This window comes from Arvicanthis niloticus, chromosome 20 (genome assembly GCF_011762505.2).
Source record: "Arvicanthis niloticus isolate mArvNil1 chromosome 20, mArvNil1.pat.X, whole genome shotgun sequence".
NCBI classification, from domain to species: Eukaryota; Metazoa; Chordata; class Mammalia; order Rodentia; family Muridae; genus Arvicanthis; species Arvicanthis niloticus.
Window position 1 is genome coordinate 36,273,225 of NC_047677.1, and position 70,822 is coordinate 36,344,046.

The 70,822-nt window shown below is 46.0% G+C and overlaps 2 protein-coding genes and 1 non-coding gene across 4 annotated transcripts; 2 read left to right on the forward strand and 1 right to left on the reverse strand.

Annotated features, from left to right (window-relative positions):
- Positions 1-4,535: 4,535 nt before the first annotated feature.
- Cisd1 (CDGSH iron sulfur domain 1) lies at positions 4,536-18,023 on the reverse strand. Its single transcript, XM_034523713.1, has 3 exons — positions 17,860-18,023; positions 9,474-9,679; positions 4,536-5,192 (listed from the first exon to the last, which is right to left on the reverse strand). The coding sequence occupies exons 1-3, from the start codon at positions 17,888-17,890 to the stop codon at positions 5,103-5,105; spliced, it is 327 nt and encodes a 108-aa protein (XP_034379604.1). The 5' UTR covers positions 17,891-18,023; the 3' UTR covers positions 4,536-5,102.
- Positions 18,024-20,873: 2,850 nt separating this feature from the next.
- Positions 20,874-56,402, forward strand: Ipmk (inositol polyphosphate multikinase). Of its 2 annotated transcripts, none has more exons than XM_034524218.2 (6): positions 20,874-21,221; positions 36,479-36,564; positions 38,854-38,950; positions 45,097-45,269; positions 48,918-48,999; positions 52,223-56,402. In XM_034524218.2, exons 1-6 carry the CDS (start codon positions 21,083-21,085, stop codon positions 52,834-52,836), a joined length of 1,191 nt encoding a protein of 396 aa, XP_034380109.1. In that variant the 5' UTR covers positions 20,874-21,082; the 3' UTR covers positions 52,837-56,402. The 2 variants fall into 2 exon arrangements, with proteins under 2 accessions (XP_034380109.1, XP_034380108.1); XM_034524217.2 differs by having other exon boundaries at positions 20,934-21,221; positions 45,094-45,269.
- A 10,610-nt stretch (positions 56,403-67,012) lies between these two features.
- LOC117725015 (small nucleolar RNA SNORA48) lies at positions 67,013-67,155 on the forward strand. Its single transcript, XR_004608882.1, has one exon. It is a non-coding gene; the product is annotated as a small nucleolar RNA SNORA48 (small nucleolar RNA).
- The last annotated feature ends 3,667 nt before the right edge of the window (positions 67,156-70,822 follow it).

A 70,822-nucleotide genomic window follows, 5' to 3' on the forward strand; every position in this document is an offset into this window, starting at 1 on the left:
AGTTTGGAAAACTTGAAGTTACAACATACTCTTAATCTCTAAGCCACGTCTTCAGCCCCCAAATGGGGGTGGGGACAAATGAAGCAGGTGACCTGTGTTGGGGCAATGGGTTGTATCAGGAACATTGCGGCATCACAGGGCACATGTCTCCCCGCTGCACCCTGAGCATGCTGGCTCAGAACAGCCTGGACAGAGGTGTATGGCTTTTACCTTTGCAGTCACACTAGGTCAGCCACACTAGGAGAGCACTCTGCCACCTAGCTGCCCTCTCAACCAGGTCAGCTGCATAGGAATGCTGGTTCATGGGTTGTTTTTTCTGCCAGCTGAGCCACAGCTTTGGTGTTGAATACATTACAGCCAAACCTGTCAGGGCAGGTTATCCGGCATGTTTTCTTTTTCAAGGTTGGGGACAAAACAAACAAATAAACAAAACCCCCCAAAATCACCACCAGCAGCAACCAAAAAAAAAAAAATGCAACAACAAAAAACAGCCAAAAATGAACAAAAAAACCCCCCACCAAGTTTAGCACAACAGACCAAACAACACACACACACACACACACCAAACAAAATGGATTCTCAGGTTTGGAGAGAAGGCAGGGATGTTGGCTTCTGGCAATTATCTTTGTAACCGTGAAAGCTACATTCCAATTCAGGTGTTAACTTGAAACAGTATTTATTCAGTGGAAGCTGCTGCTCTAGGTACTAACATTAAGGACCAAAATTTTAAAACTTTTCCCTCAGGGATTAAGGACACTACAGGTGATTTTCTAAAACTAGATGTCCAAACCACAGGAAAGTCACAAATGTCAACTGCTGAAAGTGACCCCACTTTGGGGGGCAGGGGGAAGGGAGGGAGGAAACATAAGCTCAGTGATATCAGTACCCAACCAGAGGAGTGGTTAAGTTAGGGTTTGGTGTTGTCAGTAGCAGAGTCTGTACACTAGGTGGTGCTCAGAGCAAAGAGTGAAGCCAAGAGGGCCGTTAAATCATCTGACTTGCAGGGTTCTGAGGGATAAAAATAAAATTCTCAGAAAAGTCCACGATGGGGCTGGTGTGTTGGAAACATGACGGCGGAGAAATTTAAAGTCACAATAATGAGCTGAACATGTAGCCAGGTTGTGCCAATAAAGACGGAAGAACAAGGATTCTGGGTGGGGACAGTGTGTGTGTGTGTGTGTGTGTGTGTGTGTGTGTGTGTGTGTCTGAGGCAAGAGGATTGGGAGTTCAAGGCCAGGGCTACATAGGGAGATCCTGGCTCAACAAACCCAAAAGAAAACAAGCAAAATAATAAGAAAGAAAACAAACCTAATTAAACCCAAGAAAAAAAAAGGATTGCTCACAGAGACGATAGCATGAGATTGTATTTTACAGTAGATGAGTCACTGCCTAACCCAATAGAAACACTTTGGGCTTGTGACGGTTGTGATTAAGTTGATAACAACTTATCCCCAAGTCATAAACAGGCAAGTGACGATAAAAATTGTTGTCAATGAAAAAACCAGGAGCCAGTGAGATGGCACAGGAAGTAACATACCTGGCTGACGCCAAGTGCTGACCTTGGGTTAGATCCCCAGACCCATGTGACGGTTCTGATCTCCACATGACACACACCCATCATTCCCACATAGGACTAATTAGTGATAATCTGGGAAATCTACACAACTCTGTAGATGCACCCGAAGCCTTGGTGAAGGAGTTCTGGTTGTCCTTCTGTTGGGATGGGTCAGGAGCATGTCTGTCACCAGAGACACAGAGGTACCGACAGGGAGGAGTATCTAGCTTCCTGACACAAGGCTGGCCTGGTGTTCTCCCAGCATGTCTGCTGTGGAATGGCTTTTGTTGTTATGCAGGGATATGGTGGTTAACAATGACTAGCAACCCCGACAGGATGGAGAACTGCCTAAGGGACACCTCTGGACCTGTCCCTGAGGCGGGGGTTCTAGACCCGGCTGAGATGGCAAGATCTTTTCAACGGGTGGCCCCATTCCATGTCCTGGGGTCCCTGACGAGCTGAAAAAAAAATTGAGCTGAGCTTCTGCATCCGTTTGCTGCTTCCCGACTGTGGACGCAATGTGACCAGCTGCCTCATAATTTCTCTCATGGTGGACTGGACCCCCAAACCTTCCTTAAGTTACTTTTTGTTGGGTATGTTTGTCATAGCAAGGAGAAAGGCAACTAACACACAGGAGGTCACACTGCAAGCAGCAACCTCTGGTCAGCAGTCCTACTGACAGATGGGAAAATCTTACTCATCTTTGCCGTCTACAGCAATCCTGGTGATTTCACTGATCTATTCCCCTGCGCAACCCATCTATGGTTCTGAGACAAACCGAGGTACTCATGACTGAACCCTGACCCTTGCACATGGGATGCCCCTGAGCTGACTCCAAGCCCAGGCTTCTTAAGCCCTTTTGCTTGGGAAAGGCGAATGGATGCTTTAACGGAAATTCACCCTTTGGAATCTTTCTTCAAAAAAACGGTATGGTTGTCACCTAAGGTCATGCAGAACTGTCCTTGGTTTGGACCCATGGTGGTAACTCGAGCAGAGGTCTAAAGCATTCAAAGCTATTACTAATTTCCCATGAACCCGAAGTGCTGAGCTCACTATCAGATCTGAAAGTTTGGTCAAGCATCCAAGTGTGTCGACATCTTAGTAACAAACACATTCTAGAACTTTAGACGGGACCTTGGCTTGGTGCATCTTAGACTTTATGACTTCACAGGGACAATCTACGGCTGCCACCTTCTTATTTTGTCAAGAAAAAAAAAATACTTAAAGGAGTTGATACTACTACCAGCATTTCATTGAAGGATACTTCAGTCCCATAGATGCTGCTGTAGTCCTTAGAATAAAAAGTAAATTCATACTGGTAACTTTTTCTTACTATTTTTTCCTTCCCGGATAGTTAAAAATTTGTCCTTGGTCATAATCTGGGCACAAATGTCTCACTTAGCACAGTCATATCTATTTAAAAAGCTATGAAGTGAAAAACAGTTCTGCCTGTCAGGGAGAGATGCCCTGTGGTATCTTAGGCCTGCATCTCTAGCATGAGAGAGGCTGAGGCAGAGTCTGTGTTCAGTCAGCCTGACCTACACAGTTAAGACTGTCTCTAATAAATAAATCTTGACAACTACCCAATACAAACAAGAAGAGCCTACGCCACTTATGCAACTAACTGGGGACCTTAGTTGGTGTTTCTCTTGAAGCCAAGTGTCACTGTAATAGGTAAAAAAAAAAAAAACCTCCCACCTATTTGGTAGCAGCTATCACTTATGAAATCACCCTTATCGTACAGTGCCACAATTAAAAGCCTATCTTGTACATCATATCACAAATTGTGACATTCAGTTTTGGGATGTAGACATGGCCACCTGTTGGACAGATGTCACCGTATCTTTAAACACGGCTCCTCATGCTGGAAACTCTAGGTGAACTCGAGATCTCGGTGCAGAAAGTAAAGTCCAAGTTGTCAGCAGTTTCCCCTTCCTGGACAGCCACCAAATTTGTGTTGGTCTAAAATGTGGAGACAAACCCAGGTAGGGTCAGTTCATCCAACTTGTTCATTTAAAGTCTGAGAAACAGGCCAGGGACAAGGCTTAGAGGATTAAGTGCCTGCTGCGTTTGCACGAGGACTGGGCCCTCTAAGGCCCCATAAAAGCTAGGTGCATCTGGAGTTACAGCATCTGGAACCTGGACACAGCCAAATCAATGAGACCTCTGGCATCTACATGTGAGCTATACAAACACACAACATTCACACACTTAAAAGGCCGAGAAGCAAGTGGCCTTGCTTGAGGTCAGTAAATGGCACAGAGAGGACAGCATGCTGCTCACCAGTGGCTCGGGTGAGGAAGATACTTGGTTGCTCAGGCGGAAGAGCAGCCATTGCATATTAATTAATGCATGCCGTCAAGCCTTTGTAAGACAAAGACTGTATAGTAGAAAAGAAGATGGGGTCCGTTTTATCCTCAAAGACAGTTTCTTTACTAGCTTAAGCCATGTGCCTGATTGATTATCCACAGTGGGAAATAAAGGCTCCCTATGCTTTTGATGGCAAGTTGTCACTCTCAGAGGCCGTGTGACTCTGAGATCAGTATGCTCGACTGTGGGTCGAGCATCGATGGCATCGGTCTGATGTCCTTCTGCTCTTGGGCTGGTGGTGTTCTATAACACCGTGCATGTACATAATCATATTCACAAGTGTGTGGTCCATGTGTGTGCTCAAGTGGAGGCCTGAGGTTGGTAACCGTGTCTTCCTGTATAGCTCTCCATTTACTGAGGCGGGGTCTCCTGTTCAACACAGACTTCATTAATTATGGCTGGTGTAGTCGGCTTGTTCTGGAGATCCTTACCTCTGCCTCCCAAGGGCTCTGACTACAGGCAAGCCTACCTGGCTTTGACGTGGGGACTCAATCCAGAGCCATCTCCCCAACATTCTTTGTGATTACTTAACCCACATCCCCGTGGCCTACATTTCTGCCAGAGGTGTCTACAGTGGATGAATTACATATCCACAGAGATGAACACAAAGGAAGTTGTTGCCCCTTTATTGGTGACCCGGGCAAGTTTAAGGAGAACAATATTCGGTTAATTCTGACTGAAAACATTAAAGCACACAAGCTGAATCCATGCCATGACCTCAACCAGGAGGAGAGTCAGGGCAGGGTTCTCCTCCGGCGTAAGAACTCAACGCAACTTCATCACACCCCATTACTTTCCAAGTTAACGAATAAGAAAAGATTTTCCCTTAAACTGACAAGTACAATGTACATGTACATGATTTTGGAATAATTTAATACTTTAACCTCAAGATACAACTATATTCTAAGACCATTATTTTAAAGGAACGGATCCTTACAAGACCAAAATAACCCATATAGCATGAGGTTGGTTTAGCCTTTCTTTTTCTTCTTTCAACAAATGTGCACCAAAATGTTTCAATAGCAAGGCCGATGCCATGAAAACGAAAGCTGCGATTTGCAAGTGCCAACCACATCTAGAACCCGGGGAGGCCAATCAGACGGTGGGTTGGGTGCCATTCTAATTAAATGATCAGGTGACATCACAACACGCTGGGGTGCAGCCTTGCAACTGTCCATTAAGTTTCCTTTTTCTTGATGATCAGAGGTCCCACGTTGTCTCCAGTCTCTTCGTTGTGCTTTATGTGAGCCCCATCACAGAACGGGAACTAGGAAGAGAGAGAGACTGTGAGATGTCTAATCTCCACATCAGTCTGTGCTTGGCAGAGAGGCAGTGACACCTAATTCCCACACATCAGAGCTTGCATTTCTCTTGGCTAGGGCACGTACTTCACTGAGCAGGAGGGAGAAACAGACAGGAGAAAAATATCCACTGCTATTTGAACTTCCTCCTCCTGGTGATGCAGGCTAAGGCTTTGGTCTGACTACTTACTGGCTACAGTTCTAGTGACCTATGCCTACTGCCTAACAACAACAACAACAACAACAACAACAACAACAACAACAACAATGATAACAGAGGTATGCTGAGGGTTGAATCCCAGGTTTTGTGCACACCAGGCAGGTACTCTACCCACAATTATGCCCATGGCTCTATTTGCAAGAGTTCAAGTTGACTGTATTAAAATCATTTGTAGTCAGGTGTGGTGCATGCCTGCAATGCCAACACCTGAGAGGCAGACACAGGAGGATCAAGGTCAAAGGCCACAGCTTTTGGGATGCCCTCATCACAGTTGTTCAGGACCCACATGAAGGTCAAGCTGGACATCTGCTACATATGAGGATGTAAAGTGAGTAAGTAAAAAAAAAAAAAAAAAAAAGTTAAAGGCCAGCCTAGGCCGCATAAAATCCCATTTCAAAAAATAAGAAAAAGAAAAATCAATTTGCTTACCCTCCCCCCCCAGTGTCTTTCCCTTTAATGTGGTTCATGGAGACACTTTTTTTCTGGAAATATGATCTCCAATGTCCATTCACTTTTACAAATTCCACATCATAGGCACAAGTGACATTTTTGTCTTTGGTGGGAGAGAGGGACAAGCTAATTTATAATTTATGCCATTGTTTTTCAAATCAACTTCTGCAGGACACAGGTTTGCTTTTGCTGTGCTAATAAAGCGAATAGGGAGCCCCCTGAGTCATGGCAGAGTTTTTCTTTAATAAATTATTTTTATTTTATGTGTATGCTACTTTGTTTCCATGTATGTCAGTGCACCATGTGTGTGCAGTGTCCATGAAGGCCAGAAGAGGGCGTCAGATTCCTAGAACTGGAGCTACACACAGTTATGAGCTGTACTGGAAACAGCATGGCATTCCTGGTCTTAACTGTGAAGCTGAGGAGTCCTGGGGCAGGCTGTGGACTACTCGCACAGTTTAATGATCGTTTAGAGCACTATCTTGTGCCTATTCTTGAGTCTTCCTGAGCTGCTGACATCTCAGCACTACCAAAGTCTGTACTTACTTTATGGGACACGTCAATGCAAGTTCGTTTCCTCCCTCCCATCTCTGTGAACCATCTCCCTGTCTCCTCTCAGGGAGAGAAGCTCAGACTTGTGATGTTGGTTTTTTCAGCAACACAGGCTTTCCCTAACTTAGAGTTTTAACTATTCTGTTGAAACGGCAGCCAAGGGTCAGCTGCTAATTACTTACTCCAAGGGTGCCTCCATCACCACCCAGTCACCAGGCACCTGGTCTGTTCAGCACCAAAGCCCAGTCCGTCCCTCTCCTTCCCACTCAGATGCTCTTTCTTCACTTCTCCCCCAGGCCTGTCCCATCTCCTGACTCTGCGCTGTCCAAGTGCAGAACATTCTTTGAGATTTCATCTCTGATTCTTATCGGGTCCGCCTGGACTCACCAGTTCTGCTGGCTTCTGCTGCCACTGTGTCCCCACATGAGGGCCACTGCTGCTGCACATCTCCACTCAACCTCACCTCAAACCCACTTGCACCTCAACTCCTCGGCAACACTGTGCACACATCAGCTTTCCAACCAGAGTTGCTTGTTTCTGTTGAAGGCTTGGCTCCCTTTAAACCATACACTCAGATCCTGTAGTTTCCGCCCTAGTCTCCCTGATTAGTCACTGCCAGGGCTGGGGAGGTGTCAGCCTTAAGTAAGTGTGTGCTGTTCTCCCAGAGAACCTGAGTTTGGTTCTCAGTGTCCACGTCAGGCGGCTTGCAACTATCTAACTCTAGCTCCAGGGGCACCGAGACACACACACACACACACACACACACACACACACACACACACACACTCTCTCTCTCTCTCTCTCTCTCTCTCACACACACACATACACACACTCTCACTCTCACTCTCTCTCTCGCGCTCTCTCTCTCTCTCTCTCTCTCTCTCTCTCTCACACACACACACACACACACACACACACTTAGAACTAATAAAAATAAGTCGTTTAAGAAGTTACTGTTTCCACTGGTCCTGTTCATTTCTCCCCATTTCCACAGCCAGCATCCTAGTGTGTCATAATGTCAAACCATAAGGCCAAGTTCTCATACGCAGTCTCCTCATGGACTCATCCCTGGAGGGCCTGAGTTCTCACCCACCCCCTTCCTCAGGACTGCTTACTTGCACAGTTTGAGAAAGCATTCCTAGGACTTGCAAATGCTTTTCCCGTGTCTCCCATTTCCCAGACGCAGTCTAACTCTCAGAAACTTTAGGCCATGGCAGGCATAAGCACTCCCAGTATCAAAGCACCAGAGCTGCACACTGGGCTCCTGGGACACTGATGTTTGCATGTGAGCATGTGAGCATGTGAGCACTTAGGGAATTTACACTTAACATCACTGGCCGCAGAGCTCCTGTGACTGGGGAAGACTGCATTTTTACTTCCTACGCTTTAGTGAGCAGCAAGAGTGGAGCCTACTGTAGGCACACCTTTTACAGCAAGACTAGTCTACAGAACACTGGGAGACTATGTCCTAGTAGCTCCAGGAACCTACGGTTCACATTCCATACCTACCTCAGGCCATCGTGGCACACAGTGACATGTGATAAGCTGTTTTTCTGGACCACACAGCACTAAGCCACTAGACATGCTTCCTGAAATATACTTCCTATGACGGGGATGAAGGAAGGGAGGAGCAGAGCAGAAGAGGGTGCTAGGAGCCGCATGATATTAAAGCTGAAAGGGGACCAGGAAGAGGTGACGGAGGACAGTGGGAACGGTAAATAACAGAATACGTGGACTCATGACACGGCCCAGAAGCCCATTGCTCAGCATGCTAAGTAAAAACTAAATCGTGGACCCTCCCTCCTCACAGGGCTGCAGAGAGGGCTCAGCAGGCAAGGGTGTGTGCACTGCTCCTGTAGAAGACCTAAGCTGGAATTCCAGCCCCCAGCACTCATGTTGGGCACTTTATAAAACTCAAGCTCCAGGGAATATGATGCCTCTGGCCGCTGCAGGTACTTGTGCGCAGGTGAATATAACAACACACACACACTATTAAAAATTTTTAAATTAAAAAAATAATTAAATACTCCCCTAAACACACTTTCTACTAGATCTGAGATATCCCTTCCATGTTTATGACCCAGGATTCAGGACAGCATTTTGCTGTGGTAAGTCTCCATTATACTGCAATTTCAGAAAATGGCATTTAATGAGAATCTATCTTTCTCTTTTTAGACCGAGAGACCAGACTCCTGGTTTCTGGTAAGCTCCCCGCCACCGCCTGTACTCCCAGCTCACATGCCTGGCCCCTTAAGCTTTGGAAATCTGTTTTCCATGAATGTGAACAGCAGCACACTCAGGGTTAGCACTGGGTCTCTCCGGACAGCTGACATTCTGAGGTCACCCAGCGCATCGCCCTGTCAACATAGCTCAGAGAGAGGGCCCCAGGGTCCATGTCTAGAGCCTGCAGGAGTCACAGACCCTTCAATACTGCCGGGAATTTAGTTACAGGAGCTGCAGTTACAAGAATGCCTAGGATACCTAGCAGTAGGAAGTCTGAGCCAGGTGAGGTGCTGCACACCTATAATCCACACTCAGGAGCCGAGCGGGAAGGTTGGCACCAGTGCAAGGCCAGCCTGCTAAAGAATGACCCTCTGCAGGCTCCCAGCTGCACAGAGAGGTCCTGTCTCTCACACACTTGGCTCTGTCTGTTTCTCATTGTGCCCAGGCTGCAGACTTTCCTCCTAAGAGCCCCTTGGGGAAGAAATCCCAAGAGTCAGTGAAAGAACAAGACGGTTCCTCGGTTTAATTCAGTGAGGGCATGATTTGAGTTCACATCATAGCAACTGTACATGATAGAACATACAATCCACAAGAGTATGGAAAGCTGTGTGTGCTGGTGTGAGCTGGCAATCCCAGCAGAGGCAGCAGGATGATGAGTCTGAGGCCAGCCTGAGCTACCTGGTAAGACCTTGTCTCAAACAAACAGAAAGCGGGATGTGAGACCCAGGGAGGAACAGACTCCGTAAGGCGGAAGAGGGTTTTCTACCAGCCTCTCGCAGCCTCACGCTGGCCGGGCTCTTACCTTTTTAGACCTCCAGCATCGGCAGTACACGGCCTTATCCCCCAGATCCTCCATGTCGAAGGCATGCACCACCTTCGGGTTGTCTTTCTGGACCTGAAGATTCACCATAGCTTTGGTGCGATTCTCTTTCGCGTAGAACTTTTTGTAAGCCAGGTAACCCAGAGCGGCTGTGCCAGCAGCAAAGGTAACGGCAGCGATCCACTCAACTGCAACGGGCAAGGGAGGGAGACAGACTGCTCGTGAAACCTGACAAGCACATGATGCTTACAACCACCCGTCTTAGTTATGTGTAAGTTGTGTGCGCTCACACCACACATTCTGTGGTCAGAGGGCAACTTCTGGGAGTCGGCTCTTTCTCACATCACATGGGTCCTGGAAATCTAACTCAGGTTTTCAATCTTGGTGGTAGCACCTTTACCTTCTAAGCCATCTTACCAGTCTGATAAAGATTTTCAGTGTTAATAAACGAACCCAACACAGTGGTATAGCTATTCTTTCCCCGAGGCTTGCTTTCCACAGCTCTTACCAATACAGATGTGTTTTTACTACCAAGTAAAACACATGACAGCTAAGTTCATATAAAAGAGGGAAAACCCAAAGATTATCTTCCCTTCCCCAAGACAGAAAAGGGACAGCGAGGCTTGATAATTTCTGATGAATCTCACATGTTCATCTACCTTTTCAGCAGCACGTGCACCTGCAAGAACCAACTGCTTAAAAAAGAGAAAAACAAAGTCTGAAAAATAAGACTGAGGTTATAGAGAAAACAAAAAGATCAAGAGGTGATGCCATGAGCAAAATGAGTTTAGTTAAAGAGCAAAGCCATTTAGTGGCTTTGAAATGCTTTAATGTACCAAAAACCAATGCAACGCTACATCAACACAAAGAGAACCAGATCTAGACAAGACAAAGAGCGATCTGTAACCTCCCCATCACCGAGCATCCCCAGGATCTGCCTGGCAGGGCTGGCCCTAGGTCTGAAGTCATTCAAAGGCCACCGGGGATTTGCAAATTGTCTTCTCTCTAAAACATAGTGTCATTTGAAACATTCAATAAATTCCATATGTCTAATTTCTTTCTAGAGTTCCTAAAACTTCATTTTAAGCAAAACATTAATATTCGATTGTCTGATGAGAATAAGAAACTGTTGGACTAACAGGCCATGTATCTACTGCTTCTGCATCTAAAGACTCATTAGAAACCCAGGTGCTTAGTGACCACCCTGGCTCCAGGCAGAAGCCAAGGTCTGTGTTATCTGGCTAGCCTCAGCCTTGGAGGAGACTTGTCTGGTCCCTGCATGGAGGGGCTGCAGGAAGATGTCAAACAGGGTCTGGATAAACCCACTGGACTGCTTCCTAGCACCTCCTTGATCACCTCTTCAGTGTCTGAAATAAGTTCCCAGACTACCAAATAAAGCCCTGGGGAAATCGTTACACTCAATCCCAAGGCTACTGGGAACCCTAGGATGCCAGGATGCTTCCATAGGGTCTTTAGTCAAACTCCTCACAAGTGGGATGGATGTAATGGTGCCTACACAAACCAAAACTGAGCTCAGTCCTAATGGCTCCATGCCCACGCTAACCCCTTCTATCTCGGTCCTGCCCACGCTAACCCCTTCCATGTTGGTCCTGCCATTATTTTACGGTTCCCAACCAGTGTTGCTAACAGGCACACTCTAATGGACTCTATTTGCAGCCACAGTGGCGTTTTTCTCCACAAAGAAATTTAGACTATTTCCAATCCCTGGTCATTTCCATTTCTTTGAGCTATGACATCTAAAATAAACATTAACTACTGTTTTCTTGTTCTCAGGTGCCTTACGACCAGGGGTCACTGGACAGCTTCAAACCTTTCACCTCAACAGGGAACATTTCTCTTTTGATAGAACTGGGATCCAACCCAAGGCTTCGAGTATGTTAGACAAAATGGTTTGCCTCTGTACAGTATCCCCAGCCACCCGGATGGTTTGTACCTGTGCGTTCTGTGTAAATTAATCTTGACGTCAGTGTTCACGCTGAGCTGTAATTTACTGTGATCTGACTGACTCCTAGCTTTCCTTTTCCACGAGTAATGCAGGGAGCAGCTCGGTCCAATGGGAAGTCACTGGCGATTAAGGATGGAAGCTTTGAGGCCAACCCTGGACATCGGACCTCAAAGGATGGAAACCTCAGTCTCACAGTGTCTGCTGACACTGCAATGCAAGCTCAAAAGGCAGCTACAGCCCCGCTCCTAAGTTAACATCACACAGTTCCTTGAATGCTGTGGTCTTAGGGTTTTTTTTTTTTTTTTTTTTTTTTCTTCAGGAGCTTACTTTGCAGGTAAATTATTAATTACCCCACCCCTGATGCCCATTTGCTGGAATGGAGCCCAGCCTCCGCCTCCTGATATTTTAACGATCCCTACAAACTTTAAATGCCCCGAGAGAACAAGTGCCTGGAATTAATTTGCTTTAAGGTATTAAATCTATTCTTTTTTCTCATATTACCATATTTAACATATAGGATGGCATTATAAAACAAATCCAAATCAACTTTCACCTTCTCCAGATTTTTTTGACCAGGGAAGAAATGACAGAGGAAGTGACACAGGAAAGCAGCCATTCCACAGGGGACACAGCAGATACACACCCTGGACACATAAGGGACACCACGGGGGTCAACACACAGGTTCTGTGACAAAACATCTGGCAAGGGCACTGGCCACCCTGACAAGTGTCCGAGCACTGCCAGTGGGCTAGAAAAACAGAACTGGATCAGTTCCAAGTGAGTGCTTTAGCCTCACAGAGCTACAGAAGATCTTGGTGTGTGTGTGTGTGTGTGTGTGTGTGTGTTCTATTCTTCCCTCTTCCCAAATTCTAATTTTCTAATCTCATCAGGGACAAACTGCTAGTTTCCAGAAGGAAGAAAAATGTTTCTATTTTATCACTCTATTGCTACTGCCTCAATCAGTTTTTTTCAGGCACAAAATGTCAAACACCCCTGGCTACTCCAGGGCATACACCAAAAAGGGGAAAAGAGAGATAAGAAAACAATTCAAAAGCCAGCTCGTAGGCCAGAACCAGAGAGTTAAACACCCAGTGCTTGGTGGGTCTAGTCTCTTCGAGCTAGGAGCATTCAGTGTGGCAGAGGTCTGTCTCTTGGGATTAGTAACACCCAATATGAGCCTGGAGTCCCGCAGCTACAATCAGAAGCTTCCTGTCGGGTGGGTGCAGCCTCTTCAGGTCCAGAACACTCAAGAGCGGGGTTAGTTAAACTCCCACCTGTCAGAGGCGACACAGGGCTCTTTTGAGGCTTGGTTATTAGCTTCTCTACTGGTACCTTTCAGACTGCTGGTCAGAACGGGCACTCCCCACCTGTGAGCACTTTCCTGCCTCCTCCAAGGCTATCCTCTTTCCTTTGCTATACACAGTTCTCAAGAGCAGGTTTTTTTTTTTTTTTTTTTTTTTTTTTTTTCATGTAGATCCAGCAAACCTGTTTCCTTCTACATAAACACCATTAAAGGAAGATTAGAGCCTGGCTACGGGGCAACCATGCTCCCTGCTTCCTCATGCCGCTGGGCCTGCTTTATAGCCTCTGCTTTCTCTTGGATGTGCTCCTAAGCCTACAGCTCCCTTGATAGCCGACCCCTCAGGTCTACTTTATTGTGAGGGTTACCTTGCTTTGACTTAGAAATCTCACCCTTCACTAGTTTCTGCCCAAGGGACCTTCACCTACCCATTACTACCAACTGCCACAGAACCGGAATGTGCATGGGTCAGGAGAGGGGGAGGGGCACTATGTTTTCTTCCTCAAGGTTTGGCACAAGTGGCAGTCAGTGCTGAGGGAGCAATATGTCGTGATGGGTGACCAACTTGTCTTCATTGTCACCTGTCCTTTTAATGGCCCTGATGCTCCTATACCAAACAGCTTTTTCTAGACCTATGTAAGATTTACTTTCTCAGACTCAGAAATCCAAAAGCATCCGCATGGGGCACCTCAGGGATGCACTGGGTTACTCTTTCCCAGTTCGGGTTACTCTTTCCCAGTTCGGAAACCATCCACCACAGACAACTGCTTATTCCAGCTACAGCTCCAAATCCCAACTCCCCCTCCCCTATTACCTGCTTACTCGTTTCTTGGTGGGACCTGTACATTTTTTCTTCTCAGAAAACAAAATTTCACTAAATAACTTTCCAAAACATTTGAATATACTGTGATACAAAGAACTGGAAAAATATAAAGGAATCTGAAAAAAAAAAAAAAAGATACACACACGAGTATTAACAGGCACTGGTGATGTGTCTACCACGACCAGGGTTTGGGACAGACAAGAGAAAGTACACACAAACACATAAATCTCCTTATAACTTGTGGACAAGGTCAGGTAAGAGAATGCTACAGGAGAAGACAGGGCAAGGTAGCCATTGAGACACAGGCTTAGGGCTGGAGAGATGGCTCAGCAGATACCAGGCGCCTGCTGCCAAGTTCGAGTACCTGAGTTTGATCCCTGACCCACCCAGTGGGAGGAGATAACGCTCATAAGTTGTCCTCTGATCTCCACCTAGGTGCTGTGACCCACATCTCCTAAACTCACACAGTATAAGTAATTTATTAAACCAGAATTTCAATTTAAGAGGCTGGTGGACTAGCTCAGTGAATTAGGGCCCTTGCTGGGAAAGCTGGAAGAGTAGACTGTACAGAGCTGTCCCGGACCTCTGCTCGGGAGCATGTACGCCTCCCTCCAGATCACCGGCATATGCATGCATGAACATACACACACCCAAAAATCTGGAGGGAGGTAGGCAGCGAATACAAATACAGCATTTGATGGGCAACACTAGCCCTGGGGTCTGGATTCCCAGAACCTGCGAAGGCTGGGTAGGCATAGTGGCTGCCTATAACCCCAGCACTTAGGAAGGAGAGACAGGGATGCCCAGAACAAGATGGTTAGCTAGACTAGCCAGAATCAATGAACTCAGGATGAAGTAAGACCCTGCCTTAATAAAGTGCAGAGTTATAAAGGAAGGTGTGTGCACCACACACGTGTGAATGTGGACGTAAACATGCACACACAAAAGAAGTGTGTGTGTGTGTGTGTGTGTGTGTGTGAAAACAGATGGATCCTCTGGGCTTGGGTAGGCTAGGCAGTCTAACCTCATGAGTGAGCCCTGGGCTGGCGGCTCAGAAAAAGGTGAATGGTATCTGAGAATGACATGAGGTTGACCTCTGTTGGTGTGAACATATGCCATGCACGCACACACGCACACATACACAGGGTTGGGGTGGGGGCTTGCCTTGGCTGGCTTCTTGGTTTTACAGGTAAAGGTGAATTATGGTTAACTTTTGGCTGCACAGAGCATAGAGTGGAGCTTGTTTTAAAATGAGTTGCCAGGTGTGACAGCACACATTTTTTTCACCCAGCACTGGGAGGCAGGCGGGCAGATCTCTGTGAGTCTGAGGCCAGCCTACTCTACCCAGAAAGTTCCAGCCCAGCCAGGGATTGTCTCAAAGAAATAAATGAACAAAACCAATTAAAAAACCAAAACCAAAAAAAAAACCAAAGTAACAAGCATTGGCAAGAGCTCCAGGAAGTACAAGACGATACTGTCCAGGGGAGAAGGTTTTAGTCAGACTTGTGGAAATGGAAGGGTAAGAGATGACAGCTGATTCTGGGAGATGCAGAGGTGTTAGGAATGAGTTCGGAAAGGCCATCTATTGGGCAAGAATCACGAGACTGCATACGTGGGCAGTGAAGGCCACTTCCCAGAAACGGCCATGAGCTCACTGGTATGTGCCCATACCAGCCCGTGCTGACTGACCATGGGGAGGGTCTCTTCTGCATTGCCTCTCTCTAACTCCAGTCTTGGTCTGACACTCACTTAATAACCACTTTCCCTCTGTACCCAGGCTCTCCCTCCCCAATATACAGAATTCTGCAAACACAGACGTTCTTTCTCCCTTTAATATATACTGTTTTTCTTGAGACAGTCATGTTACATAACCCAAGCTGGCCTCCAACTCTTTATCCCCCAGCCTCGGCCTTCAGAAAGCTAGGCTAGCAGGTGTTTGCAGCCACACCAGGCTGTGAGTCAATACTTTATTTGACTACTAAATACCAGTAGGAATGCAACTCTGGGGGTCCTGGGTGTGGCACACTGCTTGCTTTGTTGGCACAAAGCACTGAGTTCAAACCCCAGCCCCAGATAAAAATGGGTGTGATATTGCATGCCCATAATCCCAGCACTCAAGAGGCAGGGGCAGGAGGATGTCAGGAGTTCAAGGTGATCATCTGCTATAAAACAAGTGAGAAGTAGCCCAGGCGGCTTTATGAGGCTCTATGTAAGAAAAATAAATAAAACAAACCACAACAGTTTTACAAGACACAAGAGGCAAACATTAAAAGGTATATTGTGGGGGCTGGAGAGATGGCTTAGTACTTAAGAGCATGGGGTGCTTTCCCAGAGAACCAGGGTTCTTCTATCCCCAGCATCCATGGCTAACACCAGTTCCAGGATTACTGACTGACACCCCTGTCTGGCCTTTGTGGGCACTTCATGCATATGACACACCAACATACAAGCAGGCAGAACACCCATACACGCAAAGGTAAGTAAATCTTTAAAAACAAAAGGTGGGGGGGGGGTTATTTGCAAGGTATTCTATAGTCCAACTCTGAGGTGGAAGAGGCTGGTAGAAGAGAGCCTTGAGACTCTCCCTATGGTCTTCATAAAGATCTCTGTTTTTCATATTAAAAAAAAATTACCCAACACAACAAAGGTGAGAACTTCAAGGTGAGGCCAATTGGGGGCTTCACCAAGAAGTTTCATATTCCTTAGATAATAATAGACTAACGGACAGTCACTTTTGAGCTTCCCTGTGCCCATAAATGAAGGCAAACTAAACCCCTATCTGTTGATTGCAGGAAAGACTAGCCCGCAAATTGTGACTAGTTCTTGGGTTTCACCTCCTTCAACTTCAACAGCTCATTATCGAAATCAGGATCTAGTGTCTGCTTACAAAACATGGTCCCAGCTTTCAAACAAAAACAACATTTTGCAATCTTTTGTCCTACCCCACTGTTACCCACGTGCAACAGTGTTCCTACAACTGCACCACAAGTTACGTGAGTATTTTATTTTATGCAATAGTCTTACTGCTAGGGACATTGTTTTGCCAGGTGTGGGTTCAGCACTGCAGAGGTTGCTACAAGAGGATTTCAAGGCTAGCTTGGGCTAGAAAGATCATGTCTCGAAAAGACAAAACAAACAAAATGCATGTATTTAAAGGAGTCCCCAGATGGGAATCCTTTAAAGTTTGCAGAGAATGATCTCTTTTTGTCTTTAGTATTTTAAAACTATTTGCATGGGTTTTAACATAATGGCTGTGGTCAAGCTTCATGACCTGGGTCTGATCCCTGGGACTCACAAGATACAAGAGAAATCAGCTCCTTCAAGTTACCCAGGGAGAGAGAATCAGTTCCTACAAGTTATCCATTCAATTCCACAAGAGCTATGGCACCAGGTACAGACACACTCACACGAATAAATGCTAGAAAAATTAAAAAGTTCCTTTCCCTCCTATGTGCCCAATCAGTACCGTCGACATTAATTAGAACTTTCCAGTATATAGAACCAACCTAACTGCTATAAAAATTAAGGTCCCACTTTCCCAGTCAGTCACCCTGTGGGCAACCAGGGTAGAGGGGCACAGTTCACCCCAAACACCCTTGTCCTTCCTGACACCCTGACATCGGGGACTGGTCACGTTAGGGATGGTTACAGAACCGAGCAGTACAGATGACCCTTATTCGCTGAATGAATCAGTGGGGCTCGCTGTAATTTAATTTTTTTTTTACTCAACTAAAGATTAGAAGTAACCAAACCCTGGGGTGTGGCGTTTTATGTCGGGGCAGTCAACCACATATATCGCACTGGTTGTGGACAATTTTAACAGTTGATCTATCACCAGGGACTTTACACTAGCCAAGTTTCCCAAATTAATTCTAGTCAGATTTCTACAAACTTCTGTTTTTAACGCTAGGGGAAAGGGCATTTTCAGTGGTTTCTCAGACCACTGTCGCCAGCGGCCGGATGCACAGTTCGAAAGAAACTTGGAAGTCGAAGACCTCGGATTGGGTTTCTTTACCTAGAATTACTAAGCCAGCAAAACATCTACGACATGACCAGTCCCCGATGTCAGGGTCTCAGGAAGGGCAGGCGTGTTTTGGGGTGGGCTTTTCCCCGCTAGCCTGGTTGCTCACAGCGTGGCTGGCCGGGGAAGTGGTCCAGGGCCGGGATGCCGGGCCGCACTAGCATCCCGCGAGCGGCCGGCAGGCCTGCGCCTGCCCTTGTGATGGTCAAGGTGAAAGTCTGGATAAGGGTGGTGGGGACCGGCCGTGGGCGGCTCACCTCGCACAGCGGAGTCGGAGCTGAGGCCCATGGCGCGGGCAGCGGGAAGGCCGTGGCAGGACCGCGCGAGGGAGCGCTGGGGACCTCGGAGACCTGGGGAAGACGCGACCTCGGGGCCCACTCACTGCCACTGCGCAGGCGCCGCGGCAAGCTGGGAGCGCGTGTGCCGGCGCGCCGGTAGAGTCGCGCATGCGCAGCGGGCCCAACCCGGCAGACCGGTGAGGATTTGACAACCTCGGGACAGCCCTGGGCGCTAAGGGGGTGACTGCGTCTGCGCCGCCCGGGCGAGCCTATCCAGGCCGGGTTTTATAGGTGGTCCAGTTGAGAGCCTTTCAGGTGACTCAGGACAAGTACCTGCAGGACTCTCGCCCGATGGCCTGTGGATCCTTTAACTTTTGCTAATAAGTAATGCAAGCCATTACTTATTATTGAGTGTGGCCAGCTCAGCTGTGGGTCCTGCAAATCTGGCCAGCCCCACTGTGGGTCCCACAAAGACAGACTTTGCTATAGGATGTCCGTGCAGGCACACTGTATCTGGAGCTGTAGCTAGAGCCTCACGCTAGCCACATCGGGCCTCCATTCCTTCTGCCTCTGACTCTGCCACTCATGCACCCAGAGAGTCCCAGAAAGACGAAAACAAAAACAACTTGCTCCGGCTGGCAAGGCAGCTTAGCGGTTCTCTGCTTGCACAACGGTACAGTGTTTGCCCAACATGCACAACGCTCTGCCTTCAATTCCCGGCATTGCCATGAATAAATAAACATAAGTAGATTGTCCACTTAGAAGAACGATTTAGAAGGCTGCAGAGGCTTAGATGCCTAGGACCAGTCTCTGCATGGAGAGGGGTTCTGAGAGAAGGGGTGTCTGGGAGCAGCGAAAACAAACGACTTGAAGTCAAATCATGGGTCCAAACTGGCGGCCTTGGTTCTGCTAAGATGGCTTTCCAGATTGCCCACCCTCCTCCCTCCCTTCATCCCTCTGTCTTCCTGTCCCTGTCTCACCCCCACCCCCACCACCACTGTGTGTTCTGTTCTGATCTACACAGATTTTCTTGCTATTTTAAAAACTCAGAGATATCTTTCTCTGCTAGTAAAAATTCTAAGAGCTATCAGAAAAGCTGCTATAAAAAAAAAAAATTCTTGGATCTTCCAACCAAGTCAGAAATCCTTTCAAAAGAATATTCGTTATGGTTGTGAGCCACCATATGGTTGATGGAGATTGTACTCAGAACCTCTAGGAAGAGCTCTTAACCACTGAGCCATCTCCCCAGCCTAAGAAAATGTTCTTGAAGAGCTGTTTTCACTCTCCAGAGATCTCCAGACAGCTCAGTTCTTGCTAGAGAAACGTCTAAAGATCTGCTATGGCTTTCTGCTAGCTCATCTCAAGAAGACCAAAAGTCCACATTTAAAAAAAATTTACATCTAAAGTCAGTTATTTATTCCAGGTTCCCTTTTGATTATCCTGTGAATCAGCCTCCCCTGACCCCAGCCCCTTTGATTCTTAGGAAACCGCAAGCACACGTTTTCTTTGAACATTGCAAAAGAATTCAGAGATCTGCCTGACTCTGTTACACAGAGATGCTAAGCTAGCTGGGTAGCATCCTGTCCTGAAATTACCATTTCTACCTGGGCCTAGATTTGCTGTGTCCCAGGCTGACCTTGAACTCAGGAATCTGCCTGCCTTTGTATCTTTCTGAGAAGTTGGTTCATTAGTGCAGCTGCCTTTGTTCCTTTAGATTCGTGAAGCCCCTCATAATTCATATTGCATCCTTATATTTTTACATAGTTGAAAATTATATATATTAAAAGATTTATTTATTTAATGCATCTGAGTACACCACCATTGCTTCAGACACACCAGAAGAGGGCACCAGACCCCATTACAGATGGTTGTGAGCCACCATGTGGTTGCTGGGAATTGAACTCAGGACTTCTGGTAGAGCAGTTGGTGCTCTTAACCGCTGAGCCATCTCTCCCGAGGAATTATATATATTTTGAACTCTTGTATTTAGAGTTCTTTTCCACAGCCTTAAGGGCTGTCCTGAAGGTTGCAGGTTTACCATTCTGCTGAGACATTAGCCACACCTTTGCCTCCTGGACTCATGCTGTCTCTCATTATCATGGAGTCATTAACGTTAACAGAGAGGACATTCCCTGAAGGGATGCGAAAATATGTACATTATTACACAGAATTATTACGCCCACAGAAGATACTGGACACTTGCCACGCTGGGCTCAGCAACTCCTGGAGGCTCACACCGGGGGCCCTCTACCAAGTGCAGGAACCATGTTAATCTGTTCCCGCCAGAGCTTGGCACTTAGAGATTAAAAGCCATATATCTTTTGCATAGGATCCAAGTTTGATTCCCAGCGTCCTCGTCAGTGTGCCCACAGCGCCCATTACTCCAGTTTCAAGAAATCTCACTCTTCTGGCTTCCCCGAGCACAATAAACTATCTTAGAAAAAAAAGTGAATTAAGATGACTGTCAATGTCTAACGCATAAACTTGTCATGAGTACTTTGGGATAGTGGTCGGGCTGGGTGCCAACTTGGAAGGTGTGGGAAGAGACTTCTTCACGCAGGATGCTTCTGTCTCTTTGATCTGGGAGGGCCGGACGTTGTGGGAGGTCTGTCCATAACCAGTCACTTCTCTGGGTTGCCCTGCCGCGGGTCTCTTAGGCCTAATGAGCTTTCCCATCGGGACCCCAGACGCCAGTTCGCCCCTTGGAAGCTCTGAAGTGCGTGCTGGTGATGATGCAAGCAGTGGGTACTGGGACAAGAATCCCATCCCCCGGCCTCTGAGCATGCTCATTGCGGGGCGGCGGCGGGCTCGGACTCTAGACCTACTCAGTGGGGCGCTGGTCTACTCTTTGGACGTGCTTAGTAGAAAGGGTGAACTGGTCTGGTCGGGTGGCTTCTGCGCATGATCAGTGTGGAGCTGGCCCGGATCCAGTAGGGTAGCCTCTGGGCATGCTCAGCACAGCGGGGCCGGATCCAGAGGAGTAGCTGTTGCGCATGCTCAGAGTGGTGCTCGCCCGGCGGAGCGCACAGGGGGCGGGCAGAGGCGGGGCCGCGGCGCCCTTATCCCGGGCGCGGGCGGCCGGGGTTCAGAGTGCGGGCCGCGGAGCGGGCAGCGCGGTCTCGGCATGGGTCCGCGCGCTGGACCTGCGCGGGCGATGCCGCCCGGTCCTCCCTGACGCCTGACGCTAAGTGTCGCCGCCCTGATGGCCGCCGAGCCCCCAGCGCTGCGCCTGCGGCCGCCGGGAAGCACCGGAGACAGCCCGCCGGTGCCGCGCCTGCTCGGAGGCTGCGTGCCGCTGTCGCATCAGGTGGCTGGCCACATGTATGGCAAGGACAAAGTGGGTGAGTGCGGCCTCGGGTCCCCTTCCCCAGTCCTCAATGTGCTCTGTCCCGGCAGTCCCCGGCCTCCGCCGTGCCCTGCTACAGCAGTCCCCGGCCTCCGCTGTCCCCAGCCTCGATGGTGCTGTGGGCTTAGCCGTCGCCACCCCTACAGTCACTGGTCTCCACTCTCCCCACCCCGGCAGTCTCAGGCCTCCAGATCACGGTCTCAGCTGTCCCCAGCTCTTCTGTCCCCACCCTGGCGGTCGCTGGCCTCCCATCCCTGTCCCAGCTGTCCACGGCTCTTGTGTTCCCTACCCGGCAGTCCCCGGCCCCAGGTGTCCCGCAGACTAGAGTCACCGGCTCCCGCTGTCCCGAATCTCTCCTGTCCCGGGGGGTAGGAAGCCGGGCGCCCCCAGGAGCAGCCACAGGCTCCTAGTGGCGCGGAGAGGCGTGCCCCTTCGCCCCAGGGAAGGCGAGTGTTGATTGGCGAAGGCGTAGTTAGTAAAAATAAGGAACTTGGTTTTCTTTTCTGGACCGGGAAGTAAATTCTCCCCTGGAGCTCGAGATCTGTTTATTACCAGGAGTAGTAATTGCTAGAGGGACCCAAACGTTTAAGATGCTAACCCATCGCTGGAGGGAAAGGAAAAAAAAAAACAAAAACCTGCTCTATGTTTTTAAACTTGCCGTGGCTCATCCAGGATCACTCCCTGTCCCTCGAGGAGGATTCTCCGGTGTCTTTGATTGCGCTAGGAGGCGTGGTTCGGCGGTGCAGAACCTTGCCTCCTGGGTAGTCTACACAGTCGGCTGTTAGATAGAACAGTACACATATAAAATACGCATTCTTTCCTTATTCATTTTTATAGACTGTTCCCTGGCATTTGTCGTGTGTTTTTGTGAGTTCAAGATTTGTAGAACAGCACAGGGTCTACTCCAGGGCAGAGGCTGTAATTCAGTCCGTTACTCACAGCGTATGGGCACGGTGGACATAAGAAGTGTAGAATGAATTTGGGACTCTTGTAGATATCTGACCCGGACGGTTTGTGTTTTGCTGATAAAGCGATTCAGGTCTAGGTTGGTAAGGCAATACATTTCTTTCTTTTCTTTCTTCAGTGCTGTAGGAGGATTGATTCTAAGACCTTAGACAGACTAGGTAAGAGCATTACCACTGACCTACTTTCTCCGGGGCTTCCGCTCTTCCTTTTAAAACGGGGCTCCGTAAGTGCCACTTGGAACTCACTGTAGCCTAGGCTGGCCTTGAACTTTGGATCTCCATGAGTGGCTGAGGGTATAGGCATGAGCCTGCTAAGGTAATACATTTTAAGACAAGCCTGGTTAAGTGTCACACTGATACAGTGGCCCAGAACCAAACCAACACCCACCGTATATTGTGCTTGTGGGAAGCACACAGACTGGAGCCCAGCTGCGATCAGGAAATGTTGAAAGACTACGTCAGAGTTAGGAAACTACACACTTGAGGTTCATGGCTAGGATATTTCCTCCTGTGCATCATATCTGGAGTCTGCTCGCCCATAACAATGGGATTCCTGTAATCTAAAGGCCTAAGAAAGTGATTGTTTCCCTGGAGGTCCTGGAGACTATGTAAAGAACAGACCCAAATAAAAAGGTCATCTGTGATTGGCACCTGGGACTAGCTTGCGATGCTAGCAACCTGTTTGGAGTCACTGGTGATTAATCACAGAGTGCCCTGATTGCGACTTTAAACGGTGTCACAAACAAACAGCACGGAGAGAGCTAATTTCTCACCCGAACTGCCTAATTGAAAGAATAATTGAGATTTCAGAGAAAGTAGTCCCCGATTTTACTATTAAGATTTCTTTTTTCCCGGGCTGGAGAGATGGCTCAGCAGTTAAGAGCACTCACTGACTTACTGACTGCTCTTCCAAAGGTCCTGAGTTCAATTCCCAGTAACCACATGGTGGCTCACAACCATCTGTAATGGGATCTGATGCCCTCTTCTGGTATGTTTGAAGACAGCTATAGTGTACTCATATACATAAAATAAATCTTTAAAAAAAAAAAGATTTTTTCCCCCAGTTTCACTAGATTTTTTTGACCAAGAGATGGATTCTTCATGTTGTGCCAGCAGCCTGATGTTTGTTCCTCTGGATTCTCAGATTATTTACAGTGTGGCTGGTACCAGTCATCCTCCCTGCTCATAAACAGATAGCAAGGTAGTCAGCAGTTCAAAGTTCAGCGGGTTTTTATTACTGCCCCTCCACCATCACATCTGGGTCACATTGCTTAGAGCAGGCTTCCCAGCCTTTCTAGTGCTGTAGACCCTTCCTATGGTTCCATGTGTTATGATGACCCCCTAACCATAAAACTGCTTTCGTTGGTACTTCATAACTGTCTGTAATTTTGCTACTGTTATGACTCGTAATGTAAATATCCACATTTTCCTACCGTCTTAGGTGACTCCTGTGAAAGGGTCTTTCTACCCCCAAAGGGGTCACGACCCACAAGTCGAGAACCACTGTTTCGATCCTGTTCAGCACTGCCAAGGGTCCACCACCGCCTTAGTCCTCACTAAAGCTGTGGGACACATCGTGGAGGTTGTGTTTATTATCGTTTTTAACTGTGGCTACTCACTGGATCACAGGAGTTTTCATTTTAGGATTGACCCTGTCCCAAGGACAGGAAAAGAAAAGTGTGGCACCCCTCACTGTGATGGTCCAGGGTTAATAACCTAACCGCCAGCTGCATTCTGAGTGTTCTTGGGCCATTTTTGTTGGACATTTAACTGTATACGCTGATAGCATTCTGAATCTTCACTCAGACACTCCAGTGGCACATGCTGTTTTTTTTGTTTTGTTTTGTTTTTTGGGTTTGTTTTTTTGTTTGTTTGTTTGTTTGTTTGTTTTTAATCTGGACTGTATCTTGTAGCATGTTAAACCATGTTCATTTATGTAGAGATGCTCCTTAGGCTGCCGTGGGACAGTCACCCTCAACAAACACACTGCTGCCTGTTGGCTCTCTGGGAGCTTCTCCTTGGTCCTGTTCAGTCTTCGACAGAGTGCTTATATCAGAATTTGCTTACCTGTTCCTCTCTGGTGAGATGTGCTTGTGTTTGCTGAGGCAGAAGATGTAGCGTTAGGATGTTCCTGGACACCATAGCCCCTCTCGCACATCATACAACCAAAACTCAATAGCAAGGTAAATCCCTGGCATTCTCAAACATTTGTGTGCAGTCTCTTTTTCTGTTCCAGTACTTTCTCACATGCCACTAGCTTCACTTAAAAGCCCTTAACATTTCAAACAAGTGGCTCAAAGCTGGAATTTGTGCCTCTGCCAAATTTGGTATGCAGAGATGTGGTGGTCTGTGGGGAGGATTTGGAGCTGACACCTTCGGTAGAAAGCCTCATGCCTATTTTGTCACACTGGTCTGCTTGTTCTGTAGCAGAGAGCAGGAAGGAGATACAGGAACAGCAGAGGGAAGGACAGAGCCATGTTACCCAGTCTCTGTTCTCATCTGCTCGCACATGCCTTTTTTTCCCTGAACTTTCTGTAAGTGGGTTACATATGTCCTGCCATTTATATAGTGACACTTCTGTGTGGATTTCCTAAGAAAATCCGTACTCTCTTCTGTAGCCAGAATGTATTTATGCCTTGTGGGGATTTAAGCACTGCAGTTCTGTAGTGATAATCTCAGGCCCCATTTAGTCTTATTTGAATAATGTGTGTGTGTGTGCGTGTGTGTGTGCGTGTGCGTGTGTGTGCGTGTGTGTGTGTGTTTTTCCACCCTTGTTCCTCAGGACAGCCCTCCATCCTTACCAGCAGCCTTCAGTTACTTATGTCTTCTCTGCTTTAGCTTGTAACAAAGCCTCAGCCTTTCTCTCCTGTGGTATTGACACTGAAGAGTACACGTTACACACTTTATGAAAGGCGGTCCACTCTGAGTTCATGAAGGTTCCATAGGATGAGATTCAGGGTATACATTTCTGACTGGAACAGTGTACTCATCTGGAGACCCAAGTAGCTGTCTGACCTTTGTTAGTGGTTCATTTTGATCGTCTGGTTCATGTAGGGTCTGACTTTTCATGGTTCAGTTAATATTTCCCCCTGCAGAATGAGTAAGCTATCTGTAGGAGACACCCGAAGGTCCCGTGAGTGTCTGGACCATCGCCAGACATCACCACTAGGTTTTGACTTACATTGATGATTCTTGTCTGAAGCAGGGGGTTGTCAAGTTATGATTTTCTCCTTAATTCTGCCACTGCCATTAACAATCAGGTTTCTAAGAAGTCGCATGTGCATCCTTATTTATGAACCATTTGGGACTCGTGTCTGACCCGACCACAGACATGGTGTTTTCCTCTGTCAGTGGGACTTCCTTTCTGTTCCAAGTTACTGTAGAATAATGGCATCACCCCTCCCCAGCTGGAGAATTGGCCCTTTGTGCAAGGAACCCTGGCTCCCTTTAGCAGCAAATGCTCTTTCTGTTTAACCTTTACTTCAGTTCCTTGACTGGTCTCAGGGCCACAGAACCACTTCTCTGACCCAGGAAGTAACCCCAAGAATCTAAGACCAGAGTGTTAGGGGTGTTGGTATTGGATGTCCTTGCTGGCGGGCCCTTTGCAGATGCCGCTGATGGTGTATAGATATTTTAGAAGTCACAACTGCATAGCTACAGTTTGATCCCAACCTGAGACCTTCCTTCTGGACTTTAGCCTTTCTCCTTTTCCCCAGTGAGAACGCCGGCTCCCTGTGTTCTCGATCTGTTTATTCTGTCATGTCACTTTTAGAATTTCTATACCAAAATTTCAACAGAAGACAAGACTACGATAAAGAGCTCAGGGTCGAGTCTTCTTTTATTTTAGGATTCACTTACTGTATTTGCATGCCTGTGTGCCTGTGTGAGTGTAGATCTGCCACATTTGGGTGGTGCGTGTGGAAGCCAGAGGACATCAATCCCTTGAAATTGGAATTACAGGTGATTGTGAACCACTTGATGTAGGTGCTGGGAACTGAACCTGGGTACTCTGCAAAGCAGTAAATGCTTTAACCTTTAAATTGTCTCTCCATACCCATGGTCAGGTTCCTATACAGATTATGAGATTAGAAACTGTTAGAAGTTTTTTTTTTTTTTTTTTTTGATTACTTTTTTTTTGTTATTTCTTTCCCCTCCCTTTTTTAGCAACAGTTATTTAAATCTAGTTGGTTTTATTGGTTTCTGCTAAAACTTACTTTCCCCTTTCCCATTTTGTTCCCAAGGTCAAGACCGAAGAAAGGGGTCGGGTGCGGTGATGCCCGCCTTTAAATCCCAAAGACGGAAGCAGGCAGATCTCTGTGAGCTGGAGGCCAGCCTGGTCCAGACGTAACCATTCTACCTCATTTCTGAGCAGTCTCTCTGTAGGGGACACATGTCAGTATTTTCTTATGCACCCTTTCTGGGCTTCTTTAATAACATACCTTTTTTCTCCTCTGCCTGGCACAAAGGGTGGTAACGCTGTAGATACCTTTTATGTCATTACTTTAAAAAAACATCGGCAGCTTGTCTATCAGCGTACACAGCTTTTCTTCCTAGTCTTCTGCCCAGGGTGTGTGTGGACCACAGTTTATTCAGCAAGTGCCTTAGGTCTGCTCTGTCTCACTGCTCGGTGCTGGGCAGTTGGCATCAGGATAATTGAATAACCATCCTTTCTCTTTGAGGCTTGTCTTGACATTTTCTGACCCTTTGTGACCAGGTGTGGATTTCCAGTCACTTCTCACGCTCTGGAAGAGACCCAAGGAAGTCTTGCTCAGCAGAGATTTGCATTTCACGGTTGCCCTTCCTCCCCTTCCCTAGTTTCTGCCAGTGAGTGCCAAGTGGTCATAAAGGAGCAGTCATACACAGAATCCACTGGGCTTCCCCAACTATTTAATGCTATTCTAAATTGTTCTGACGTTTACACAAACTTTTGTGTGTGTGTGTGGGGGGGGGGGGGGGGAAGACTTTCACATATATAAAACATAGCCAGAATGGCAGTGAACCATCTATGTCCAGTCACTAAGCTGGCCCTGTGTGTGTAAATGGTAGTTTGTGGAACTGTTACAGAATAAGCTCTATCATGACCTTCTGTTCTAATAATTGTGCATCTCCTAAAAATCCGACCCTTTTTACCTGCCTACTTAGGATAAAACAATGAAATTCAGAATACAGTGTTTGGCGGTTACCATCTTTGCAATGAGACCTGATGTTGAATACGGTTTAAATGTGGGGCTGACACAGCAGCCGTGTTGTGAGCCCTTTGTGTTAGCTTCTTCTTCAAGCACAGAGTAGCCCATTCAGTTATCATGTCCTTTCTTGTCTTGACCCTGTCATGGAGCAGGGTTGTTTGTTTGTTTTTTATCTTAAAAGTTTTTTATTTTTCTTTTTTAGTAGTGCTTGGAATTGAACCTAGAGTCTTGTGAACTAAGCATATACTCTACTGCTGAGTTACATGTCCAAATCTCTTTACATTTTCAGCCACGAATTTATTGTATTTACTTATTATTATGTGTATATGTGTGAGAGAGAGAGGTGGTGTGCTTATGTTCTTGTGGGTGGCAGTCAGAGGTTTCTGTTGAGTGCCTTTGTAACACATTCATCTTATTCCCTCCCCTATGGGCGTAAACATAGTTATATTTAAAGGAACATTATGCCTATTTAGCAAAGCCACATAAATAGCTTCACTACTAGTTTTATGGCCTCCTCAGCTTGAGCTAACAGTACCAGAAGTTAATTCCCATGTTAGACGGCCTCCAATCCACTAAGAAAAGTGGTTGGTTACTCCCAGACTAGGCACATCTTGTCTGACCAGTCAGTGTTGTTACACGTGGAGCCCACCACTGAGTTTGAGCGCTGGTGACAATTCTCCGTAGCAGCCTGCGTAGCGCCTTCTGCACCATTGAGGGCCAGCCAGCAGAGAGGAATTTTCTAACCCACGGGATCTTACAATCTGGTTCAATCTATCCGCCTTATTTTTGGAGGCCAGGTCTCTCATTGAGCAAGGAACATGGACTCTAGACTAGTTGGGTAGCAAACCCTAAGGATCTTTCTTGTTTTATGCTCCCTAGGACTGGGATTCTAGGTATCCTAGCCAGTGTTTTCTGTGGGCCCTGGGGGAGCGCAAAGCCTCATGATTACTCAGCAAGCATTTTACCTACGGACTCATCTTCTTGGCTTCCTCTTATTTGCCTGTATGTGTGGTGTATGTATGTGCATCTATGCTTGCATGTTCATGTTTGCATATACGTGCATGTGTGTGGGAGCACGTGTGTATGGGAGCACGTGTGTGTGTGTACATAGATCTGTGTGGTACAGGCATGTGGAGACCCAGAGTTGATATCAGTTGTCTTTATTGCTTCCCACTGTATTTATCAGTGAATGGTCTCATGGTAGACCCAGAGCCCATTGACTCTGCTTGGACTAGCAGTTCACATAGGCATCTGTTGGCTCTGCCTCCCAGGAGGCAGCCACCGTGTTTTCTTGGCTGTATGTGGGTTCAGGGCATCTAAAGGTGGGACCTCACATGCATGATAAGTGCTTCATCCACCAAGCCGTCTCCTCTTCATTTTTTAAAATTTATTTATTGGAGTCTTATGTAGGCTAGCCTGGCCTCGATAGCTGTACAGCCTGGCCTAGATCTTACTGGGTAGTTGAGGATGAATTGATTCTCCTGCCTTCACTTCCCAAGTCCGGTATTATAGGTGCACACTTCTACACCAGATAGCCACGACCTGTTTGCAACATCTGCGACATGAGATTGTCACATACGTTTACACAGTTTGATTGTTTCATTACAGTTGGGTTCAGAGTTAGATTGTACAGTGTTGAGAGAGAGAGAGAGAGAGAGAGAGAGAGAGAGCATGTATTCTCAGATTACAAGGCACAGGTTATCAGTGGCATTGTTGTTGACAAGACCTTCGATTATATAGCTAACTGCCGGCTGTCGGTATTTCCACTATGGAGTTACCATTTTTTGCCATTATAATTAAGTAACTTGGGAGGAATATTTGAGTGTTATTTACCCTTTTCCTCTCTTAAAATGTTGCAAGCATCCACCGAGAATTGTCAGGCTCACGTCTCACTGAAGGCTGCACTCGGAAGTGCTCCTGCCAGTCTCCAGCAGTTGGCATTGTGCACACACTTCTCGAGCATTCTTTTCCAGGATGGACTAGGATGCCTCCATCAGCTTCCGTCAGCGGATATTACCCATATTGTGGCTGCTACTTTTAATCATCCCCCAAATGCCATTCTCCTAAATTTGGACAATGGCAGCTCCGGGAGGCTTTTGCTTCTGTGTCTTTTTGACATTTTCTCTCTTTTTTTTCTTTTGAAGTGTCTTTTCTCCATTTCTGGCATAAACTGATGATGCAAGGTTGTTTTGTGTCTTCCTTGTTCTGGGCTTGGACTGGAATGAACTGTTTGTGTCCTTTATCGAGGAGTGGCATTTCGAATCTGCATTCCAGGTGTGTGGTTCTGCTTGTCCTCTGAGCAGACACTCTTCGGGGTTATGTGTGTTTACCAGTGTGCATGTGTGAGCATGTGTGAGCATGCATGCACGCCCTGGAGACTTCAGGCAGGGCGCCACATAGGCACAAGCTTGAGCAGCCTCTCCTCAGGCCTGAGCCCAGGCCTGTTATTTTGAGCTCAGCATCTGAGGGCTTCGTCTCCCATCTCAATGAGAAGTTGTTATGTTGAAATCCTAAATAAACTTTCATTCCTGGGAAAGTTAATATATATGTATTGCTGTATTAATCTTACCTCTTTTACTTTGTTGTTTGAAACAGGGTCTTACCCTGTAGCTTAGGCTGGCTGGCTTGGAATTCCTGTGTAGTCCAGGCTTACCTAGAGCTCCTGTAGGCACAAGATACCGATCCTGGTTTTTTTTTGTTTTTGTTTTGTTTTTTTTTTTTATCTTTTTCTGTGCACGACTTGCATGTCCTCTGGTGCTCATGGAGATGAGAAAGCTTCAGATCCCTAAAACTGGAGTTGCGGACTGGACTATTTCGAGTCATGTTGTAGGTGCTGGGAATTGAACCTGAGTCCTTTGGAAGAGTAACGAGTGCTCTTAACCACCAATCCAACTCTCCAGTCCCTTTACCATGTATTTGTGTTTATATATTTGTAATTATGTCTATTATTTTTTTAATGATGGAATGTTTTATAACCCAGGCTAGCCTTGAACTCTATGTAGTCAGGTGACCTTGAACTCGATACTCTTGTCTCCCTCCTGACCTAACTGGGATTAAACGTATGTGCCCTCATGCCTAACTTTTGCAATGCTGGAGATTGAACTCAGGGCCTCTAGCAACTGGACAGTCACCATACCTGTAGAGCTATTACCAGCCCTTGCGGTGGTGTTTACTGGAGATTTATGGTCTGTACCTCTTGAACCTATCTTTGTTGGGGTTTTTAGAAGTCACATTTACACTATCTTATATAGAGCAATGGTTCTCACTCTTCCTCATGCTTTGACCCTTTAATACAGTTCCTTATGTTGTGGTGACACCCCCCAAACCCCGTAAAATTATTTCATCGCTACTTTAAAACTGTAATTTTGCTACTGTTATGAATTTGTAATGTAAATGTCTGATATGCAGGGTATCATGGGGGTCACCACCCACAGGTTGAGAACCATGCATATAGACCCTTGCCTTGGGAGGGTGATGTGGAAGATCAAGGCTCCCCTGGGCTGCATAGTAAGTTGTAAGTCATTCTGGGTAAATAGCCTCTCACCATAACCCTCTGAGACTGCCTTCAAAACAAACAAAAAGGAGTTGAGAAAGATACTATCTTGTTTCCTGAAAAATTTGATGAGATTACTGTTGCTATTTTTGTTTGTTTGATATAGTTGTGTTGGGAACAGTCACTAGGAGGCCATTTTGGCTCCGTTTGCATTGCCCTCTCCTCCCCGCCCCCACAGGCTCTCTCTTCAATGCTGAAGATTAAATCCAGGGACACATGCATGCTGGGGGAACTCTTTGTCAGCAGCTCCCCCCGTACCCCCCCCCATTTGTTTCTTCCTGTGTCAGCTTTAGTACTATGTGTTTAAGAGAATTTGTTTCATAACTGTTGTGGCATTTGCTGAGGGTAATCTCATGTCTCTTTTCTTCCTTTGAATGTTCGTTTATTCCTAATAATGATTTTTTTTATCTTTTTTTCCTTGATCTGTTTAACAAGATATTCACCAGTTTTGTAGGTCAGTCACTTTTGATTTCATTGTTTGTTTGTTTTTTTTTTTTCTTTTTGCTCTGTTGACCATTGACAGGATTATTTACTGAGACATGTTCTCACTGAATCCCTCAGGCTGGCCTCTAACTCTTGACCCTGATCCCTCGCCTTGACCGTGCAGGAGTTGATTGCCATGCCCAGCATCCAGTTTTTATTGAACTGGCTGTTTGTTCATATGCATGTGTTTAAAGTTAATACATCTCTCTCGGACATAAGTGTGGTTCCTTTTCCTGAATGATAAAAATATTTAATGTCTTCTTCTTACATTTATTGATTTGGTGGTGGGAGGGGATAGATAGTTGGGGTGCCCGTGGAGGACAGCAGATAACCTATGGAAGGATCTTTTTTCCACCGTATGGTTTACAGGGATTGAACTCAGGTCTCTAGGTTTAGCAGTAGTCACCCTCATCCACTGAGTCCTTCACTAGCGGCTGCTGTTAGACATATTGAAAGCTACACATTTCACGGTGAGCTGCACTGTGCAAACTTTGTTTTCACTTAGCGCATGGAGCGCTTTCTCATTTCTCCCGTGGTTTCAATCCAAGTGTAATTACAGTGGTGTCGGTTACTCTCCTATTATTCGGCATTTCTCCTCATGTCTTGCTGTTACTGCTGTGGTTTGAGGGCATCCTCTGCAGGATTCCAATCCTCGATGATTTGGGGCTTGGTAAACAGAGCGCTTACGCTTGAAGGGCTTGTGTGTTCTGCTGGACAGTTTTCCCCCCTGTCCCCTCCTCCAGACGATCCTGAACTGTGCAGGGTTTTCTGCCCCAGCTGGGACTGTAGTGACAAGGTGCAAGCTGAACACAGGATCTCTGCACTGTTTGTAAACTGGAAGATTATCTGCTGTTGGGGTTTTGTGTATCATGACGATGCCTTCTCCACCAAATACCAGAAAATCTTTGTGAGTTTGTTTATGGTTCTAGCCCATTTTTGCGCCTTGTATCTTGAAGCTATGTTATTGTAAGCTCTGATACACATCTGTAATTTTGTATCCTAATCACCTAACCTTGTCATTATGAAACGTATTTCTTAAATAGAAAAAGATTTCCTTCCTTGGGGCTGAGAGAGATTGCTCAGTGGTTAGGATTGCTTTCCCAGTACCCATGTCAGTCAGCTCACAACCGCTGTAACTCCAGCTCCAGAGGATCTGACGCCCTCTTCTGGTCTCTTCATGTACAACACACACACACAGACAGACACACAAGAAGAAGATTGAAATCAAAATTACTTCTTAGACAAGGTGCAAATGCCTTTAATCCTAGCACTTAGGAAGCAGAGGCAGGCAGATCTTTGTGAGTTCATGCCCAGCCTAGTCTATACAGCAAGTTCCAGGACAGCCAGGGCTACACAGAGAAACCTCAAAAAAAAAAAAAAAAAAAAAAAAAAAAAAAAAAAATCTGCGTTGCGTCCTGGAGCTTGCCATGTAGTCATCATCCTTAAGATGGAGCTTGCAAGTCTTGTCCCCCTCCCATCCCTCCCTTCCTACTGAAAGACTGAATCCAGGACCCTCCACAGTGTAGGCGAGCATGCACCCATGTAGTATGTCTCCAACCCCTTTTTCTTTTCTTTTCTTTTTTTTTTTTTTTTGTTGCTTATAACCAATCTGTGTCTATATTTGAAGTCTCGGGGGGGGGGGTATTTTCTCATGCATTAGAATTCCAGTTGTCTTTGGCTGTGAATTAAAAAAGTATTCTTAAATTTATGTTAGAATATCTTAGTTTTGTCATATTTCTACAATCCCATTTTAAGTACTTCTATTATTTTTAAATGTCATATTTATAATAATTACCTTAAATAAAATATACAGCTCTTTTAGTATATGCTTGTTTTTGTGACACGGTTCTATTTCTAATAATAAGAGGAGTACGTGTTAGCCTGTATATGATGGTCCCATCAGAGAAAAATATAAAAGCCATTGATGAGCTGAGAGTGGTGGTACAAGCCTTTAATCCCAGGATTTAGGAGGCAGAGGTAGGTAGTTCTCTTGAGTTCTAGGCTAGCCAAGAGACTCTGTCTCATAAAACAAACAAAAACAAAAACTGTAATATTATGTTTATCATAATAATTTCTAGAAGGAAAAGCACAAACATTAAATTTTAAATTATGTAGAATATGCTTTACATAAATTTGTTGTTGGTTTTGGTTTTTTGTTTGTTTGTTTGTTTTGTTTTGTTTTGTTTTTGAGACTGGAAAAGTCTTACTCCGTTGCTTTCTGGTCTGGAGCTTGCCCTGCCAAGCTGGCCTTGAACTTGAAAGTCTGACTGCCTTTGTCTCAGTACTAGGGTCAAAGGCATGTGCCACCTCACCTGGCTCCCTTTCACAGAACTTTTAACAGGTTGTAGTTGTGATCCCTCTGAATGCTTACTTTCGGAATGTTGAGATCTTACAACAGTGATTAGTGTGGTCAAAGACTCGGCATCAAACGTAATCATCTGAACATACAATAGCATCAGTCTGCATACTGTAAAATGTACTGTCTGTAATTGTACTGTTTTTATGTGTATCTGCATGTGCACCTGCATGAGCTTGCACTGTGTGTGCAGATGCCTGTGGAAGGCAGAAGAGGGTGTCAGGTCACATGGAGCTGGAGTTGCAGGCCCCTGTGAGCAACCTGAGCATCCTGAGAGCTGAACAGAGCAGCAGGCTCTCTGCTGCTGAGCTCTCCTGCCCAACCAAGCCTGAGACCCTGGGATGTCTTCACCTTTGAGAACATTACCCACTTGCCTGTCCTTGTTTCCAGCCTTTGCCAGCCGCCATTCTGCTTTCTAAGAGCTCGGACACTTTAGATGCTTCATGTAAACCGAATCAAGAAGTACTGGCTTGTTTCCAACGCCATCTGAGGCATTTTGGTACGGCAGCTTCGGCCTCCTAATGGCTTTGAAACAGGCCTTGGGTGTTAGTTCCGGGGACTGACTTGCCAGAGGGTTGTTCTCAGCTACTTTACTTTGCCTGGAATGCTCCTGACTCAGAGCCGGACACTCGCATGCCCCTTCTGTGGGTATACTGGATTGTTGCTGCTCTGGAACTCAGAGTTGGGGTTAAAGGCCTTTCCCAGCAAGACTGGCCCCTTTCCCTTTTTTTATTATTGTTATTGTTGTTGTTGTTATTATTATTATTTTGGTTTTTAGAAACTCCTTTGTAGCCTAGGCTGTCCTGGAACCTGCTCTGATGACCAGGCTAGCCTAGAACTTGAGATCCAACTGCTTTTGCCTCCAGAGTGCTGGATTAAAGGCGTGTGCTACCATATCCAACATTCCTTTTATTCTGAGACAAGGTCTTGATATTATTCTGGCTGGCCTTCCTCAGCCTTCCTTGGTCCAATAGCCCTTACTGTCGGCATCTCTTAAGGTTCATTTTGCTCTTTTCTTCTGTGATAATTTGTTGACTTATCTCCCAAGTTATTTCCATCCCACATGCTTCGGTTTTGTTTCTTTTCTTTTCTTTTTTTTTTCTTTTCTTTTCTTTTCTTTTCTTTTTTTTTTCTTCCAGTTTCTGGAATTTCCTTGGGTTCTCTTGGCCTCTGCACTTTTCTCCGATTGCTGTAGCATACATGGGATTTTTGTTGAACATGCTTGCTTTCTAATTATGATCATGTGACCATCTTGCATCAGCCTCTGTTGATTATGCACTCTTCCTGTTCTTTGGTTTGCCTCGTAACTTGCTTCTGGGCACAGGACATCCTGCGTAGGCACGCTGGAAAGCAGAGTGGATGGCTTTGCTCTCCTCTCTGAAGGGCCCGTCTCCTCAGGAGGCCCGTGGCATGTCTTAGCTGCAGCGTGGAGCTTGCTTGTTGGGATTCGGCTTTGGTCTTAGATGCTGTAGTTCAGCTGGATCTTGGCTTCATTCACTTGGGTCTGGGATTATTACTACCTTCAGTTTTCTCAGAAAGCTTGGTTATTTTGTAGAACCCAGGGTCTGTTCGTGTGGGGTTGTAGTCTGGTCCAGGCAGCAGCTTCTGTACGCAACTGGCTACAGGTGCCTGATCCCTGCCTGTGAATAGTCTGGGAAGCTGACTGCGAAGATCTGGAGCCTGCCGTGGGCGTGGGGTGGGTGGGTGGGTGTGCTTCTCTCCTGGCTGTTGATGCCTCAGTTTCTCCCTCTGGGATTCAGCCCAGACATCCATGTGCTGTTGTTCTTCCCGGCTGCAGGAGGAGAGGGCTGATCTCACCCTAAGGTCCATCCTCAGAAACAGGTTCCTCATCAGTCCTTTGTAGTCAGGTTAGACTCATCCTACGTCCCCCAGAGCTTCTGACTAGCCAAGCTTTCCTGTCTAACTTACTGTGTCCCTTCCTTCCGTCCTGCCAACGTCTAGATCTCAGACACGCTTGCCTGAGACGCCTGCTTTGTCTCTTTAAATTATTCATTTCCACTGTTGTTACAAAGTTTACGTCACTTGCCAAAAAGAAGTATAGATACAAGTGGTGTTCTTTATAAAATTCTAATTTTCTAAACTACATTTGTTCCAGTTGTCATGCTTCTGTGAAATCCCAATACATAAAGATTAAAAATGTCAGTTTGCACTGAGTGGACGCTCCTCCTTACATGGATCGGGCCGGTGTTGGTGTTCATATAGTGACTGGGAAAAAGACTTTTGTATTGCATGGACGGGTTATAGAGAGGCATCCCTGATGTTCCACGCTGGGACCCAGCACAGCTGTGCACAGTGTATCCAAGCTGGGAGGATGAGAAAATCATAGAACATTGCCAACTATGAAACTCATATATAACTACTGGAAACACTTTTCCTTGTCTATAAAAATGAGCTGGGTTGTATTACTATTCCCCTCCCCCCAATAACCTATCATAGAAAGTTTATTACCAAGAAGTTTCTAGAAAATCCCAGGCCCCTAAGAGAATCTCCCCCAGGGAGAAGAACTTAAGATGAGAAAGCTGGGTGACTTGAGGGTGTGCTGGTCTCTCTTAGTAACAAGTATCGAGAACGTTGGTTGAATGTTACAACTTCTGAAAGTGGTTGCCCTGCTGTTTAGGGAGCAGACATGTCCTGGGAAACAGGGTACCTTAACCAAAGCATTGACCACACCCGATTTCTGTTGTGCAGGCATACTCCAACACCCAGATGGTACAGTTCTGAAACAGCTACAGCCGCCGCCACGGGGCCCCAGAGAGCTGGAATTTTACACCATGGTGAGTGATGAAAGACGCTGCGTTGGTCTACGTGCTCCTCGCTCAGTCTTCTGCCGTGACTCAGAGTGACAAGTGTGTTTGACAGCGTGTCCTGGGTCCCCTCATGACAAACACGCTACATGCAGACAAGGCTCATCCTCCAGTGTTCCTACTGTAACCTAGTATTTTCTGTTCCGCTTCACATCTTAAAGATTCTTATTCTGAGTCACTAAATTGATTTCAATCAACTGGTCGTGACCCACAATTTGAAAAACACTCAACAGAGAGAGTTTGTCACTCTCAGAAACACTAACTTAGTGTTTTTATTCCAGCTTCTGAGAGTCTTGTTTGCTTTGTTAGGCAGGTTCTCTCTGTACCTTGCAGGCTGACAGAGACAGAGGACTCTGGTGCCCCTGCCTCAGTCTCCCTGGTGCTGTGTGCCACAGTGTCCTCCCTCTTGGAGTCTTCAGCGTTTCCCTGCACTGTGGGAGAAGGGCTCATTCCCGATATCTAATTCATCCTATGACTCAGAATACTTTTAGTGTGTTCACAGTGTTCCGTGACCACTTTGCAGTTATTTCTTAATTGCAAAACATTTTAGCCATGAGACTCCACCTTCCCCGCCTACCAGCTACGGATCCGCTTTCTTTCCATGAGCGTGCTGGCTTTCGTGTGTCTTCTCCAGGATGACGCTTGTTCAGCTCCCTCGCAGCCCCCTTTTTGCAGTTGAAGTGTATATGAAGTATGGTTCCATCCTTACGGAAGTACACTGTGGATATGAGTCCCTGAGCAAAGCCCGCTCGTAGGTGGTGCCTACCCCTCTGCAGCTGGCTTCTCACTGTCTTGGTAATGTCCTTTTAGACACAAAGTCATGGATTTTGGTGAGGCTCAGCTTACATCTGCTCTTTCCCGATGCTGTTTTGGGAAAGGGTCTTATTCTTTAGCCTGGAGACTGGGGTGAAGCCCAGGGTGGCCTGGCGCCCGCAGTAGCCATCCTCTGCCTCCTGAGTGCTGGGAGTACACGTGGTGTGCACCACCATGCCCAGCCCTTTGATTGGTCTTGTTTGGACCTGTATTGATTTTCCTTGCCCTGATTAAGAGAGCATGAAGGTACCTCTTCCCCACTGGGAGATCCTGTTTCCTTTATCAGTACCCATGTTTCTGTCCTGTGCTGTCTCTGACCCTCTGATAGAACCCTTCCGTGTGGCCCCACATGGAACAGAAGAAGTGCTCGGATAAGTGGTGCGCTTACTGGCTAGGGCAGCCATGACAAAGTGACATATGGAAATCAAGTTGTTCACACTTAGCCACCTAGTCTGGCTGCAGTTTCTTCTGAGGGCCTCCCCTCTCCTGCTCAGGGGCTGTCTCCTCAGATCTTCTTCTCTGGGTTTATATCCTAGTGCACTTCCTGAGAACACCGTCGGCATGGTGAAACCTTATTTTCACCATGCTGATCTCCTTGGAAGGAGATCTCCAGAGGCGCTCACACTCTAGGCCCTGAGCTATGTGCTGGCTCACAACTCACCCTGTAACAATGATTGATTTCGAGAACTGAAGATTTGTTTTCTTTTTTTTCCTGAGAGAAATGGTAAAATCTTGGGCTTGAAGACTGCAATTAGACCTCTGAGCAGTTTGGCGTGTGCGTGACTATCCACCATGTCCTTTGTGGTGCGTCAGCGCCCTGCACTGCTGAAACAGTTTGCTCACTTAGTAGTCAGCATTTCTCGGGAGGCTTCTGGTAGAAAAACAATAATTTATTTTCTTTTCCCTTCCTCTTAGATGTGAGGTTCAGCTTCTGGTGAATGAAACCCAAGATGGCTCAGCCAGTAAGGGAGCTTGCCTCTAGGACTGATAGCCTAAGTTTGGTTGGAAGGAAAGAGTTGATGTTCTTAAGTTGTTCTTACACAAGCAGACACCACACACACACACACACACACACACACACACACAATGAAGGAATGTAAAAATCACAAATAAAAGTAGTCCAAAAAGTTAGCCAAGATACACACCCCAACCCTTGCCCTCCAGCCAGAATTACTTGCCGGTGTCCAGAGAATTATTTTGAATTCGGTGTCAATTACGCACACAGTACTCACATAGTGGCAAAAATAGTTGAATGATGTTGATTGGAGGACGAGTCAGCAGGAGAGTGCTCCCTGTGGAGCACGGTGTGCTGCTGTAAGTAGCTGCTTGTCACTTTGTTACTTTGGATCCACTGTCCATTGCACCTCACAGCAGATGAGTCTGTTACATACACTCAGTCTTCTTGAGGCCTTACGGAAATCTGACCAGCCCTGCCCCTCTGTTCAGGTTTCCGCTGCTGACTGTGCCGACACTGTTCTCCTGGAGCTGCGAAAACACCTGCCCAAGTACTACGGCGTCTGGTCCCCTCCCACCGCACCAAACGGTAATGCATTTTCTCTGCGTCTTGTGGCTCACTTCTCAAGCTTGGCTTTATGAAGCCGTGTGAAGGCTGGAAAACAGGGAATGCTTCTGCTTTCCTACCCTCACTAAAACTCACTCTGCCGCCATTTCCTTAAATGATGTGTTACACATTAACTGATAAATCTGTTACAGTTGTGTGAGCAGAGCTTAGTACCATATTCATTTACAAATGGTTGTTTCTTATGTAAAGAATAAGCCATCAAGAACACAAGCAGAAGAACCTCCCCTGTGTAGCTTCTGTCTCCTGCCTTACTCCCAACCCACAAGCTCCGTTTTCAGTATTTTGGGGACCGGTGGGAAATACCATAGTGGAGAAATGATAGCAGGTCTTGGAGTCCAGTGATGGGGAGTCTGGTAATCAAGGCTGCAGGCTCCGCTGATGTGGGTCTTGAACCACACTGTAGCACTGTCTGACCTTTGGTCCCTAACTTAGTGTGTCAGATGCCACTACTACAGCCATCTTGGTTCTTCTCTGTGGGAATTCCTGAATAGTGGTCAGTCCAGGGCTGCTCGGGGTAGTTAGGAGCCACCTGTACTTCACTAGTTCAGAAAAAGCAAGTGAGCTGAGGCTCTGTGGACTTCAGGGGAGTGCCGCTTACCCGGAGATCTCGGGACTAGACAGACGTGTTTCCTGTCTGAGACTATTCGAATATACAGGGGTGTCATGGTGATAAGACCCAGATCCAGACTAGAGACTCAGTTTCATGGAAACTGAAGGCAGCTTTTTGGTATTTGTGGTGTGCTTGGTTTATACTGTAATCTAGCCTATGAGGACAGAGTGACGTTTTCCACTGTGGTATCACGTTGGTGCTCATAAATTTTCAGATTGTGACCCATATTGGGTTGCAGATATTTGGATTAGCAATGTTGGATTCATCCACTTACCTTTTTTCTGTCTGTCTGTCTGTCTTGATCCCTGGCTTAAAGGTCTTAGCTCCAAATACATGCAGATATTTATTACTGAAAATGGCATTCTGAGTAATTACCCCACAGACCATTGAACCTATACTTGAGTCCTTTTTATTTTCTAGAAACTAAGGTCTCAGTGTGTATCCCCCCGGTTGGTCTGCCTCTGCTGCCTGGATGCTGGCATTAAAGGCATATGCTGTCATGTCCATGGGTCCTTCTTGTCTGAAGTCTGTCCAACACAGGCTTTGTAGACACACTTTGTATTGTAGCATCTTCCCTTCCTCCTTCGCCGAGAGTGGCGCCTGTCAGGACTGCCGTGAAGACCAGAGAAAGCAGCTTGGCTCTCTCTCCAGGTCCCAGTGAGCTGTGCTGACTGCGGCTGCTGAATGCAGAGCAGCCAGTCCTGAGCCAGGGTGTGAGTAGAGATCTGGGTGATGAAATACTCAGCTGAACAAGCTTCTTAGAAGGGACCGGAGAGGTGGCTCGGGTTAAGAGCACGGACTATTCTTACAGAGCTCTTGGGTTCAGGTCCCAGCACCCACAGGACGGCCCCTAACCACCTGTAACTCCAGGGGATCCAGTACCCTCTCCTGGCTTTGCAGGCATCTGTACAGACATGGTGCACATACATATATGCAGACGAAACAGTTATGCACATAAAATAAAAGGAAACTTTTACAAAGAAAATGTTTTTTGAGAAGATTCTTTGGAGAACTTGGGATGGTAGGTATGCCTTAGATATTCACAAGCATACACAATATGTATGTAACCAGCACTTTTCTTTTTCTTTGAGACAGAGCCTCTCTATAACTCAGGCTGCCCTCCAACTTATCATGCTGACTCGGTGGCCTGGAACTCACAGAGACCCATCTGGCTTTGCCTCCAGAGCGCTGGGATCAAAGGCGTGTGCCACCACGCCTGGACATTTTCTTTTTTGCCATTATCTCTTTGCTATGGGTGTAGCAGATAAAAACAACAACAACAAAACCCAAAAAGCAAAACCAAAAAAGCCAAAAACAAAAAAAGAAAGCAAACAAACAAAAAAAGACCCAAAAAACCCAACAAACCAGCATCAGAAAAGCAGTTGGAACATCTCTTGCAGTATGCTTTCTGTCTATGATAGAAACTAGTCCATAAGACTTTCTATAGCAGAAGCAAAATAGGGAGACACTCAACAGTATGAATAGAGTGTCTGTGTGGGAAGAGGGGAGACTTGGAAAAAACAGCGCCACGGTCAAGCACCTACGACGCCCGCTTGGGCCCTACGATCAGATTGCATTTCGCTGTCTTAGCTCTTTTCAGCCTGAGATAAAAATCAATGTGTAATAAATAGATGTTCTTGTTAATGTTTAACTGTGGGCCAAGGCATCGGATTAGCTACAGGATGGAAAGTCTCCATTATCAGGTGCCTGGCCGAGTTGTGATCGTGCCCTTTAATTTCGTGGTTGTTACGATGAATTTGTCTCCCTGGGAAGGGGCAGGGCTTGCTCCAGGCCCACATTTGTCTTTATTCTGGACGTTGGAGTTCAGCTTGCACGCATGGTAGCTTAGCATGGGTTTTAGTACCTGTCCGTCATACTCATGTTTAATAGTTCGTGTATTCATCCAGGCCAATCCCGTGTCAGTGAGCACCATGTGACCCCAGGCTCTGTCTGTTCCTCATGAGCAGCTCTGGAAGGCGAGGGTCTCTCATGCTGTTGTCTGTGTGCCTCAGAGCAGTGCCTTGTCATGTGAGGGAATCTTAGAGCTGCACTGACACAGCCTGAGCCCCATGGACCATGATGCCTGTTTCATGGTGGGCCCCTGATTCAGTGGTCCTCAACTATCCCTTTGGGGTCTCAAATGACCCTTTTGCAGGGGTCGTCGCCTAAGACCATCAGAAAACACAGATACTTACATTATGATTCCTAACAGTGGCAAAATTATAGTTATGAAGTAGTGATGAAAATAACCTTATGGTTGGGGTCGGCACAGCATGAGGGACTGTGTTAAAGGGTCTCAGCATTAGGCAGGCCGAGAAGCACTGCTCCCATCTGTAGATGCCACTGAGGTATAGGGCATGCCAGGAAGGCACAGGCTAACATACGGTGGAGCTGGCATTTGAACTTAGTTTTCTGTGCTTGTAAAATCGCTTTAAGCGCTATCATTTTGTTTAACGTTTTGTGAGTATACATTGTAGAAACAAAAAACATTTAATTAAACAAGAAGGGCATTTTATCATGAAGATCTAGAGATGTGTTACAAAAGGCAGGGGTGTGCAGCTAGCCATGCTGGGACCAGAATGGAGCTCAGGAATGTTTCTGCGCATGTCCCCAGCCCAACGAAAGGCTCCCTCTCACTTTTCACATGTTGTGCTGTGTGCTGAAGATCCAGACAGAATAGTCACAAGCAGCTTGTCCGTCAGACGTTTGCCCTTTTCAATGACTGTGATTAGGAGCTGGGTTTCTGTGACAGGAACTTCTGAGGTCCGTGGGTAGCACTGGAGTCGGATTACACCATGACACACCTCAGGGTGTCTCAGCTGGAGATCAGGCCACGTCAGTACTTCCTATATACAGGAGTCTCTTCCTCTTTCCATTCGGTCCACATTTCATTGATGTTTGTATCCCACACATGGAAACCACTGCTCCACTCTGGACCCAGAGGGGCCCAGCTGAGAAGACAGCTTTTGTTACTAGTCTGGAGTTACCTCAGAAGACTGTCCTGTAGTGAAATGCCTTTGATCTTTACATAACTGAGTCTCAAGACTGACCTATTTTTGACTTGAGCTTTAGTCAACTGAAATCACTGAAAGAATCTGCTAGCCACGGTTTCCAGAGTGAATCAGTGTTCAGGCTTATAGACGTGACAGCTGTCAGTTTGTAACAGTCTGCTGCTCAGGCCGTGTCCCACTTTCTTATTTCTCTCTTCCAAAAGCTTCTGTTAAGGCCCTCCACACCCAGCCCTAATTCTCTCCTGAGTACACATGTGTTTCTTTTCATTTTTGTGTGTGTTGGGACAAGCTCTTGCTGTCCTGGACCAGACTGGCCTGATAACCATGTTGCCCAGATTGGTCTTTAGTCTGTAGTCCGAAGTCCTCCTGTCTCAGCCTCCTGGGTGCTGAGATAACAGACCGTCCTCAGAGGCCTGGAACTCTACATCCCTAAAGCATGTTCTGATGTTTAGTGATTGCAACTTAGAAGGGAAGATATAAGTGAGAATCTCAGCTGCATGGTGTTTCACTCCTGTAATCTGGGCACTTGGGAGACTGAAGTGGGGAGGGCTGTGAGTTCAAGGCCAGCCTAGTAAGATGCTGTACAAAACACCAGAGTGCATGCATGTGCGCACGCATGTGCGAGTATAACAGAAAGAAGCCAGGGAATGGAAAGGAAACACCTCAGTCTTCAGAAGGCCTTAACTCATTTTCATGTTGGAGGCTAGTGATCTAGCAGTGATGTAATTCCAATCACAGACATGAGAACCAGTAAGTAAAAGAAGCACACAGGTGACCAGTTGAACTAAACACAAGTAAAACTGTTGGGCCTACTTGTTGAAGAAATGACTCTGTCTGTTATAGCGCAGGGCAGGCTGGGTCCTCAGTGTCCAGGGCAGTGGGAAAGGACAGGAAAAGCTACACCTATGTTTAGCAGGGGTTCACTGTATGGAAGGAGAAGAAATCTATGTTTGGATTTGTAGGGCCCTGTCTAAATATAAGACACATGTATTCAACACAAAGAGAACAGCCTTCCCTTGAGGTGTGTGCTGGGCCTCCAGCTGACAGCACACTCACACCCAGCCTTCCTTCAGTGACTCCGATGTCTCATCTCCAAGTTAATGATGAAGTCTCTGGGATGCTGGGTATCTCATGTTAAGGTCCTTCATCTTTCTAACACTTGGGGTGTAAGCCTGGTCAGCAAAGCTCTTCAACACTGCAGTGAGTGTGGAGCTGTCCTTTCCCAGGTTCTCCATCCTGTGGCTGCCTCTTCAAACACAGAGGCTTGGCTGCGTCCACTTGTCCTTTGCTACTGACGCCTGCTGTCCCCTTGGCTACAGTGCTGACCTGCCTCGATGGAAAGATAACGTTTACCTCTTTGTCCTTCATCCTCTGCAGGAGGCTTATCCCTGTTGAGTCTGAGAGCCTTGAAAGTGCTCAAGGCCTGAGCTGTTCTCATTCAGTTCAACACAAACCTCTGTAGTCATTTCAAAATGTGCCAGTCTGGGTGGGACAGGAAAGAGGGACATTAGTGCACAGGGCCCCTCTCACTCAGGCACCTCTCACCCAGCTGGGTTAGAGGAAATGTGCACTTTTCTAACTTCACTACGTGTGTGTGTGCACCCACACATCTAATGCATGCACGTGTATGAGCAATGGCACACATGTAGCAGTCAGAGGACAGCCTTGGGTGTTGGCTCTCACTTCCACCTTGTTTGGGACAAGATCTCCTATTGGCTGCTGTAGAGGCCACATGGCCAGCCTGTATGCTCTGCCCGTATGATCCACAGGCTCTTACCTCTGCCTCCTGTCTCTCTGGAGGAGGCTTGAACTGCACATCACTTGATTTGTCCAGCTTTCCGTGGGTTCTGAGGATGCTAACTTCCTCCTGGCGTTTCTTCGCACCGTGCCCACTCATCCCTCTCCTCCAGCCTTAAAAAACTAAAACATGAATCATAGTTTCATTAAGAATTTGGACAGGGTTATTTTCCTTAGGAACTGGGAGAACTATTTCCTTTCTTCTTTTTCTCCTCACACCCAAATCCATGCTTTCAAGGTAGAATGTGAGAAGGGGCTTTTGTGGTGTGACAGCAAGTTTTCTGTGGGCAGATGTGTGCAGGGCGCTGAGATGTGCCCGTGACAGAGCAACAATGCGTGTGAGAGCAGTAAGAGAGAAGTTGGTGTGGTCGTTTGGATTCAGCCCCCAGTTTACTGATGTCAAACAAACTTTACAAAATCCTTAAAATACTAAGAAATCTGAGCCAGACAGTATTGTATTCATGGGGCTGTGCCCACAGCTTTGTAGCGCTGGGCATCTGGTTCGCTCCAGTGATGTCTGGTCACACGTAGCAGGAATTTGTCTGAGGTTGGCGGCTGTAACTGTGTCGGTCGGCTCCGGATCTACCTGAGTCTTCTGTCCTCCAGCATCTTCTCCTTTTGTTTTTCTCTGGGGGTGGTTTGAATGGTACAGTTGCCCGTCATTAATTAAGGCTCTTCTCCAATAGCAGATGTGTACCTAAAACTGGAAGACGTGACTCATAAGTTTAACAAGCCCTGTATAATGGACGTGAAGATTGGGCGCAAGAGCTACGACCCCTTTGCCTCATCAGAGAAGATTCAGCAGCAGGTCAGCAAGTACCCTCTGATGGAGGAGATCGGGTTCCTGGTGCTCGGCATGAGGGTAAGAGCGGTGTCTGTGAGGCATTGATGTTTTCCTTACACCACACTCCATGGAGCTGAAGTGCCGTGGAGTTGCGTGGCCATGATGTAGCGTGGGCTACAAGGACAGGCCTTTTATCCGTTGCTCTCTGGTCAGCAACTCTGGTCCTGACACGTACTAGGTAATTAATGCGTAATGGCCAGACCCTAAGACTGTAATGTGGTAATTTTGTTTTAGAGAAGGTTGAAGTTTGGATGTACAACATATTCTTTGTAGTTTTCCCATAAGAAAAAAGCTATTTATAGCTTTTGGCATCTTGAGACAGGATCTCACTGTGTGGCCCTGACTGTTCTGGAAATTGTTTTCTAGACCTGGCTGTTGTTGAACTCAGAGATTCACCTGTCTGCCTCCCCAGTGCTGGGGAAAAGTACTGCTTTATAAGTAGGAAAAAAAAATTATGTTATTTCATATTTTTATTTAAATCAGTTTTATTTGCACATAGTTCTATGAATAAGCACTTAAATCTTTTTTCTTTTAACTGATACATAGGAAGCTTGTATTTCTGCTTTGCTCTGTGCACATACTATTCACCTCAGGGTAGGCAGGGGCTGGTGTCATCTGGTGGTGTCTCTACCCGGGGACCACTTCTGAGGGGCCAGAGCAGGACCTGCAGAGGCAGAGGTGACTTGCTGTCATCGTGGAGGGCTAGCACAGGGTCACTCCCCACCTCTGATGTCACAACACACATACCAGAGCGCATACGATGGGAAGGAGAAACCACTGAGGCTATTTTGCAGACACCACCACAGCTGGGAATTAACGTGGCATGAGGTCCTGTAAACCAGTTGTAGTGCCTTCTTCTGGACGCACTGGGTGATTACAGTGAGCAGGCGCCGCCAAGTGACAGATGATCTTCCTTCTGAGTCTTGAAGAGGAAGTTCTGTGGGAGATTGCTAATGTGCCCATGGTAGCAGCAAAGCAGATCTGTTGCTGGACGTCATTTCTTGATCAATGAAGTAGGAGCATTGTTCAAGTAGAGTTTCATCTTAGGAACTATAATAAATGTGCGCCTATAAGAAAAGGCAGAAGGGGCAGCAGGGCCACTCACTGGCTGAGGGGGCTTGCAGTGAAAGCTGGACAAGTCGTTTGTTCCCTGGGACTCACTTAGAGGCAGAGAGAGGGAACCAGCTTTGTGGGACATGTCCTTGTTTGTAGAACTAACTATGTTCAATGTGTGTCTGAGAGAAAAGAGCCTTTTGAATTGGACAAGAGGGGGGAGATGCAGCTGCTTGTATTACGAATTCAATTGTGTTCCCCCAAAAAACTACTTACACAAGAGGGTCTGCACGGAGCTTCTGGGACCCTGCCCCCAGTTGATTCTGATTGGTAAATAAAGATGCCAACAGCCAATAGATGGGGAGGATGGACAGAGGCGGGGAGGATGGACAGAGGCGGGATTTAAGGATTCCTGGGCTTGGGACCAGGAGAGAGGAACAGGAGATCAGACACCGTGTGTGAGAAGAGTGCAGGACAGAGAGGCATGGCTGCCATGTGAAGGAGCCAGGAGAGCGAGGCCCAGTTGGGCAGCTCAACTGCGTCCAGAGTGTCCCAGATAGAATACAGAATTACTGAATAACAACTCCAGATTAACTGCATGAAGGTTAGGCAGTGGCCCAGCTATTGTGCTGAATAGGGCATATTAAAATATAAAGGCTGTGTGTATCTCATTCACTTAGGAGCATACATTATTGGGGCGGGTAGTGACCAAGTGACAGGATAATTGATAATAATTAGCTCTGCATGTGTTCATAGATTCTCTGTTCATACTGGATTTCCTCAGGATGGAAGCACTGTGCTATATGGCATAGTGATTTCTTCACTGGTCAGTTCCTCAAGGACTCTAGTATCGCCTTTGAAGACATATCATTGTTTTATTTTCTATTTTGTGTATTTTGATCTTTGATGTATTTTGGATTTATTGTGGCATAAGACTGACACCACTTAGTAAGCGGTCCACATTTTCTCACTGAACTCAGTTTATGTTATATACTAAAGTCTCACTCATACTTGACTCAAATGTGTTTTAGTATCAGACGGTTGCTTTCATTAGTTCCCCTTTTGAAGGCCTTGGTTTTCCAGTTCTTCCTTATTTTCTTGTATGAATATTCCCCATTTTAAATCTTTTCAGAGAATCTTCCCTGTGCTGCATAGGTTGACCTATAGGATTAAAAAATGGTGGTGGTTGTAGTGTGGTTGTGTTTTAGTTATAGGTTGCCTTTAGTGTAGCTGCTGAAGTTTTGGTATCAGATTATTTTGGAGGTGTGACTTGGTATTTTATAAACACAGTGACCTTAATTGCCATCTGGATGACATCTGTGGCTCTGTTACACTTGCTAACCAATCGGACCATGTGTGGGTCAGGGAGGGTAGATGCACATGAGTGCAGGAGCCTGGCCTTGGATCCTGGAGCTGAAGTCACAGGTGGGTGTGAGCCATACAGCGTGGGTGCTGGGATGAACATGGGTCCTCTGCAAGAGCAGGATAGACTCCCTGCTTTTCTCAGACAGTGTCTTTGTACATAGCCCTGACTGGAACTCGTTATCAGGCTGGACTTGAACTCAGAGATCTTCCTGCCTCAGCCTCCTGAGTGCTGGGGTCAAAGGTGTGCACCACCACACCTGGGCTCAGTAAAGGCTCATAAGGAAGGGCTGAATCATGTCTGTAGCTCATCGTTTCTTTTTCTCATCTGTTTGCATTTGTTAATGACTAACATAATTCTGTCTCTGTCTGTCTCATCTATCTATCTATCTATCTATCTATCTATCTATCTATCTATCTATCTATCATTCATTTTGGTTTTTCAAGGCAGGGTTTCTTTGTGTAGCCCTGGCTGTCCTGGAACTCACTCTAGACCAGGCTGGCCTTGAAGGCAGAGATCTACCTGCCTCTGCCTCCCAGGGAACTCTAGAATAATTTTTAGATGGAAATAAGGACAAAAGACATTGATTGTAGCAAAAACACTCTTTATGGAAGCTTTTGTTTTCGTGGTTTGAAGACAGTATCACATGTAGCTCAGCCTGATGTCTTCGCTGTGTAGGTGAACTCACCTTGAACTTCTGATCCCCTTGCCTCTGACTCAGACCAGGTGCTGGTATTACAGGTGTGTGCGGCCACGCCTGTGTTTACCGGTGCTGAGAGTGAGCTGAGGGCAGGTTGCATACCGAGAAAGTATCACTCGCTGTGTTGTACTGTAACTTCCTTTTCTGTGGCAGAGTTTATGTAATCTGTTGCTTTAAACTTGCTGTGTAGCCAAGGATGACCTTGAACTCCTGACCTGCTTCTCCTCCCCCAAGTGTAGAGTGGGGCACGTGTCTCTAAATTCAGCTCAACTTAAATATTAGGAAGTGCTTTCCTCTTGGCTCTGTAAATGTGTGGATAATCTTGGTGGATTGAGATAGATATTTGTAGCCTATTGAAAATCTTCGTTCCTCTTAGCAGCTTTTTAGAGGTGGGGCATCCGAATGCTAGGTGCTTTCTCAGCCCATGTTCCTGTTGGCTGATTCTCCTCATGTCTGTCTGTGGGCTCATGTAACTAGCGATGAAACTACCCCTCATGGCCAGGGCACCCACAGTACTGTTTGGATGTTCACCGTTCTTTTACTTTGACAGGTTTATCATCTTCACTCTGACAGCTACGAGACACAAAACCAGCACTACGGAAGAGGCCTGACGAAAGAGACTCTGAAGGAAGGTGAGCACTGGAGAGGGGCTGGCTGCCGAATAGCAAGGCAACGCATAACCTTTTACATTCGAAATGTAGAGAGACAGAAGTGTGTATACCATTATCCCTGGACCCTAATATACCTGAGTATGAGCTGTGAGTACGCGTCCATTTACACCCTCATTAATGTCTTACAATACAGTTGCTGACCCACGTGCTTTCTATTGCTGTGATAAGATTTCTAGGACAACCCACCCATGAAACAGCCTTTATTTTGGTTCAGTTTCAGTGTGTATCTGTTAGCTCCTTTGCTTTGGACACAACAAGGGAGCAGCCATGGGGAGCAAATCTATTCTGTTCCTGGGTGACCAGGAGGCAAGGAGGCCCAGGCCCTTCATGACCCCTGCCTCTCAAAATCCTGCAACTGCCTCATCCCCGTCTTCAACATGGGCTCCCAGGGAACTATCTCAGAGCTGTTCTGGAGCAGTGTGCACTCTTGCAAGTACAAAGAGCTGAACACTGTTGTCCAGCTCAGTACCAAAGCTTTAGATTCACTCTCTGCTGGCCTGCTGACACACACTTGAAATCCCAGCACATGTGGGATTAAATTATAAATTAATAAAATGTCTTAGGTGTAAATGGTATTTAAATTGCTCGTTACACAAGAGGCTTTAAGGTACTGTTTCATGTGGAGGGTCTTTTTAAAGCTGCCCTGCATTGTTTGATGAGTGATGCTGATCCTTCTAAAGTGAGTAGTGAATAGGCAGGTGGTAACTACTCATTAACACATGGGCTTCAGTAAAATTCTGGTGAGCCAGACATTACTACAGGACGTTCTGTCTTTTTAAAATAACCTTACATTGGGTTATTTTCATCGCTATGAAAAGTTGGCCTGTAGAGTTCGTGGGTGGGTACTGGTATTACATACAGACAACACATCTTGTAGCTTCTGGCTTAGTTCCTGTCTTGATCAAAGCAAGCTAGTACTTAATTTGACTATTAACAAACATAGAGAGATCCCTCCCACCCCCGTCTGAAATTTCCTGAGCTCAGTTAATTTCTTTAATCATTTTTTTTAAGTTGAAAATCGATTTTTAAAATACAATATATTCTGATCACACTCTCCTCTTCCCCCAATTCCTCCCTAACCCTTTTCATTTTCCCACCTACCCAAGTCCACACCTTTTCTTTCTTTCTCTGTCTCATTGGGTTACAAATATCTATCTACCTATCTATCTATCCATCCATCCATCCATCCATCCATCCAGCTATAGTGGTGGCACACATCTGTAATCCCAGCACTCAGGAAGTAGAAGCAGGCACAAGTAGTTCAAGGCCATCCTGGTCTACAGAGGGAGTTCCAGGACAGCTTGGGCTACCCAGAGAAACCCTGTCTCAAAAAAACAACTGAGGGCTGGAGAGATGGCTCAGCCATTAAGAGCACTGACTACTCTTCCAGAGGTCCTGAGTTCAAGTCCCAGCAACAACAAGGTGGCTCACAATCATCTATAATGGGATCTGATGCCCTCTTCTCTGTGTGTCTGAAGACAGCGACATTGTAGTCACATACATACAATAAATAAATCTTTAAATAAGAAAAAAAAAGATGGTCTGGAGAGATAGCTCAGTGGTTAAGAGCACTGACTGCTCTTCCAAAGGTCCTGAGTTCAATTCCTGGCAACCACATGGTGGGTCATAACTATCTGTAATTGGATCTGATGCCTTCTTCTGGTGTGTCAAGGGCAGTGTGATCATATACATAAAATAAATAAATCTTTCAAAGAAAGAAAGAAAGAAAGAAAGAAAGAAAGAAAGAAAGAAAGAAACCAAACAACAACAAAATAAGAAAAGATAAAATAACAAACCAGAATAGGACAAAACAAACAACCACCCCATTTACATACACAGAAATCTCATAGAAACACAAAACCAGAAGCCATTATATATACAAAGGACCAGTAATGTAAAGAAAAGCAGGCGCAGGCAAAGCATGATGAGAAAAGAGCCTCCAGAAATGGCGGTGAGTTTGTTTTGTGTTGGCCTTCTACCGCTGGGCGTGGTCTTAAGAGTCCTTTGTATACCCACTGAAGCGCCACTGGAGAGAACTGATTTCCCTTTCGAGAGCAGTTATCAACTAGAGAGAGCTCCTGTGTTAGGGATGGGATCCTGTGCCCACTTCCCCTCCATCAGGTCCAGACCTGTGCTGGCCTTGTGGGTGTTGTCGCAGTTTCTGTGTGTTTATATGTGTGTGGTCCCGCTGTGTTAAGAAGCCCGTGTTTCCTTGGAGTCTTCACTGGCTCTTAACACTGCCTCCTCTTCCCCCTCCTCCCCCTCACATTCCCCACCTGATCCATCAGGGGAGGAAGTACTTGATGGAGACATCCCATTTAGGATTGAGTGTTTCCAGTCTACAGATTGTCTGGCTGTGGTCTCTGTCTTTCTTCCCATCGACTGCAGGAGGAAGTGTCTCTGATGTTGGCCGAGCAAAGGCACCCATGGCATTACGCATCATTTCACCCTCAGTCAGCAGTAGTTGGTTTCCCCAGGTTCCTGCCTGGCTGGTCTCTGGTTCTTGGCCACCTGAGCAGTACTGAGGATGGGGTCTATCTCACGGAGTGAGCCTTACCTCAAATCAGATAGTGGTTGGTTAGTCCCACCATTGCATAGCAAAGGGTTCATAGCTGGGTTGGTGTTGGCCTTTCTCCTTTGGTAGCGTGCAGAGGACCTTCCAGTACCATAACCACTAGTCATTAGGGGTGAAGGCTCTAGGTAGGGCCAGTTTGACTTCTTCATGTTCAACAAGTTGTGTGGGTATTTCAGCAATAGGGCCTGACTGTCTATGCAGTAGCCAACAGTCTTGGCAACAGCCTGAGTTGCCTGGGAGTTCCCGTGGGGTCTCTTAGGCAACAACTCAATTAAATGTAACCCATTCCTTCAGCTGGAGGTTTCTTTTGGTGATGAGAGATGTCCAGTTGGGGCTCTGTCTCCCAGTTGGGATTTAATATTTTTATTATTATTAGGTTTGGTTTTTTGAGACAGGATTTCTCTATGTAGCCCTGACTATCCTGGAACTCACTCTGTAGACCAGGCTGGCCCCAAACTCAGATCCACCTGCCCTTGCCTCCTGAATGCTGGGATTAAAGGTGTGAACCACCATCACCTGGCCAAGTGAAGAATTTTACCTGCTGTGAGCTCACTCTACAAGTGACAGGGCTGCACAGTTCAACCCTAACTCTGATGCATCTCGTTACAGGCCTCTCCAAGTTTTTCCACAATGGCTTCTGTTTAAGAAAAGATGCGATTGCAGCCAGTATTCAGAAGGTCGAGAAGATTCTCCAGTGGTTTGAAAATCAGAAGCAGCTAAACTTTTATGCAAGTTCTTTACTGTTTGTTTATGAAGGTTCATCTCAGCCAGCTACTACAAAAGCAAACGATAGAACTTTGGCGGGGAGGTTTCTCTCCAAAGGACCCCTGTCGGATGCGGCTGTCCTGGAGTGCAATAACAACTTCCACCTGTTCAGCGCCCCGGCCAACGGGACATCAGTAGGCAAAAGCTTATCTAAGGCGTACTCGAGACACAGAAAGCTGTATACAAAAAAGCACCAGAGCCAGACTTCCCTGAAAGTTGAAACTCTGGAGCAAGACAACGGGTGGAAAAGTATGTCCCAGGAACACTTAAACGGAAACGTGCTTTCCCAACTGGAAAAGGTGTTCTACCACCTTCCCGCGGGTCGTCAGGAGATCGCGGAAGTGGAAGTGCGGATGATAGACTTTGCTCATGTGTTCCCTAGCAACACAGTAGATGAGGGGTATGTTTACGGTCTGAAGCATCTAATTGCCGTGCTTCGGAGTATTTTAGACAGTTGAGTCTTTGCTGCAGTCTGTGAAGGAGCGGGCCAATCACCATGGAGATCTGCAGGCGTTAGCCGTGCACCTGTACTGCTCTGTAAAAATTTGTATTGTGAGTCAGCGTTTTATTTGTCTTTATACTTTTGGTAGATGGTTAACTTTTTTATATTCTTACTCAGGAATACTAATTTGTTCATTAGAAAACTATGAAGAATAAAGAAACAGGAATGTCGAGCAGGGAATGTGTGGGACACGGAGCTAACAGCTGTAAAACTTGCAAATCATTACGCAGTGCAGTCATTTCGAGGTCACATAGCTTTCTGTAGCCAGTCACCATGAAATCTCTATCCACCCAACCTTGCCGGTGAGCCGACTCTAAACTATGACTTTATCAGACCACCCTAAGATCAGAAAGCGTCCCTAACACTGGAGAACATTTTTACACAGAAAGGAGGCTCTGTGGTTCTATGTTAAAGGCAGAGTGCAGCGCAGTGTATGAAAGAAAGGTGCTTAAACGGTGCGCTCCACCAGCAGGGCGCCCTCCCGTCCCTTCTGTGCTCAGCGCTGAGCATCATGGGAAGGGGAGTGGGTCAGATGGCGGGCAGCAGCAAAGGTCTTGGGATTAAAGGCACAAATTTTCCTCCCTAGAGTCAAGAGAAGAGAGATTATTTGTAAAGAACACATTACCTTTAGTTTTTTTGTTTTTTGTTTTAGAATTTCATTTGTGGAAAAGTCTTCATTTACTATGTTGAGAGAGCTGTCATGAAGCGCAATGTTCTTTAGTACCAGTCTGAGGCTTCGGAGAGGTGAATGGTGGAAACTTTGTTTTATTTCTTCTTTAATTTTTGAGAGTCTTTTTCCACTTAAAAACAATCCATTTTTTAAAAATGTATCCCCATTTACTTTATAAGCCCCAGCATTAAACATTTGTCAGAATTTGGTTAAGCATCAACGGAACGCTGTGCCTGGTGCGCTGGAGGAATCCTTGAAAACAATAGATTTATTATAAATGTCATGTTTATTTTACCACTAACACCTTTTTTTTTTTTCAAAGAAACTGTTTATCGTTAAAGTATTTTCAAACCTGAAATTAAATTCGCAAATCCTTTTGCTGTCATGCTACGCTTGCTTGCACTTTGACCCGCTGATGTGATAAAGTAACTGAACAGCTTGCCCTTTCTGTGTGATAGCTTTGAGTCACGACTTTTTTTCTTTTCTTTTCTTTTTTTTCCTTTTTACCTCTTTTTCCTTGAGAATTACAAACCAAACTTCTAAATCCGAGAACCATTTTTTTTCTGTAAGGTGGAGGGACTTTTTCAGTCCAAACGGAGTTTGCAAATGCCCACGCTCAAACGTGAGCCCTGAAGGGAATTCTGGGTCATTAACCAGAGCGGGTCTGGCTAACGTGCCTTTTGGGGGTTTTCTCTGGGAGTCTGCGGGTGTTCTCGACAAGAACTACACATTCTCTGCCCCGGGTGTAGACTGACTATAGCTATTTTTCTTTCTCCCATTTTGTGGGAGTGATTTTCAAGTGATAATTACTAGAAAAGTTTTGAGTTTTACGGTTTTTCTTACAACATTGTCTTGTTATCTGGGTGTGATTCAGGAACTCTGGAGCTCATGTGGCGAACATTATTTTGAATCGTAAGAGGCAGTTTGAGAGGGTATCAGCCTATACATACAAGGAATTAGGAAGTTTTGGGCGCACTTCAGCTCAGTAAAATCTTTGATCTACAGCTGTTTCAAACATTTCGGAAGCCAGCATCCTGCCTTTCCGGCAACTAGGGCTTTGTCTGAATAAAACAGGAAGTGATTCTTATCCCTGCTTCTCAGGGAAAGGATTAGCATTCAGTTCTCGTTTACATTTTACCAACTGCTGCCCACTTTTGTGTTACTTTTTGCTCCTTGATGCCATGATCAAGATGTTTATGATGTTAGCAACCTTAATCATAACCATAAATGTGGCGGGCGGTTCCCGATCTGTCCTGTCTTTAAAAATGATTCTGAGATTTGCCACTTTGGGGAAGAGGCATCTATCACTATCTATCACTAGCCACGCATATGTGAACACACAGATATTTAAGAAATAAGCAAATGAGGAGGCGGTTTGACCCGGTGGTAATGTTAGCCGTCCCCTCCCCACCCCCAACATAATTTTAGTGTGTTCTTTATGGGATGCACTCATGGGAAGGACTTGTGAGTGTGAATACATTTCTCAAATAAAAGTTTAAATTGTAAAATAGTTTTATAATAAAGTATTTACATTAATTATTTTAATATGGATGAAAGTTGCATAAATTATAATTGTTGTTAAATATTTAAATAGTCTTTCAAGAGAGTTTTGAAAACTGTATGTAAGTGGCGTTGGTGGCCGTGTTAAATTAGAATGGGATGCTTTGTTTGTTTTGCGTGTTTGGAGGGGACCTGGACACTCTGCCTTGTCCACACTACATACAGATTGCTCCTGTGGCCCTGCAGGCTGCTTGGCTGAGTGAGGACCGATTCCTGAATGCCGATGTCCTGTGATGTGCTTGTCCGTGATCTGCACAGCATTGCCCATGCTGTCAGGCCCATGAACTATCAAATTTATAACATGTGGGGGAAAATGAATTTTCATAATTACTTCCGTTGCGGTCTTTTTGTTGATGTTAGGACTTGGAATGTGTAGGCGGGAGGAAGGGCTGAACTGTGAACTGACCGGCTCTGACTGTTAATACCACTCCCATTGAGGTCTGATGTCCAGACTTGATTGGTTGAAACAACCGTTTACACAGCTGTCCCTTTCTTCCAGACTCTTGACCGTGGTTTTTGTGTGTCCGCCGCTTCCGTTGCCCTTTGTCCCCTAAAATGGTTCAATTACCCAGAAACATCAAGTCCCTTTTAAGAATGGTCTGTCTGGTTACTCTCAGGGTGGTGTCTGGGGACCTGACCCCTCTCCAAGCATTTTCAACCACTCTCCCTGACAGGTACACTTGTGAACCAGCCAGGACTGACCATTTCCGGCATCCTGTCTAGGTGGAGAGATCCTAGGGACATCTTTAAAACAGAGATACACAGACACCTGTATTTAAAGCTGTTAAAGACAGTGTTTGGGTGAAGATTGAGGGCTAAGTAGTGAGCTACAACCGAGGCAGACGATTTGGGGGCTGAGATCAAGGGACCGTGAGCCAAGATTAGAAGCTCAGGACGGTAGCCTCCAGTTAACTCTCCTGCTGGGTGGTAGTTACAGACAGCATAAAACAGCCTTGAGAAGAATGCCCTTAGGACATGCTCATAAAGGTACACTCAGCCTTTAGAATAGTAAATAGCACAGTGTGACTACAGTTGCTCCTCAGTGGTGCAAACCTTTTAGACCTGAGTTTTCAGATCACTGGGGTTTCATATTTGTCAGCGGACATGAAGGTATTTCTTGACTTCAGAGCAACTCTGTCACCACATCCAATACTGATATCTTGAGAAGGGATTCAGCATCTTTGCTGTCAGTATTGTGTCTTCCTGCTTACTTCGATAGCTTCTATCAAAAGCCACCATGATTCTTGCCAGTAAATCAGACAGTCAAAAAAAAAAAAAAAAAAAAGCAAAAATGTGTGATGTGGTTAAACTTTGGCCTGTGGTCTACTTAAAAGATTAAAAGTTTAGTTATTAAAGGTAAGGTTTCTGGACTCCTGTAGATAGGGAAAAGGCACACACAGACACTTGGCTGTGAGATCTGTGGTGGAAGATGAGAAATTGCACCCAAGTTGTATTAGCAGTGACATCCAGGCAGCAGTGCCAGCGCCCCCCCCACCCCCACCCCTTATTTGATGAATGAATGTATTGCTGTACTTTGGTGTAAATGTCTCTACCTTTCTTTTTTTTTTTTTTTTTTTTTCAGTGTTTGTAATTTGTACTATTGATGGGATATTCTTGGAGTGAAAGGCTCATCACTGTGTTTCTAGAACCATCTAATGTGATATACCAATTTTTATAAGCGATATTTAGATAATTCTAATAACTGTACATCCAACAACTTATTAAAATGTTTTGCATTGGAGTGTCTTCCGTTGGTTACCACATCTGAACAGATTAAGGATGATGTGAAAGACACTCACCCGGGCTAGAGACATGGCTCAGCAGTTATGAGCACTGGCTCTTCTTCCAGATAAACCAGGTTCAATTCCCAGCACCTGCACAGTTGCTCACATAGGGTTTGCCTTAGAAGACAGTTCCCCTGAAGACAGTTCCTCCTACTCCTCTCTTGGAACTTCAGCTCCAAGAAAACTGACGCCCCTTACATACATGCAGGCAGAACACCAGGGCACATAAAATAAAAATAAATCATTAAACTGGGCAGTGGTGGCATACACCTTTAATCCCAGCACTTTGGAGGCAGAGACAGGAGGATTTCTGAGTTTGAGGCCAGCCTGGTCTACAAAGTTGGGTTTCAGGACAGCCAGGACTATACAGAGAAACCCTGTCTCGGAAAAACCAACCGAACAAAATAACCCAAAAATAAATCATTAACAACAAAAAAGACACTCCAACTGTTTGGGTGCTGTGACATCAGCAGTATGATCAGGAGGGATTTGAAGATGTCGGAGTGAGGCAGCTCAAACACTGAGAGGCAGCGGAAGCAGTTTTGTATCAAAGGCTTTTTTTATCATCGAAACTAAAATTTCGAAGGAGTCGGTGCTGCCATGAAAATGTGGGTTTTGTTTGGATAGAGGGCTCATTAGGTAGACCAGGCTAGCCTTGAGTTCATAATGAGCTGCCTGCCTCTTGCCTTCCGAGGCCTGGGATTAAAGATGTAGCTACTACGCCCAGCAAGAAAATGCTGTGAATCTTAAAGTTGACTTGGAAAGACTTGCATGTTTTTAGATTTTTGTGGATTGGTTTCCTACTGGGTGGCCAAGGTAGGAGGAATTAGAGATATTTGCCTGCTTGAGTTTTCAATTTAGAAAAACGATGTGTGTGCACAGGGGTACAAGTATCCTTTGAGGCCAGAGGCATTTCAGATCCCGCTGGAGGTGGAGTTACAGGCAGTTGTGAGCAGATCCATCCCCTGTGCTGGGAACTTAACTAGGAACTCCTGCAGTACTTACTGATAGGTTATTTCTCCGATGGTGAAATGAGCCAATTCAAGCCAAGTTAGGATATATTAAAGGCAGGGTTGTTGGCAATCTGCTCTCAGGAGAGCTCCCTGGCTCCAAGACTAGGGGAGTCACTGTGGGGAGGAATTGGAGGGAGAGAAAAAGAGAAGAGAGCAAAAATGTCTGGATTATGTAGGAAAGGGACAGATACACAACTCAGGTTTGGATTCCTTTCAGAGAAAACCCCTCCCATCTGTAAAGAAACTGCTTCAGTAACCTGCATCCTTCATCAGTCTTAATCTGCATCCCATTCCCTCTAAATAACTGGTCCCAACTCATCTAGGTTAAGTCAGAACTATTTAGGTACTGGATAGCCCTGGCCACTCAAGCAGTAGTTTACCCTACACCTCACCCAAGTGTAATTGCATCCCACCAGGCTTAACTCTGCGGTATGGCTCAAGCCGAGTGGATGGATCTGTCCCTGCGGGCCCCACTTAAATCTCTCCAATAGAAGATGGACAGCTAACATTGTATATTGGGATGTAGGGCAGTGAGTTCAGGACATCCTCTGGATAGATTAGCCTTAAGCCCAAGTGAAACTGAAGCATACGAAACAGGTTGCACGGTTCTGTTTGAGTTGTCGAGTCAGTCCCTGTGGGATGGCCACTGGAGAGGGGATCTGATGTTGGAGACCACAGAGCAGTCAGCTACAGGCTCCATATTGCAGATCACATATTTGTAGGGGAAATTTGATCCAGCAACATGGCTTCTCTAGCAAGGGATCATATCCAAAGATCTAGGTCTGTGTGATCCATTTGGAATACAGACATACCCTTTATATACACTTTAATGTAAAATTAGTTGGTAGAAAGAAGCAACCGGCCGGGTGGTGGTGGCACATGCCTTTAATCCCAGCACTCGGGAGGCAGAGACAGGCGGATTTCTGAGTTTGAGGCCAGCCTGGTCTACAGAGTGAGTTCCAGGACAGCCAGGACTATACAGAGAAACCCTGTCTTTAAAAAAAAAAAAAAAAAAGCAGCAACCATGTTTGAAAGTGAGGTCTAATTGAGGGGCAGACAAAGTGATGAATCGGAGAAAGATTTGACAGATTGAGTCAGAGGATACACCTACCTCTCAGGAGAACATCAGGCAGAGAGGCTATTTAAGAGCAGCTTGGGGCGAGAGTCAGTCAGTTGGGAGTCATTCCAGTGGATTTGAGTTCATGCAGTTCATGCAGTTCAGTGCAGGTCAGCAGAGCCAATTGAAGTGAAAGAATTAGAAGGAGTCAGAAGATCTGTGTTGGGGTTTGGTACACTACTCATTTTAAACACAGATTTCAGTCAAATAGGGATGGTTTATTGAACACCACACCCCAAGAATGGTCAATCAGGGCCACGTTCCAGACTTGAGAGATGAACCCACAACATTGAGTTAAAACCCAAGATCTACAAACATCTGTACCAAGTTACTTCACCAATCAGGATTTAGGGATAGAGAATTTTCTTAGGGACATGTCTTTGTTGTACATTTATCCTGTTCCCATTGGTTGGCATATTCATTTGTGACAGGGGTCTTGCCTTGTCTAACATTCATGTCTTAACTTGCCAACCAGGATGTCAATTACCCACATACATGTCTCCTTCTGCCAAGTAGGATGTCAGTTCCCAGGGAGGTCTTGGGAACTTAAACTTTACTTGGTTCCTACTCAAAATGGAAGTCTTATTCTAAATAGGTGCAGGTGTCTCTCTTATGTTGGGGTCCATCCCAGGGGCAGTTTATATAGGCAAATACATAGGTTCAGGAAGTGCTACCGGATCCAAACCATCTTTTTTTTAAAGAATTATTTATTTGTTTTATGTATGTGAGAACACTGTGCTCTCCTCAGACACACCAGAAGAGGATATCGGATCCCATTACAGATGGTTGTGAACCACCATGTGGTTGCTGGGAATTGAACCCAGGGCCTCTGGAGGAGCAGTCAGTACTCTTAACCACTGAGCCATCTCTCCAGCCCTACAAAGCAGTTCTGACTTCTGTTGTGGTTTGTTTCCAAGAGCACAGACTATAACAGAATAATCAATCAACTTGTACCTGAGAAAGTTTCTTAGTAACAGCAATAACAATGTATGAGAAAGTTTTCTTATGTCATTAGCAACATCACAAAATGGCAGACTAGACAGGTAACAGTTTCCTAGGCCTTCTCATTTTACCTAGGCCTTACCAAGTTAGTTTGAGGCCAAGCAGAACAATTCAGTGAGAAGCTGAGAGAAGCCAGATTGAATCAGTCAGCTTGGAGAGGCATATCAGCCAGAACAGCTGAATTGAACCAGCTAGCCAGAGTTCAGAAAGAACTATAAAGGGTAAGCTTATTGAGCAGTAAGCTTCTGAGACGACAATTACATCTGGTGAATAATAGTTACATTTACATACACTAGCCAAGGCTAGACGTGCCTTCCCATGGTCTTTGGTTTTATCGGGCAGCTGTTATCATAAACCTGGATACTTACCATAAATACCTTTTAAAAAATCTCTTTTGCCTTCTACCCAGATTTCTACTCATTTTCCATCCTCCTCAGTTTTAAGCTTAGCATGTTTGTTATCCTATGCATCTTATGCATGGATCTCTTCAGTAATGACAAGTTCTGACAGATTCTGCTTTCCACCTGTGGAGAAACTGTTGAGTCTCTCTCAAAATGGCTGTTGAACTTCTTTTCTGACCCACCAGGTTCAGTTTAGGTGTTAGAGCCGCTTGGCTCTAATATAGTATTTGAGCTCCAACATGCTTCTTGTTAGTTTCCCTAGATTCCCTTCCTCTAACTCAGAGTTTCATGTTAATTCTTTGTCATATTCTCTCTGCTTTTGCTATCTATATGAGGAAAGGTATCTTAGTTTGGGTTTTATGGCTGTAAAGAGAAACCATGACCAAGGCAACTCTTAGAAAGGAAAATATTTAATTGGGGCTGACTTAAAGTTTCAGAGGTTTAGTCCATTATCATCATGGCAGGAAGCATGGCAGCATCCAGGCAGACATGGTGCTGGAGGATCAGAGAATTCTATACCTTGATACAAAGCCAGCTGAGAAGACTCTCTTCTGCACTGGGCCGAGCTCGAGCACTAGGAAACCTCGAAGCCTGCCTACACAGTGACACAATTCATCCAACAAGTCTACACCTCTTCCTAATAGTGCCACCTCCCATGGGCCAGGCATATGCAAACCACCACAGAAGGTATAATTACAAACATTGTGAAGAATGTCCAATAGTTATAATTATTTGACCCCATGTGTTTCTCATGTATTTCCCCCAGAGGAGATGTTTATTTTTAAGCAAGCACTGCTGTTTTGTGCTTCAAGCCCTAACATCTTGTGTAGAAACTGTATAAACTATTCATTAGGCTTCCAGTTCTGAAGCAGATGCTCAGAGAGAGAAGAGAAGGAGAAGAAGAGAGAGGCCAAAATGTCTGGATTATATAGGGGAGAGCCTCTAGGGAAAGAGCAGCCCAGTCCTGGGCTAGAAAGCTCAAGGTTAGGGGCAGCATATGCCAGGTAGAGACTGAGGGATGCTGGGAGTACTTGCAGAACTTAATATGTAAAATATGTACCTTAGTCCCTTGTCCTGGGGTCCCAAACCAAACAGTTGGAACTTTCTAAAGAGTGATCATGTGGAACATGGGAAGCAAAAGAGAATTCAGGTGTCTTGCTCAGTCACTATAATAACCTTCTCTGCTCTGGTCCAATCCACTCCCAGGAGATCAGAATTAGTCTGTTCCAAGAGTTGGGTTCCCATGACCTAAGCACTTCCCTCTAGGTCCTACTTGTGAAAGATCCTACCATCTGTCATGATGGTTGCATGGGGGCTGGGCTTCTAGCCTCCATAGGATAAGCGTGTGCCTAGTGTGCTTTGAGTACGTTTTGCTGAAACAGCAATGGTCTTCTTGGAAGAATGATGTGTGGGTTAGTGTCTTGTCAAGATGACACAGGTTAGAATCATCTGAGAGAAGGAGCCTCCACTGAGGAAATGCCACCATGAGATTGGTCCTCAGGCAAGTCTGTGGGGGCATGTTCTTGATTAATGATTGATGTAGGAGGGGTCAGATCACTGGGGGTGATGCCATCCTGGGCAGTATAAGAAAGACTGAGCAAGCTGCGGGAGCAAGCCAGTAAGCAGAGCTCTTCTCTTCAGCCTTTACATCAGTTCCTGTCTCCAGGTGACTACCTTGAGTTCCTGCCTTGGCTTCCCTCAGTGACGGACTATGATGTGAGCTGAAATAAACCCTTTCCTCCTCAAGTTGCCTTTTGTCTTTGTTAGGGTTGCATTGCTGTGAACAGACACCATAACCAAGACGACTCTTATAAGGACAACATTTAATTGGGGCTGGCTTACAGGTTCAGAGGTTCTGAGGTTCAGTCCATTATCATCAAGGTGGGAACATGGCAGCATCCAGGCAGGCATGGTGTGCAGGAGGAACTGAGAGTTCTACATCTTCATCTGAAGGCCTCTATGAGAAGACTGGCTCCCATGTGGTTAGAAGGAGGGTCTTAAAGCCCACCCCCACAGTGACACACTTCCTCCAATAAGGCCACAGTTCCTAATAGCGCCACTCCCTGGGCCAAGCGTATTCAAACCACCACACTTTGGTCATGGTATTTATCACAATAGAAAGCAAACCAGGACACATGACAATGTTGAGTTTTAAACCCAGGATAAATGGCTGAGTGGCTATTTAACATATCAAAGCAGACTGCCCAGAAGGTCCTCCCAGCATCCCTCAGTCCTTACCAGTTACAGAATATGGCTGTCATATCCTGCCCTTTACCCTGAACTCTCCAGCCCATAGGCTGGGCTGCCCTTCCCCCATAGGCTCCTCCCTGTATAATCCAGACATTTTGGTTACCTGCCCCTTTTTCACCTTTGGCCTCTGGGGTGCTTCAGCTGGTTACCCTCCCTCCACTTCGCTCAGGGTCATGACCACTCTGGGCTCTCCCACATGTTTCTACCTCTGACTCTGCTCTCCCACATCTCTGTAATAAACTTTTTCTTCTCCACCAAACCTAGAAGCAGTCATGTCCTTTCTTTTTCTTTTTTATTTCTTTTTTTTCCCCCTCCCATTCAGACAATGTGCAATACTCTGGGCTTAACTCTTCTAGTCATGGGGCTTTGTGTTGGTTTCTAGATTGTAGCCTTTCCACAGACTGCCTTATCTGAGGAGGATGAGTGGACAGGAGGGCACTCAGGAGCTGCAAACGAATCAAGTGGCTTCTCTAGGTTAAATTCTACTTCATTGTTTTTACAGAGGCCTTTCTTCTACAAAAGGGCTGTGGGCATTTGCTTCTTTGTAATGCAGTATCATCTTTTCGAAGCAAACCCACGAATACCGTAACAGTGGAAGAACCTTCCTTTATGTGATGGTTTGTTTATGCTTGGCCCAGGGAGTGGCACTATTAGGAAGTGTAGCCTTGTTGGAGTAGATGTGTCACTGTGGGTGTGGGCTTTAAGACCCTCGTCTTAGTTGCCTGGAAGCCAGTATTCTCCTAGCAGCCTGCAGATGAAGGTGTAGAACTCTCAGCTCCTTCTGCACCATGCCTGCCTGGATGCTGCCATGTTCCCACCTTGATGATAATAGACGGAACCTCTGAACCTGTAAGCCAACCCCAATTAAATGTGGTCCTTATAAGAGTTGCCTTAGTCGGGCTGGAGAGATGGCTCAGTGGTTAAGAGCACTGACTGCACTTCCAGAGGTCCATGAGTTCAAATCCCAGCAACCACATGGTGGCTCACAACCATCTGTATTGAGATCTGACACCCTCTTCTGGTGTGTCTGAAGACAGCTACAGTGTACTCATATATAATAAACAAACAAACAAACAAACAAAAAAAGAGTTGCCTTAGTCATGGTCTCTGTTCATGGCAGGAAAACCCTAACTAGACACTCTACTTCATCTTTAAAAATCAAAGTATATTTTTCAAGTATCAACGCATCCTTCACTTGCTTAAAGGAGTCTGTCCGAAAGACATTGCTGGGGATATGCTGAGGATAAACCGTGGCTGCTTGCTCCATATTCTTCGAATACCTCAAATAGCTTAGGGTCACTCGACTCCTTGGTTCTTTTCTTTCAAAGAACAACGTGTCTGTGGAGGTGGGTCATCCCCGATGTAGTGATGTACTCCCCCTGCACCCCCCGTGTCCCCTTGGTACCTGGGGCGCTTCTCTTTCCAGCGGTGCTCTTGGTGAGCTCCATACATGCAGGTGTCTTTTTCACGGCACCCGAACCACTCAGTCTCTCACGCATCCAGTTCCAAGCACTGTGCTCTCGTGCCCACTTCAGTCTTTCATCTGGATGGGGAGACCCTACAGGCTACAAGGCTACTGACTCCCCCACTATAATATGTGCTGTGCTCTCTGCTCCACCTTCCTTACAGGGGATTTTCACCCACAGGCAAGAAAAGCAGGAAGGGCAAAACCAGGGCACAGTGGAACTATAATACCTCAAGGCAGAGGTGGCGGGGCCTCAGCAAGTAGATAGCACTTGGTTATTAACCACTCCCACCCTAGACAAGCAAGTGCTTCATTGCTCTCTCCTTTATACTCCTGTGGAGAATCTCTGTGGACTGTTGCTGTTTTCTTAGTGGGGGGAAAATCAAGAGAGGACGAAGGGGCCTGGTGATATGGTTCTGTGGAGAAACAACACCTCTTATGGGCTCCTTCACAGTACCCAGAGACCACTGATGTTTGAAGCCAGGAACTTCCAGTGTTGCTCCTGGACGGCTGTGTTTCCTCCAAACATGTTCAGCTTGTAAGGCACGGCTGTTGTGTTGGTGGGAAGCTGGAGATAACGAAGGTTTGGCTTTCCAAAGGTATTGATCATTCTTCTTGGGAGTGAAAGGTTAGGCCAAGATTTAGTGGCCAGATATGAAACTGGCCCCAAGTGCAAGTGTGTGTGTGTGTGTGTGTGTGCAGAAAACATTTCCATAAACATCACAGCTCTGGGATAGGACCCCTGTGACTGAGGCTGCCTGTCAGAGCTCCTCCCAGCCAGTTCTCCAATCAGAATTCAGGACCGATTGACACTGCCCTTCCCAGGGTGGGACTTTGCATGCGGGGAAAGTCACAAGCACAGTGATTCATTCACCTTAAGAGGACGGCTCTCGCTAGGCGGGTTATCTGTTTGTAAGACATACATCCTGTTTCCAAGGAAACAAACTGGTCCGTCGTAGGTTCCCAGGACAGACAGGAGTGGCTGGAAAGGGAAGCGTTTTCTTCTTTCTCTATGAAGGTTAAAGATCCTTCCCCAGCCTTCGATCCTGTTGCTCACTGCATTTTATTGCAAAGGAAAAGTTTCTTTGGAGCTAGTCACACGCTTGAACATTGTCCCTTTACCTAGACAGACACAAGTCGTTAAACCAGACAACCATAAGGTGACTTGCTCGCTGAAATGAGGGCTGTCCTTATTTTCAGTTTGCTGGCTCTGATTCTTTTAGAAAACGATCCGCTTCGTTTAGAAATCACACTGTGAAATCAGCGGTAGCTAAATATCAGCCCATTGTTACCAAGACCGTACTCAGTTCCAGCACCCGAGAAGCTGCAAGCCACTGGCCAATAGCAGGGGAAGGTCTTTAAATGAGCATATATATTCACAGTATATAATTCAGCTACGCAAGAACCAAGTGCTTTAAAAATACTCATCAAGAATACTCAGATTCGTCCCTGGTAATCCCTAACTCAGTCATATCAACACCATTTCCCATCTGCTTTTGCATATAATTTGAAGGCTTCTTCTTACTTCTGTGGGTTTTTTTTTTGTTTGTTTGTTTGTTTTTTTGTTTTTGTTTTGTTTTTGTTTTTTTTTTGTTTTTGTTTTTTTTCCATGCACCACCCCAAATCGATTCCACTAGCAGATCTGGGTGAGTTTGACCTTCCACACACACATATCCAGCTTCTGCCTTCCCCTCCGTGTTTCCGGGGCTCCCACCCTAGCCTGTCTCCTCAGTTCCACCCCAAGCTGCTCAGCAGAGCCCTGCCCACCAGAGTTCTCCATTGCCCTAACTTGGGGACTAGCAGCAAGTGGAGTCGCTAAAATGCAAATCAGGTGGTTCCCCTCTCATCGATCAGATATCCTACAAGTAATTTCTTCTCTCACTTGGGTGAGATCTGAAGTATTCACTATCTCTTCCAGAATCTTCCATTCCCTTATCTGTGACTAGTTCTCCTATCTCATTTCCTGCCACTCTTATCAGATACGTCAGCGTTCTGACAAACAGAGCACCCGCAATTCTGTTAGTGTAGCCCGTCATTTGCACTCAGCCTTGGGGAGTGGGGGACATGACCAGGACATGGTTGGCGCCTGACTGTCACACACCCTCTGAGCTCTGTAAGCTCCAAATGTGTCACAGTCAGGAAGGTTTTTCCCTGGGCAAAACCCAGCTGGTGCCTCCTTACACAGGGAATCATCTACAGTCTGATTCTGATTTATGGCCTCAGGAACTTGGTGTGATCCTTGGTGTCATCTAACCTAGAATCGTCTGGGAAGAGAATCTCAATGAGGAATTGTTTGGAATGGTTGGCGTGTGGAACTGTCTGTGGGGCATGGTCTTTGTTGCTTTAACCGATGTGGAAGAATTCGGCCTGAAACTGTGTGGCACCATTGCTCCGTTTGGCGCCTGGGGCTGTGTAGGATCGAGCTAGCTGAATGTTAGACGTGCACGCATTCCTACTCTCTGGGCTCTCGGCTGTGGTGGATGGGATGTGCCAAACCGCTTTGGACTCCCGCTGTCTCAATTTCCCTTGTAGTAGTAACTGACTGGAGCTGAGAGCTAAACAAACCCATTCTCCCCTCAAGCTGCTTTCTGTTGGGTGTAAATCGGGGCGCCGCCATTTTGTTGTTCATAGTTGCTTTAGACCTATGTAGGATCTCAGAAAAGGATATTTCGACGTTTGCGCCTGCGTCATGCTAAGTTCTGAAGACTCGAAGGGCCCCGTGGGCAAGTCCCCTTGTGCTCTCCTGCCCTTCGGGGCCCTGGTTCTCCTCTTTCCTTTACGGAACAATTGGAACTTCTCCAAGGGCAGTAAAGTGGTATAATGACCGTCCCCTGGCCGTGGAGAAGTTCTGTGCACACCCCCACCCCCACCCCCACTGCAATGGGCAAAGAGACACCTTATTGATGGTGGTGGTATTGTATCAGTCAGGGGCAGAGCAGATGACCGTCCTTTGTTCATCCTAGCTTGATGCCTGGTTTGGTGGCCAAAGGTGTTTTCTGTCTAGGACGGATTAATTAAAAATAACTAAATAAAAGAAGGAAGGAAGGAAAGAAGGAAGGAAGGAAACCCTATGACTAGCCAGGTGGTGATGGCACATGCTTTAAATCCCTTTAATCTTAGGAGGCAGAGGCAGGAAGATATCTGTGATCTGGTCTACAGAGTGTGTAGTGGTAAATTTAGCTATATCGCTCTGCGGTCCCCATGGATTGTGCTTCCAGCCACCGCCAGAGCCCTCTGGATTCACACCACACACACACACACACACACACTCTAACACACACACCCTGTCAGTTAATTTTTGACATGCTGTGACTAGCTATATACACATATGTCAGTTACCCATATACATGTCTCTTTCTGCCAAGTATGATGTCAGTTCCCAGAGAGGTCTTGGGAACTTAAACTTCACTCAACCCCTACTCATAATGGAAGTCTTATTCCATGTAGTTTTGTTTATTGGTGCAGATGTCTCTCGTATGCTAGGGTCTATCCCAGGGACAGCTTATAAAAGCAAATACCATAAAAGCTTATACACAGGTATTGGAAGGCCTGCTGGGTAGTTGGTTCAGGTCCAGGCTTATTGTTGGTAACTATACAAAACAGTTCTACTGACTTTGATCATGATTGGTTTCCAAGGGCACAGGACATAACAGAATACATAATGAACTTTGACACGAGAAAGTTTCCTAGCAACAGCAGAAACATTGAGAAAATTTCCTTATAATATAACAGCACAAAATGGCAGGCTAGCCAGCTAACTGTTACTTAGGCCTTAACATTCCACTAGACCTTACCATTCCATCTAGGCCATGATATTTTACCTAGGCTTTAACATTGATAGACTAGTAATACCTTCAAGGAGGATTGACCTTAAGCAAGGACAGCCTCAAGGGGGCGCTGCTGCTATCAACCTCAAGGGGGCGCTGCAGCTGTTGCTGGTAGAGTCGGCCAGGCTTTTGTTGTGGATGAAGAAGTTTGGTGTCCAGAAGATTGCTATCATGGCTTCTTTTCCTCTCTTTCTGCCTGCCAGTGTGCATCTCTGCCTTCACTATGCCACAGTTCCTCATTCCATTAGGAATGGAAGAAACATCCCCCATCCTCCGTCAAACGGACACCACTACAAAGTCCGTTTTTGTTTTGTTTTGTTTTTTGTTTTTTGGTCTTGGGGTCTTCACTTCTTAAGTCTTCCATGTCATAAAGGACTTTTTGCTTCTGCATTTCTCTTGGCCTGTCCCTTGTTACAGAATTGGTGGCTGTGGGCTTCGTGGTGTGTTTGGGGGAACGATGTTACTCGTCTACCCTGATGTCATCTGTAACGCAGCTTGGCCAAGACTAAATGCTCCTGTGTCTGCTCAATGAGAGGAAGAGGGATGAAGGTGTGTGGTAGCTATTCTTGATTGTCAACGTGACTACATCTGGAACTAAAATTCCCAAATGGAGGACACGCCTGTGAGGGACGTTCTTCCTTAATTTGACGTAGGAAGACCTACTTCTCATCTAGATCCTTGAGGTAAGAAAAACGTGTCTTTAATCCCGACCCTGACTCAGGAAGATACACCAAAGCAGCTTGGGGAGGAAAGGGTTTATTGGGCTTACACTTCCACATCATTGTTCATCATCAAGAAAGCCAGGACAGGAAGTCAAGCAGGACAGGAACCTGGAGGCAGGAGCTGATGCAGAGTCCTTGGAGGGATGCTGCTTAGGAATTGCAATGAATGCTTGCTAAGCCTACTTTTTTTTTTTTTTTTTTTTTTAATAGAACCCAGGACCATCATGGCAGGGATAGCACCACCCACAAACGGGCTGGTTTCCCCATCAATCACTAATTAAGAAAATGCCCTAGAGTCTTACCTAGAGCTCGAGCTTGTTGTTTGTTTGTTTGAGACAGGGTTTCTCTGTGTAGCCTTGGCTGTTTTGGAACTCACTCTGTAGACCAGGCTGGACCTACCTCTGCCTCCAGAATGCTAGGATTAAAGGCCCATACCACCACACCTGCCCCTACAGCCTGACTTTATGGGGGCATTTTCTTAGTTGAGATTCCCTCCTCTCAGATGGCTTTAACTTGTGTCATGTTGCTATAAAACAAGCCAGTACAGATGTCTACTGAAGATGGGTTGAGACACCCAGCCTTGTGGGTTCAGCAACTACTGGATTCTTGAACTTTCCGTTCATAGCCAGCCATTGTTGGAGTAGCTGGATCACAGCTTGTAAGTCATTCTAATATATTGTGTGTGTGTATATATATATGTATATATACATACATATATGTCATACATATATGTATGTACAATACATGCATATATACATATACATACATATGTGTGTGTATATATATATATGGTTTCAGTTTATAAGTTCTTTTACTCTAGAGAACCCTGACTAGTACAACCAGGGATGTCTTTTCATCATCAAAATTCAGAAAATGAAAACCTACAATCCCACTGCCCAGTAACTTCGGGGCACTGGAGGAATGCAAGCCCAACCTCAGAGGGGTTAGTTTACCGTTTTGCTTTAGCTCTCTTCTCTCTCTCTCTCTCTCTCTCTCTCTCTCTCTCTCTCTCTCTCTCTCTCTCTCTCTGTAAGATGGGTGTATGTGAGTGTGGTTGCATATGTAATGGCTTAGATGTGAACCTCAGAGGACAAGTGGCTACTATCACAGTGCTTCTCAACCTGTGGGTCGCGACCCCCTTGGGGCGGAATTACCCTTTTCACAGAGGTTGCACATTAGATATCCTGTATATCGGATGTTCAACATTATGGTTCATAACAGTAGCAAAATTACTTTTATGGAGAAGCAATGAAATTATTTTATGGGGGGGGGGTCACCACAACATGAGGAACTGTATTAAGGGTCACAGCATTAGGAGGGTTGAGAACCAATGTACCGTGGGCGCCACAGACAGAGCCTCCCATGCCTCAGGATTGGTGACTAGCACCTTTACGCCCTGAGCCATTCTTTGCTGTCTCTGGGGCTTTCTTGGAAGAATTAGGTTATTGGGGATATAGTTTGGACAGCTCTCTGTTTCGATTGATAGTTTTCAAGTTATATAACCACACCCCTTCCCATGATGCCTCTGATTTTAATCTAAGCCTCGCCCCCTAAGGCTGCGTAGCCCTCAGTTCAGCACCACAAACCTCTGGAGACAGAGGCTGGAGTCCTAACAATACACCTATGTTACTTCATTTCGTTGTCTCTACAGCTCTCAAAGGTAGGCTTTGCTTTTGTGAGGCTGGCTTCAAACTCACCCTGGACAGGCAAGGATGACCCCTGAACTCCTAGTTCTCCTGCCTCTACCGCCCAAGTGCTGAATTACAGGCTTGCTTCACCAATCGAAACTAAGATCGTATTTGAATATCCCCGTTCTAAGTTAGGCATTTGTTTTTATTTATTTATTTATTTATTTATTATTATTATTTACACATCTCAGTTTATATAGCTGCCAAACAGGTCATTTTTTTCCAAAGGAGTTTAAACGGGATTTAAAATTTGCTTATCTCAGCTCTCTGAGCTATTTGACAGGTTTCTAAAACAAACAAACAAACAAACAAACAAACAGCAAATGCTGTCCAGTGTGCTGCTGTGGCCGGAAAAATCTATAATAGAATTAAATGGAGAAAATAACACATACATTAAAAAATGCGGGTTTCTGGGCTCCCGGAATTCATGGAGGTATCCTGCA

What these genes read in the sequence shown, in the direction of transcription:
- Ipmk (XM_034524217.2), top strand. Translation starts at nt 21,083, where the DNA reads ATGGCCGCCGAGCCCCCAGCGCTGCGCCTGCGGCCGCCGGGAAGCACC. An exon ending in GTATGGCAAGGACAAAGTGG is followed by an intron (nt 21,222 to 36,478) that starts GTGAGTGCGGCC and finishes TCTGTTGTGCAG; the next exon opens with GCATACTCCAACACCCAGAT. An exon ending in CCCTCCCACCGCACCAAACG is followed by an intron (nt 38,951 to 45,093) that starts GTAATGCATTTT and finishes CTTCTCCAATAG; the next exon opens with CAGATGTGTACCTAAAACTG.
- Cisd1 (XM_034523713.1), bottom strand. Translation starts at nt 17,890, where the DNA reads ATGGGCCTCAGCTCCGACTCCGCTGTGCGAG. An exon ending in CTCCGACTCCGCTGTGCGAG is followed by an intron (nt 9,680 to 17,859) that starts GTGAGCCGCCCA and finishes TGCCCGTTGCAG; the next exon opens with TTGAGTGGATCGCTGCCGTT. An exon ending in GATGCTGGAGGTCTAAAAAG is followed by an intron (nt 5,193 to 9,473) that starts GTAAGAGCCCGG and finishes CTCTCTTCCTAG; the next exon opens with TTCCCGTTCTGTGATGGGGC.